We start from the raw sequence: 64,206 nt of genomic DNA on the forward strand, positions 1-64,206 counted from the left end.
TCTTGCACACTGTTCTCAAATACACAATTAGCCTGATTGAATGGTTGATATTTCTGCCTGAAGCTTCCCTCCTCCACAAAAAATGCTAAATCAAAGACATGTCCTGCGGACATGTGTTTTTCTAAACACTTGTTTAAATGAGCTTTTTTAATCAAGCACCCACAGCCCTAGGAAATGAAAACCCCCCTTGTGCTCTTGAAATACTGTACTTCCTAAGGTGAGAAAATATGCTCATATAGTTCAGTGAGATTGTTGAGAATTAAATCGTAAAGGATATTTTAATTAATCAGTATATTCCATTCCCCAGGCATATGGCTAATTGAAATTTTCCTATATTCCATAATTACTACTAAATCTGGAGTGTTGGCAGAACAACTTAATCATAGAAAAATGCTATTATTTTACATTTTCTTGAATTTTGCCTACCTAAACGACACATTTATGACTCACACCTTCAAATCAAGTGCCTTTTCTAATGAGGGCCCCACTTCCTAAAATCCTCTCATTTCTTCTGCTCTCTGCCACCACCTCACTCTCCTTTGCGGCCCAGCTCAACTGTCACCTGCCCTGTGCAGCCCCTCCATCCTACGACCTTCCTTCAACCCGTCCCCCTTCCTCACAATCTGAGACAACACTGTCCAGAACTCCATTACAGCAGCCGAAATAGTAAAAGCAACTACCATTGACTCAGACAGCCACGCAGACACTCATGCGTTCATTCAGCAAACATTTATTTTTATGTAAACCTGGCTCCACACCAGACTTTAGGGGATAACAGAGTGGACAGACGGGGTATGGTCATTACGGTTCACACTCTAGGGGACAGCTACCCTCTCTTGTCTTCCATCCTCAGCTCAAACTGGCAAGGCAGGTGAATGGGGAGGACTCCAGACAGGTGACTGGAGGGAAGGTGTGCTATTTTCCGATTTAGGGAACACAGAAAGAGGAAGAGGAGGATAAAGTGGAACATCAAAATGCAGATGCCCAGCAGTTCAATGTATGCGTCTGAAACCAAAGAAAGAAGTCCGGGCTTAAAATCAGATGTAGCATGCTCAGAGATAAACAATTCGGGAATTGTGAGTGAAGGAGCTTCGTGCTCTGCTGCTGTCAGAAACGTTTATTCTTTTAGGGGAGAGTTTGTGTTGTTTCCTGCACAAGGTGGCATGGGAGTGACTAAGTCAGGCCAACAGTTGTGGTCAGAAAAGGCACAGGTGGGAGCAGATCCAGCAGAAAGCCCAGAAACTGTAAATGACCTGAAAGCACAGAAGTGAAGAGGGGCGTTACAGTTTGGAATCGAGGGGTGCCCTGGCCGACGGCCCTAAGATTTAGTGTGTGGACGGCTTCTCAGAGGAAAGCAGTCCTGGCTTAGACAAATATACTTAAAGGCTAAAAGGCAAGCCACCAGCCATTCCTTAGATAAAGTAACGGCTTTACGCTGAAGATGGGCTCACAAACCATACTCCAATCCACAATGTCATTCCCTTAAGGGATAAAAACACCAAAGATTGGACTGTCCTGTGTTGATGATCAACAGCCCTAGCATATGAACCAAATGTCTCCCCCATTGTAAAGACAGATCTTGTAAGTTTCATTAATTTACTCATCTACCCATTCACTAATGTTTCCTGAGTGCCTGCCCCGTGTAGGGGGATACAAGGATAGAAGCCCCTGCCTTTCACATTCTGGTGGAGGACACAGACAAACACAGAAGCATGTACAATGCAAGTGCTAGAGCCCACAGCTAATGGGGACCAGCTGTGGGGGTGATAAACTTCAGGGCTTCAGTTGCAAAGTTGGAGGGCATACCTTGGCCCATCTCCCACTCCCCACCCCCACCCGCCACCCCCAACTTTTAAATTTTTACCATTTTATGAGACCCAGCTGTCTGCTTCATAACCTCCATGTGGAGTTTTTGAACAGACAATTCAAAACCAGAAATTTCTAAGCTTTCTTTCCTTAAACAACCAGATAGCATTATTTACAGACTTCACTTTTAAATTTACAGCAAATATTGTACTAGAACTTATCACTAAATTACATGTATTACTTTTTTTTCCCTTTGAAACTTTTTAGCTAAATATCTTCATTGTCCCGATGACTCCTGGTCCTTATTTTCTTGATGCACACATTGTCATTGACCTGTTTGGAAACAAAGATATAACTCAAGTCATTTAAAAGAACAATTTTTGTAACCAACTCTACTCTGCAAAGATCCAAATCCTTACTAGGTGTAACATAGTTCTGGAAAATTCATCTTGAAGTTGGAAATGAGTTTAATAAGACATAGCCTGGGAAAGTTGCTTTTGTTCTTTAAGCTGTTTTTACTATTTGGTCTTTTAAACATATATTTTGTCTTTTGATAGATTTGTCACCTATTTTTAAGTTAATACATAATTAAAAAAAATAAAGAAAATTTCCACACGATTACACACATTTTCACTAATTAAAAAATACCACTCAGAAAAGGCGAATTCAAATGGGCAAAATCTTTGGGGTCTTCCAAACAATCTACGTGTATGAAGCAGACAATTCCTCAACAGTCTTTGTGTGTGACCCGGGACCACCTGCTGCATGTGCTCCAAGAGGAGCCGGGAGGAGGAGGTTCATCCATCCAGTCACTTAGATAAAATCTAAAAGGAAGCAGAATATGGTCTGCCTCTTCAGAATGGGTGCCCCAGAGACTTGGGTGTCTGCGCTGTACTTACAGGGGAGCAGACAGGTGTCTCCGTGTCCACTACACACAGTCCCCCAACCCTACAGCCCGTGGGAAAAGCTAATTGTGATGTCTGTCTGAGCATACTTTAGAAGCAGTTCCCACCAATGACCTTATCCAGTGATCTTTAACACTGAGTGGCGGGAAGAGTCAGGAGAACAGAAGACAAGAATTAAAAACCTAAGGCTGAGTTTAAATGTAAATGACCTGAAATACTTGAATAGGGACTGAAGGTAGCACCTTGTTACCGTGCAGTGCAAATGTCCTTCAAGTGACTGAGATATCAGGAAAAGGTCAAACCGGAAACTGTAGGTCTCTATCAGAAGGTAGCAGAGTGTGAGATCCACACTACAGATGACAACAGAATGGTAAATACACAAGCTAATGAAGGGCTGGGTGGGACACATCTCGTCTTTGCTGACTGCAGGATGCACTTCACCTGCCCTGCAGCTGCTCCCTCACCCCTCTAAGGGTGGCGGGGACATGCAGGGAGAGCCTGGATGTGGATGTAGGCCAGTGTCCCCACCATCATTCTACCACGCAGTAAACAAATCTCTTCTGCCTTTGCAGCTGGCGCCACATCAGACAACCATCTGTCAAGCAGTAAATTCACACGTGTGTGTTAGAGCAGTGGCCCACGGCACTGGCATCCAGTCTTGAACGACACGCTAAGAAGCAAATTTATACGCTCACAAAAAGGGAGCTGGTTAACCACTCTTTCTTTCAAACTAGGAAAATCAAGTATTCCCCAGAACACTGACTGAATTCAGTCCTGCACCATGGATTTATTCAAACGGTAGACAACTCACGTGCTGCTGAATCTGACCTGACGTTAGCAGCACTGACAGTCCTTTAACTTAGACATTATTTGCTTTGGGAAGGGCGCTAGGACACGAGCACCTCCTCCTGAATAGGAACATTTAATACAGCCGTGCCTGGGTAACGACGGCCATTTCATTGTTGTGAGCATCACAGAGTACACTAACCTAGATGGTAGGGCCCACTACACACCTAGGCTACATGGTACCAATCCAATGGGACCCCCGGCGTCTATGCGGTCTGTCATTGAAACGTCCTCATGCAGCACAGGACTGTAGCACTATTTGCCTTATGGACACCCCCAACTTTTCTTCATTCTAGCTCTCCAAAGGAACTCCTCTGGGACCACCTTTCTGCTTTAGTAAGTTTTGTCAAACTAACAAGAGCCAGAAGATATCTATCTATAATTTTAGTACAGGGTACATCATGAGCAGTCAGAAAGTACTGACTAGGTAAATTCCTTGTTCTTCCTGAATGATGGCTTCATAATGTGAATTTACTATTTGAAGTGGGATTCTCAAGACAGATATAACTAAATATAGCTACTAATACAAAATAGTTGATGTACGTTCATGCTTCGTACGTTAGTATAACTGGGAGCTGGCAGCGTGGAATTATATATGATGTTGTGTTTGCTTTTACAACATGGGGCAAAAATTATATCAAAACATTCTATGCTGATAAAAAGAAAAACAGTAAATGACCTGCCTTTGTGGTAGTTTCAGCACGCTTCTTGGCACCCCGAGTTACTCTCTGCTCAGATTCACCCTCTGAAGTGTTTCCTTTAGAAGGAACTGTAATCTTTCTTGATCTCAAACTCTTGGAGTCTGAATGTTCTGTTACTTTGCTCTCCTTCTGACTCTTCACGGAGATTTCCACACTTTTCTTCCTTGCTTTCTCCTCTGCTACATTAGGCAAGGGCATCTTATTCCGTCTTCCAGATCTCAAACCTGTTCTACTTCCAGGGACTTGGCCCCCAGATGTGGAATTCTCAGCTCCATCTTCCGGGTTTTGTAGCTTCATCTCTTGGGAGGTATTCATGGGCTTCTTTTCATTCCTCTTTGTTTTAATCTTTTCTGCCGATAGAGGAAATTCAGATTTTTGCTCCTCTACATCGGTTTTATTTGGGCGTCTGGAACGCAGGGACATTCCCTAAAAAATTCAAAAGACATCCACGTCATGTCAATAATGAGTCATACAAATCTCAAAATTCAACACAGAGAAAAACAAGCAAAAGTGAACTCAAAAAAAAAAAGTGGGACTCATCTGAAAATTTTACATTGATTAATTTTCTACAATGCTAGTAATCTAAGCCATTCAAGGTAAAGTTTTGTCATTTTGTTCCTATGGAGAAGTCATCATCTCTGTTGATGAACCATAAATAAGGAATTCAGTGTAAGTTTCCATCACAATGTCTGAATGTCATATATGTCAAATCTGATCATAACAACATTAAAGAGTCATTATAGAAAAATGCCCCTTTTTCAGGCAGGAAATGAATTCCTAATCCTTTAACAATCATTGCTAAAGCAGACAGGAAAATCTCGGTTTATGGAATCTTACAAACTTCTCTCCCTGCAGTAGTAACCTCTCTATAGAACAACCTGACGGTTCTGTTGTTCTCAGGACACACCCTCCCCACGTACACTGTTCTGTTTAAATACTGACGCATACAGAACTTCTACCCAGCACTCCTGGCTGTAGTGTCTGGAACACAGGGCTGAGCTGCCCACCTCTACAAGATGCTTCACACCTTCAAAGACGAACCTAACTCATTCAGTTCCTGAGAAGCTCTTGCCAAACTCTGTAATAATTTTGACTAATCATCTTCCCAAATTAGTCTATTCTCTATATATCCCAAAAGGACTCTTTACCATGGTCTGCAGTTATTCACTGTTGAATACAGACCCCTTTGGGAAATGTAATCCACATATAAATTCAGGTTACACACAATTTATACCACATATACCAAAAAAGGAGCACATCAATCCAAGATGACAGTAACGATTATGTAACATCTACCATCACCTTATTTGAAGCAGCTGCATCTTCTACTGTTTGGCCCCTTTTTTCAGTTTTCCCATTGTTGCTGGGCAGCCCTTTCACAGGTTCGATCCTTTTTGCCAACATTCTCCGACTTTTCTTCTCTGTCACAGCGGGTTCAGGTGGTTCGCATGTCTCTCTGGGAGCCGTCCTCTGTTTCTTATGGAGCGGCTTCTCTTCCGCCGTGTCTGGTGGAGGAGTCACAGAGCACAGCCTCTTCGTTCCCGTGATGCGTCCATCTTTTCCACGTTTCCTCTTGGGGGACGGGGAAACACTGCTTTCCCCTTGTGATTGCACAGGGTCCCTGGTGCCCGCCAGGTCATCCGTGGGTTCTATTTTAGGGGCCCTAAGGACTCTTCTGGATATTTTCACAGGTTTTCTTTTGTCTGCTGTTTGTGTTGGAGTCATCTTAACGCTCTCAGCTTCACTTCCTAGTTCCTTGGCGTGAGCTGGCGTCTGGAGGGGCTCTTTATACCTGGTCAGGTCTTCGAGGGGCTGGGCCTTTTCCTTAGTTCTTCTTGGCCACCTCCTGTTTCCAGTTACATTTGCCGCAGGGTCCAGTTCCTCCTTTGCAGTTTCCTTAAACACTGTGATGTCTTTATCACCACCGACTGGTTCTCTGCGTGAGCGCATCGTTTTCCCCAGGGTTTGTGTGGGCTTCCTGGGTGCTGACAGATCTTCCTGCTCATCCACCTTCCGGGGCGGTGCCCTGAGCCGTCTTTTCTTGCTTGGTGGCTCGGTGACGGGTTCCACGCGTGGAGATTCACAGGGCATTTTAGTGGTTTTCTCATCAGTCACTGGATCGTCCGTGTGATCTGGCGTTTGGATGAGCTCTTTGAGGCCATCCAGGTCTTCTAGAGGTCGGGCCTTTTTCTTACGGATTGTTGGCTGCTTCTTGCTTCTAGTTACATTTTCTTCAGGGTCCAGTTCCTGCTTTGGAGTTTCCTTAAACAACTTGATGTTTTTATCATCCACTATTGGTTCTCCATGTGTGTGTGTGGTTTCCCCCGGTGTTTCTGTGGGCTTCCTGCACGCTGAGCGCTCATCTTCTATGTCCACTTTCCGGGGAGGTACCCTGAGCCGTCTCTTTGTACCCGTTGGCATGTTCGTGTTGACTGGTTCCACTTGGGAAGATTTGCAGGGCATTTTTGTGGTTTTCTCATCAGTCATTAGTTCGTGTGTGTGAGCTGGTGTTTGGAAGAGCTCTTTGAGGCCAGCCGGGTCTTCAAGGAGCTGAGCCTTTTCCTTAGGTCTTAGCTGCCTCTTGTTTCCAGTTACATTTGCTGCAGGGTCCGGTGCCTGCCTTGCAGTTCCCTTAAACACTGTGATGTCTTTATCACCACTGACTGGTTCTCTGTGTGAGTGCATCCTTTCCCTCAGAGTTCGTGTAGGCTTCCTGTGTGCTGACAGGTCTTCCTGCTCTTCCTCTTTCCGGGGAGGTGCCCTAAGCAGTCTCTTTCTATTTGCTGGTGTTTTGACTGGTTCCGTTTGTGGAGCTTTACAGGGTATTTTGGAGGTTTTCTCATCAGTCGTTGGTTCCTCACTGTGATCTGGTGTTCGGAAGAGCATTTTGAGGCCATCCAGGTCTTCTAGGGGTTGGGCCTTTTCCTTAAGTCTTCTTGGCTGCCTCTTGCTTCCAGTTACATTTTCTTCTGAGTCCAGTTTCTGCTTGGGAGCTTCCTTAAATAGTTTGATGTCTTTATCATCCACTGGTTCTCTGTGTGCGTGCACAGCTTTGCCCAGCGTTCGTGTGGGCTTCCTGCGTGCTGAGAGCACATCTTCTACGCCTACTTTCCCCAGAGATGTCTTAAGCTGTCTCATGTTGGTTGGTGTTACAACTGGTTCTGGTTGTGGAGATTTGCAGGGCATTTTTGTGGTTTTGGTAATAGCCGTTGGTTCCTTGGCCTGAACTGGTGATTGGAAGAGCTCTTTGAAGCCAACCACGTCTTCAAGGGGCTGGGACTTTTCCTTCAGGATTCTTAGCTGCCTCTTATTTCCAGTTACATTTTCTGCAGGATCCAGTTCCTGCCTTGCAGTGTGCTTAAACGCTTTGATGTCTTTGTCACTGTCTACTGGTTCTCCGTGTGAACACGCCATTTCCCCCAGGGTTTGCGTGGGCTTCTTGCCTGCTGATAGACGTTCCCGCTCCTCCACCTTCCAGGGAGGTGCCCTAAGCAGTCTCTTGCTACTTGTTGGTGTGTTGGCTGGTTCTGCTTGTGGAGATTTGCAGGAAATTTTGGTGGTTTTGTCATCAGTCATCGGTTCTTTGATGCGATCTGGTGTTTGGAAGAGCATTTTGAGGCCATCCAGGTCTTCTAGGGGTTGGGCCTTTTCCTTAGGTCTTCTTGGTTGCCTCTTGCTTCCGGTTACGTTTTCTTTTGAGTCTAGTTTCTGCTCTGAAGTCTCCTTAAACAATTTGATGTCTTTATCACCATCCACTGGTTCTCTCTGTGTGTGCACAGTTTCATTTGGTGTTTGTGTGGGCTTCCTGCGTGCTGAGAGCTCATCCTCTATGTCTACTTTCTGGGGAGGTCTCTTGAGCCATCTCCATCTACTTGCTTGTGTGTTGACTGGCTCTGCTTGTGGAGATCTGCAGGATATTTGGGTGGTTTTGTCATCAGTCATTGGTTCCTTGGCATGATCTGGTGTATGGAAGAGCTCTTTGAAGCCAACCAGGTCTTCAAGGGAATGGATCTTTTTCTTGGGTGTTCTCGTCCACCTCTTGCTTCCAGCTACATTGTCTGCAGGGTCAAGTGTCTGTTCTGGACCTTCCTGAGACACTGCAATGTTTCTGTCACCACCTACCAGTTCTTTGTGTGAGAGTGTGGTTTCTTCTGGTGTTTGTGTGGGCTTCTTAATTGCTGAGAGCTCATCCTCTACATCTATTTTCTGCAGAGGTGTCTTGAGCCCTCTCTTTCTACTTGTTGGTGTGTTGACTGGTTCTGCTTGTGGAGATTTGCAGGATATTTGGGTGCTTCTGTCATCAGTCATTGGTTCCTTGGCATAATGTGGCGTTTGGAAGAGCTCTTTGAAGCCAACCAGGTCTTCGAGGGAACGGAGCTTTTTCTTGGGTGTTCTCGTCTGCCTCTTGCTTCCAGTTACATTTTCGGCAGGGTCCAGTTTCTGTTCTGAAGCTTCCTGAGACACTGCAATGCTTCTGTCACCACCTACTGTTTCTTTGTGTGAGAGCATGGTTTTTTCTGGTGTTTGGGTGGGTACAGAGAGCTCTTCCTCTACATCCACTCTCTGTGGAGGTGTCTTGAGCCCTCTCTTTCTACTGGTTGGTGTGTTGACTGGTTCTGCTTGTGGAGATCTGCAGGATATTTGGGTGGTTGTGTCATCAGTCATTGGTTCGGTAGCGTGATCTGGTGTTTGGAAGAGCTCTTTGAAGCCAACCAGGTCTTCAAGGGAATGGAGCTTTTTCTTGGGTGTTCTTGTCTGCCTCTTGCTTCGAGTTACATTGTCTGCAGGGTCTAGTTTCTGTTCTGGAGCTTCCTGAGACACTGCAATGTCTTTGTCACCACCTACTGGTTCTTTGTGTGAGAACGTGTTTTCCCCTGGTGTTTGTGTGGGCTTCCTGAGTGCAGAGGGCTCATCCTCTACATCGACTTTCTGCAGAGGTGTCTTGAGCCGTCTGGTTTTGCTGGTTGACATGATGACTAGTTCTGGTTGTGGAGACTGGGAGAGTATTGTAGCAGTTTTGTCATCAGTCATTGGTTCCTTGGCATGATCTGGTGTTTGGAAGAGCTCTCTGAAACCAGCCAGGTCTTCTAGAGGTTGAGTCTTTTCCTTGGGTGTTCTTGTCCGTCTGTTACCTGCAGTTACATTGTCTACAGGGTCTAGTTTCTGTTCTGGAGCTTCCTCAGAAATTGCAATGTCTTTGTCACCACCTACTGGTTCTTTGTGTGAGAGCATGGTTTTTTCTGGTGTTTGGGTGGGTACAGAGAGCTCTTCCTCTACATCCACTCTCTGTGGAGGTGTCTTGAGCCCTCTCTTTCTACTGGTTGGTGTGTTGACTGGTTCTGCTTGTGGAGATCTGCAGGATATTTGGGTGGTTGTGTCATCAGTCATTGGTTCATTGGCGTGATCTGGTGTTTGGAAGAGCTCTTTGAAGCCAACCAGGTCTTCGAGGGAATGGAGCATTTTCTTGGGTGTTCTTGTCTGCCTCTTGCTTCGAGTTACATTGTCTGCAGGGTCCAGTTTCTGTTCTGGAGCTTCCTGAGACACTGCAATGTCTTTGTCACCACCTACTGGTTCTTTGTGTGAGAACGTGTTTTCCCCTGGTGTTTGTGTGGGCTTCCTGAGTGCTGAGAGCTCATTCTCTAAGTCTACTTTCCGTTGAGGTGTCTTGAGCCCTCTCTTTCTACTGGTTGGTGTGTTGACTGGTTCTGCTTGTGGAGATCTGCAGGATATTTGGATGGTTGTGTCATCAGTCATTGGTTCCTTGGTGTGATCTGGCATTTGGAAGAGCTCTTTGAAGACAACCAGGTCTTCGAGAGAATGGATCTTTTTCTTGGGTGTTCTCGTCCGCCTCTTGCTTCCAGTTACATTGTCTGCAGGGTCCAGTTTCTGTTCTGGAGCTTCCTGAGACACTGCAATGTCTTTGTCACCACCTACTAGTTCTTTGTGTGAGAGCATGGTTTCTCTTGGTGTTTGTGTGGGCTTCCTGAGTGCTGAGAGCTCATTCTTTATGTCTACTTTCTGCAGAGGTGTCTCGAGCCCTCTCTTTCTACTTGTTGGTGTGTTGACTGGTTCTGTGGTTCTGTCATCAGTCATTGGTTCCTTGGTGTAATCTGGCGTTTGGAAGAGCTCTTTGAAGCCAACCAGGTCTTCGAGGGAATGGAGATTTTTCTTGGGTGTTCTCGTCCGCCTCTTGCTCCCAGTTACATTGTCTGCAGGGTCCAGTTTCTGTTCTGGAGCTTCCTGAGACACTGCAATGTCTTTGTCACCACCTACTAGTTCTTGGTGTGAGAGCATGGTTTCCCCTGGTGTTCGTGTGGGCTTCCTGAGTGCCAAGAGCTCATCCTCTACGTTCACTTTCTGCAGAGGTGTCTTGAGCCGTCTGGTCTTGCTGGTTGACATGATGGCTGGTTCTGGTTGTGGAGACTGGGAGAGTATTGTAGCAGTTTTGTCATCAGTCATTGGTTCCTTGGCGTGATCTGGTGTTTGGAAGAGCTCTCTGAAGCCAGCCAGGTCTTCTAGAGGTTGAGTCTTTTCCTTAGGTGTTCTTGGCTGGCCCTTACTTCCAGTTACATTTTCTGCAGAGTCCAGTTCCCGCCTTACAGTTTCCTTAAACAATTTGATGCTTTTTTCATCATCTACTGGTTCTCTGTGTGTGTATGTGTTTTCTCCTGGTGTTTGTGTGGGCTTCTTGAGTACTAAGAGCTCTTCTACATCCACTTTCTGGGGAGGTGTCTTGAGCTGTACATTAGTCCTTGTTGGCATGTTGACCGGTTCTGGTTTTGGAGATTTACAGCGCAGTTTTGTGGTTTTGTTCTCTGTATCCACCGGTTTCGCCACATAGTCTGGGGTTTGGAGGAGACTTGGGATGTCTGCCAGGTCTTCCTTTGGTTCTGTCTCTTGCCATCTCTTGAGGGCAGTCAGGTCTGCTGTTGGTTCCCATTTTAGCTCTGAAGATCTTCTTGATCTCCTCACAGCCATGATCTTTTCAGAGTTTTCTTTTGATTCGATGATATTCTTACATATCTCAAAAGATCTCTCACTTTCCTTCATCTCTCCCTTTAGCTTCTGTTCTCGTAGTGGTGTTTTCCTCAGACGTCTTCCCAAGATGTTCTCCATGGTGTCGGTTTTCCTTTCTTCATTCTCATCCTCTGCGCCTGGCGTCTGTTTATTTCTGAGCTCCACAGACCTTCTAGACTTGTTTGTACTTGCTGCTACCTTTGGAGGCTCTGCCTCAGATACTGGAGTTTTCATCTCAGCACTTGTCATTTTGTAGATGTTCCTGGGAGTTTTCACGATATCTTCATTTATTCTCCTATCCCGTTGTTTTAAGGCAGGGCTTGCAGAACTTTTATCTGACGGCTCTTTTGCTGCTTTCTGAGTACTGGGGAACACACTCTCTCCTATAAGAAATAAAAACATACATGATAAACATATTCTGTTCACCATTTTAGGCCAATTTTGTATTTTATCCTCATGAAATATTGTGTAATAGCCAATAATTCAGCCTCCTATCCACCTGACTAAGGAGATGAGGCTGCTTATGTGGCCATAAATCTGTCTTATGCATGAACCATGTACACTTAAGAATAATGTTATTTGGTGATATATAGTGGGGTCATACATATGTGGTGGTGAGGATCTACAAAGATTAGATAAAAGAAAAAATTCCTTAAGAAGCGTCTCCTGAAGGCTGTCACACCATATCTCAGTGACCTGAATACAGACATTTTTTTCTTGAAACGTAAGAAACAAACAGCTGTTTCTTCTGTCCAACCACTAGTGCAATAACATGGCTTACACTTAGTATGCTGAGGGTCCATGTTAAACAGGAAACATCTACCCTTTAGCTACAGGAAGCATCTTCAGTGTGGCAAACTGTTCCCTCTGTGACTCAGTAACCAGCACCAAATAAAAGAGCAAGACAGACTCACACGTCCCATCTCACACTCGCATTGGGGTACACTCCCCTCCAGAAGATCAGGAGGAATACTTGCACAGTGTACATATTGTTATCTTCCTCTTTGGTAATTTACAATAATTTTGAGTTTGAGTAAATTACATATAAGTATGATGAGAGACCATTATACTTTTCTGCTTATCTACCTCTTTGCTGATAATAAATAAAGCAAAAGTACATGGGTAGTTCACGGTTATTAAACAAATATTCCTTTTTAAGCAAGTCACTGAATGCCAATGCTAGTACAACTGCTGATAGGAATTTTTGCCAAAACGATAAAACAGAGAAGCTGGAAAAGTAGGTTATCAGGAGTGCCTATTGTAGAGAAATAATACAATATCTGTTGTAAAAAAAATAATACCATCTATAGTTTCTGTTGAAAACATCAAAGTACTAGGGAAGAAAAGTAAACCAACCAAAATTTTCTGAAGTGCATAGCAGAGGTTTTTCTTCCGAATTAGGTACTTGAAACTTTTTTCCAAGCAAATCCTCTGAATCTGAAAAAGTGATGGGACATATTCTCATCATTTGTGGCTTCTCTTTCGCTGGAGTCTTGAACATTTCAGTTAGTCCTGTGATATGAAAATATGGGAAAAGCAATTAACATATTGCCCACACATGCAAACCACCATGCCAGTCCTCACATACGACAAAGGGAATGGTGTCAAGTAGAAAATGGGTCACTCCCTAGAACTGCTGGAAGATAGGCTCTCATAGAAGAGGGTGATGCATGCATAACGAACTCGTTTTGTTAAAAGAGGGCAATGGGAAGTTAGACTCATCTTTCCTCTTCTTTGTCTTTCCTCTTGGAAAGAAAATCAAATGAAGGAAGTTGATGTCTGCAATCTTCCAAAGTCATTCCTGTCCCCAGCTGTAAGCACTGGCCAGAGGACAGCTGGGGCCCTCAGTGCCTCCCCTCCAAGCATGCATAAAACCGATTGCCCTCACACTTCCAAAAAGTCCTAGGTTGTGCAGTTCTGAATTTTATGTAGAAATAAAATGCTCCCCAATTTTAAAAATGACATAGGGCTGTAAGTGAACATCAGTGAGGCCATCTTGTTATGCTAAATGGCCCCAGCCCCTCTTCTGTGTGACTACTCATGGCTGTGCACGTATTCTAAAAAAATTCACATGCTCTCTTGATTTATGGCCTCCACTTATGTATGTACTCCCCTATAGCATGATAAATTAAAACTTTGTTCTATGAGTTTCTCTCCAGGAACAGGCTGACCACAGGCGGGAAACACACCTACAAGATATTCATCATCACTGACAGAAGAAAAGAACAATAAAAGATCCTGGAGTCTGTCATGCCTGAAGGCCAACATTTCTAAACCCCCTCCTTACAGCACATTTTCCCTATACAACTGCCTCAAGATTCTGTAATTCTTGAAGATGGTTTTTTTGAGACACTAGTCTGCCATCTTCCCAATTATGCTGGCTAATCGAATTAAAGCTTCCTTTCTCAATCCCTAACTTGTGAGTGATTGGCTCAGATCGCAGCAAGCAAAGCGAGCCCATTGCTTGGTAACAGGGCTGCCCATTTTTAGTTCTGTCAAGTAATAATAGCACCATCTTTTAACACCAAAAAGTAATATTAACATAATCTCAGAAAAAAAAGAACCATACAGTACTTCAAATGGAAGATTTAACTTTCTGAAAAACTTATATTATCCCACATTCTCCTTACTTTTCTCAGTGTGCCATCAGTAATCAAAACGCTATCAGTCTGGCACTGTCTGCAAAATGCGTTTGGGAAGCCTCTTCTGAAGGCTCCCAAACGAGCCAACTGACTTAAAAATCTCATCCCTCTGCTGCCATTCAGGCCTTACTTTAAATATCCAGGATTTAGTCTTCAGCACATACTGACGTTTTGTTGTGAAAGTTACTCACAGCAAGGAGTGGACATTGCTGACTCTAGGAAAGAGTCTTGAAGGAAGGCTGAGAAAATCCACTGTCCTGGGTACTAAGTATTTAAACTGCTATTTATCTCATCTTAAAAATACTTTTGAGGATTTGTTTTCATGCTTCATAACATATATATTAGCACACTCATACATGCACATAATTTATAAGATATACAGATATACATACATATGTCTGCATATTGGGTGGTATATGCTCAAAGTTTTTTTATTCATGGAGTAGGCTTTCAAAATTTTGGCTACCACTGTTCTACATTTTTTTGGTTTGTTTTTTTAGAAAGCTAAATGTATTGATCCAAATGTGACTCTAATCAGAGGATACCATATATGGCTTATACAGAGGAGTACAATTCTGCCATCTTATAATCTGCCAGGAAATAAAAACAAGATTCCACCCAATGGATTCAAGTCTCTACTCCCTTGAAAGAGTTCAAAGTGGAAACCACTGGTCAAATTATGTGGCATAAAATCCAAACTTGGGTTTTTGCCATGGTTCTAATCCAGTACAACCATAAGCAAATCATATCACACTTTTACTGAAAATGGCAACTTTGGCTCAACTATTGATGATTAAAGGAAACCTTTTCACAGGACTTTGTTTCATGAACACTAAGCTACATGGAAGTAAAAGTAATCTTGAAGCAGCAAAATATTGCTCAAACCAATTTCTCCAACTCTGTGGCCATCTATTAGAGTAAATACAGGAAAGGGCAAATTTAAGAGCAAGCCTGCTTTCTTCACCATAAAGCAGCTTCCGGTTTTCTCCACCTATCCTGCTCTCCGAGGTAAAGATATGCACCTACCTTTCACACCTGCTTCACGTGGAACACATGATCCCCAAATTGTTGGGGACCTGTCCTTGTTCTCCAATCCTGCCTTCTCTTCCTTGAACATCATGACCCCAGGGAAGTGACAGGATTGTTTATTCTCCTGTCCCACTGACAGCAGATAAACACATGTAGCACCCATCCACATCCTCACAGTAGGAGGATCAAAGGACTATGGTTTATAAGAGCCAAGGCTATGTCTTGTGGAAATTAATAGAAGAAACCTTTACTAAATTGGAGTCGGGAAGGCCTGTAGGGGGAGCTCTCAGCCCTATTACACATCATCATTTACTACAAACAGGAAGAATCCTATGCTTGCATCTCCAACAGGAAGTACCACTTTACTACTGAAGGAAGATTTCTCTCCCCACTCAGCAACAGCCCAGCCAACGAGAAACACCACAGCTCAGCCAATGAGAAGCCCTTGCCCCCCTGAATTGTTCCTTTCCCCCAATGGACTTTTGGTTAGAACAGCCCCTTTTATGCTTTATAAAAAGAAGCCCCTTCTCTTATTCTCTGGATTTGCCTGTGGTTCACCATAGCAGGCACATCCAGAATTGCAATTCTTTTGGCTATTCCCGAAAAAACTTGTTTTGGGAGTAAAATAACTAGAAAATTTTCTTTTTAAGTTGACAGTTTTTACCTGAAAGATCTTCATTAAAGTCCATTTTTTTGTTGAATACAAAGTTGTTCAGCATTCTGTAGGGCCGAGCAGGCATGTTTACTTTTTCGATGTGAGCTTTCCCTATTACTATGGTACAGGGAGAGTTCGCGTGGCCTGTACTAAATTGATTGTGAACACTGCCAGTAGGCTTCTGGAAAAAATCGGATCAACAAAATGTCAAAGCATAAATCCACACTTAATGTAATCTTAATTATGTGTAAAAGAGCAATTCCTATTGGAACCCATACCTTTGGAGTATTAATCCTTCTTTGTCTTTTGTTCAGCTGCCTTTGAGGGCCATGTTTAACGACTTTAGTTTGTGTTTGTTTAGCACCAAGTTTTACCACGTCTGCCCACGATTTTGCCACTGTCAAAAAGAAAGAAGTGTGGAAATTTTTCAAAACTAGACTTACTGAGAAAATTAACCTTAAAACATATTTGTTAATACGACACGAACCAATTAAATTGGCTTCAGAAGCACCACTCCTTCTTTTGGAATAAATCATCTGTAAGAGTTCATGTTGGCTTCGATCTATGGATGTTCTCTTTGAAGGCAAATTGCCGCTCCTTCTCCCTCCTCTCTTAGGAGTATCTGTCTGGTGAGGAGATTTGCTGTCACTGGAGACAGAAGATGCCTTGGATGACCGATGGCGCTGATCATTTGCAAGTGGAGTTTTTGTAGGATTCTGAGCAGGAGAGCTCATAAACACGTTTTGTGCAGTCACTTCCAAATGGGTTTCTGAAGGAGAATCTTCTTTTCTTGATGGTTGAGACTGTTCCTGACAAGATGTACATGTTCATAAGAAACCTTACCACAAATATAACATCTCTGTAATGAATGTGAAAACCCTACCCAATTAAGAATTTTAGCTGTTTAAATCTTAAAGCACCAACCTCTCTCTGTCAAGAGTAAAGTAGAGATGGGAGTCTGTCCCTCTCATTTAAAGGAAAAAAAGCATCAGACAAGTCTTAATTGAGGTATTTCAGGTGAAAAGATGGAAGGAACCTCCTGATGAGAGGCAAGTGCTCTGATCTGAATCCATGGAAACACCATCCCTTGGAGTCTACCTGCCTTTGGTCTACACAGAAGGCGGGCTGCTCACTTCTGGGAGCCAGTATACAATGAGAAGGAAACCAGACATAGCTTACACTCCTTTTGGTATAAAAAGAAATTAAAGACCATCCAGGCCCTCTGATGAAGGTGAGCTGTGGGGCCTTTTGAGGGATCGAAAATCAGGAGGACAACACAACCTAGGGTAGATGATTAAAAGTTGTAAATAGCTGATGGTGAAAATCATAGGTGTGCTGCCAACCAAGATTTTCCTTTTCATCTTATAATTCTAAAAGGAAAAAAAAACCTTATGGTTATGTGTCACGATGTCTCCAGATTCTTTGCAATTGGTAGTTTTTACTATAACTGTAGCGTGATCACCTGGCCCTGTAAGCGGGGTTGGCAGGAGGCCTCTGCAGGAAAAGGAAAAGTGCCGAGGATGCACCTATGCTCGGCCACGTTAGAACCGTGCTTAGGAACCCAGGTGTTGGTTTTCCAACACCCAAGTGAATGAGCTCTCATTTAGATTGTATTTTTACTTTTTTATTAGAAAGAAAAACGTCTTAACTGTAATTCTATTCATGTGAGGTGTTTGGAAAGAATATGTACCGACGATACGAGTCATGAGACAGAGTGAGAATACCGGCTGTGAAACTTACCTTGATGATTTTCTTCAGGACAGTTGGAGTGTGAGTGACAAGAGACCTTCTTTTCATTGGTGTTTCTCCTCTTTTGAGAGGTGTATTAGGAGGCAAGTTTTCGTCAAATAATTCAGGTCTCAGATGACCACCAAAGGACACTCGCCTTCTTTTCAAGGACATTCCCTCAATCTTATCTAAAGTAATGAATACAAACATGGAAAGGGGAATGAAAAAACTATACCAATGTTTGTGCCTTATTTCAAATCACGATTAAAGACAAACCAACTGTAAAATTCATTGAAACCTCATGTCACAGCACAGCTTCATTCTTTCACAATGTTGACAAGGCTAAAGCTGCTTCAAGAGCTCATGAAAGATCTGGGGTCAAACCACTAAAACGTCAAGTCCCAACCTGACAGAACAAAGATCTTCTTCGCAATGTGGAAAAGTCCTATGTGGACAAAGCTTAATAAAGGATTGGTCTGAGGCAGTGGCTCTCACTTTGAAGCAGGGGCATGATGGAGATGGATGCTTTTGCAGTGGCCTGAGAGAACTTTTCCAAAAGACGCATACTTGGGCCTCACCCAGACCTACCTAGTGAGTAGAATTTATGAACTTGAAAACTTCTCCAGGTGATTCTGATATGCCATTCACAAGTCCCACCCCTGCTACACATCTTTATGAACCGCTAGTCAACATAAATCCTTGTCTAAGCGATGCACCCCCTTTATGAGATCATAGGGACACTGTAACTGATGTGTGCAGGTCTAATTTTAGAGAGCACACACCTCTGCACTATGGGCCCTCTGCAGAAGCAGAGCCTTGACAGTAACGTACTGCATAAGAATGCCTAGAGACCCCTGAGAGTGTAGGAGGATGCCAAGGAGCTAACAAACCTATCACGGCGGCCATATCTCTGCCACTCACTGTGTGACATTAGGTTGTCAGTTTCCCCATTTGCAAAATGGGGATAATAAGAATTCCTGTCCCATGGGCACTCCTATTGCCTACAGGAGGATCAAGTATCAATGTCTGTAAAGAACGTAGAACAGCGCCTGGCACATAAACCCGTGGGAACTGTCCAGTGATTATAAGAAACTGCTCATAGGAGACCCTGAGAACAGAGTATAAATATCTGAGAACCACTCTATATTAAAAGATTTCCCAGGGATTCCCATTGACTTAATCTAGTAGATTAAACTCATAGGATACAGGTGCTTGTACTTCAGAATTAAACCTCCTGTGAAAAGCAATTATGCCTATTCTCCTTTCTATTTTGTTGTAGATGGAACAGGAGAATCAAATATGTTTTGGGACCACCCTATCTCCTTAGATGCCCTGCTATTTTCTTCCCTAACAACCTGCACTTCCTCTGTCACTCCTTGTTATAAGGTCGTCAGTGCGAATCTATCAGAGGAGACAATGAATATGGTGGTCTTATCATTGTACCCTTAGTGGCTCCTAGATTCTCTACCACAGAGCAAATCATTACTGACTGAAGGAAGGTCTCATTAATTCACATCTAGATATAAGGTAGGTGTGGACTTTTGGGGGAAAATAAATTAACAGTTAAATAAACTTACTGATGGAATCACCAAAGTTGCTGACGTCAACTGAACTAAGATCAGGTGACCCAGAGCACATCTGTCCAGCTGTGCTATCCAATTTCTCAGGCTTGTTGAGGGCATCGTTTTGAATCTTCCTTTCAACTTGAACGAGCAGTGGAGCTAAAATAGTTTGATTTTGAATTTCTGTTTCTGTAGTAAGAACATCAACATTTGTAGGCATACTCCTCCTCTTTTTGGAAAAGAGTTTTTCTGGAGTATTTCCCAAATTACCAGCATTTTCAACTTTAGTGGGTGTCTGATTTCTAGTTAAGGACTTCCTAGGAGTAAGGGTTTTATTGTCTACCCTGAAGCCTTCACTTAGACTCAGATTCACAGGATCACTTCCCCGGATATCACTGAGGGCTTCACTCTGACGTTTCTGTGAGGAGCTTCGCTGTGACTGTTGTGCGAGGGTCTTTGTTTCCGCTGTCTGCGTGCGGAGAATGCTGGGACTCATTGTCACCTTGGGAGTCTGAACAGGCTCTTCATCAGTTCTCTTTTCCTCAGTCTGGCTACTTCCTTGTTCTCCCGAAGCAGGGTCTGCCTTAATTTGGGTGCTTTGACCCGATTTCCGCCTGGATTTAAGTGAGACCAGTAGCTGTGACCCGCCCTGTAAACCAGCAGCACTTTCGTTTTCTGATGAGCAATGACTCTGTGATCTGGATTTTCTATGATTCCACAGAATATTTTCTTTTTCTGATTTCACATCTAACTCTTCCTTCATTGACTCATAAAGCTTCCTAAAGGGAGATTCGTTTTTTTCACTATTCCTAAGACACTGTGTAGAAGGAAAAGACTTCAATTCTCCATTATAGCTCACTGTTACACTGGAATCTTCTTTAAAATCCCCAGGAGTGGGACCCATTACATTTCTGCAATTATCTCCAGGAAGTTCTGAGGAATGAATAACATTAGGTGTTTTCCTGGCAACATGATCTTCTGAATCATCTGAGACAGTACCAGGTGTTTTGACATTCTTCACAGGTACCAGAGACCTTCCTGAAACATTTTCTTCAGTGAGTTTTGAACGGGCATTGGAATCTTGAACTTTCCCATCTTGAAAATGAGTTATGAAAAAAGAAACAGAACTTCAAGATTTTCTCAGTGATTAACATGTGTAGTATTCAAATTTTAAAACTGTTTCAAATTGTCTTAAAACCTAGCTTTTCACATAGGCTGCAAATTACTTAATGCCCAAACTGTGTAATAACAGTATTTTTGATACTTGCTTTCTGATCTAAATAAATAAATCACATTAGCCTCCTATAATCAATACATCAAATGCTATTAATCTACTCAGAATTAAGGTGACAACTGAGAAAGAAAATGTATTTATATGTGGACTCTCCAATAAGCTTGGTCTCTCATACATCACTTAGGACAAGTTAACTCAGGTGTCTGCCTATGTTTGTCATGTTAAAGAACACAACCTCCTAACTTTTGTGAGTCTAAGATATGTAGGTATCTAACACCTGGGCTCTCATTGTCCTTTCCTCCCATAACGCTACACAGAGAACTGATCTTGCAGGATCCCAGAACAAAACCAAAATACTAACCAGGCTCAGAAGAGAGGCTCGATCTTGAGACCCGACGCAGAGATCCCTGTGAATTGTCAAAATAAGAACAGCAATTGAGACGCTTTTTCAAATGCTGACAGTCATATTTATTAGAACAGTCTTCCTATTGACGATCTTCTTTACCAAACTGTTGTTATACGACTTTCAGAGACTTTGAGAAATGAGTCCAAGACATTCAGGTGCTAGTGCTCATGATACAAGTATTTCTCAGCTGATCTTTAACAATAGTCATGGAATAAGAAACAAACTTGAAGCTTAAAATTATTTAAATTGACCCTCAGCTAGTATTAATAACTTCCTCAAACTTCTTTCTTGTCACCATGTGAAGTAAGCAGTAAAGCTACAATTAAGCATCACGACACTCAGTGTCTGTCGGCCTACCAAAGGCACAGGATTACTGACTCGATTCTCGGTTGTGTCAGAGATTGGCTGCAGGAGCTGTGGGAGAACTGAGGCTCCACTGAGCACGTGTGCTCTTTGGCTGGCAGACACTTGGGGTGTATCTGAAAGCCCAGAAGTCACCACGAGCAAAAAACAGTGCACCCGAGGCACGGCACCCTCAGAGCACTGCAGGCAGAGCAAGCACTCCCCCTTGGCACCCCGTGAACAGCGCCTTCAGTCTTTCACAGGGAATCTCTTAGAGGGCGAGGAACAACTACAGAATAACACGTACGTACGATATAAAAGTCCGGTGTTGTTTCAAAAGAGGAAAAATATATCATCTGAATGATTAGGCGGGGAAATCACAAAATATATTCAAAGGCAAATAATTTAACTTCTTTCTCTAATCAATTTCAGATTTCTTGGTCTCCATCACATTGTTTCTCTACCTGTCCATGTGAAGGATCAGTTTCTAATTTCCAATCTGAAGTTGACCAAGAATCTTATGACTAAACAATACAAATGAATTAAAATTTTAAAATATGTACAAAATGTAAGTGCATATTTTTTGTACTATTATATTCACTAGCCATAAAAATCACTGTCAAATTGCCGGAATATGTTCTAAGCATTCCATTTCAGTATTTACTCTCTCACAATCTGGATAACAAACAGTTCATAAACCCCTGAGTGACACTTAATGAACCCATAGTTCAGCTTTTTGGTTGGTCTGCTTACGCCTACTAACAAGTTAGGATGGTGGCTGGTGTGGGATACCTCAAAAGCTAGCTTTCCCCCAAAGCTGAGGAGCAGCAGGGTCAACGTGAAGGTTACTCTCCTAGGGAAGCAGGCACTAGAGCAGAAGCGGGACCTTCAACTGAAGGGCCTGTTGCTAATTTCAGGCGTACCTATGATGAGTCTCCCAAGCCAGTGAATTCCAACCTGGTCATCTGAGACTAACTTGGGTAGCTTCCTAAAAAGCAGAAAAGATAGAAATTCCAGGATTTACCTTAAACCTACCAAATGCTACTACATCTCCAAGGATGGGCCCAGAATTGTTTTAATAAGCTGAGCCATTTGGAATACGTTTTCTCCACTGACAGGATTCTTTCACATGACCCAGCACAGTAACTCTCTTCTAGTGTCACAGGTCATCTGTCTGTCAAAATTGAGAAGTATCTTTTTTTTTTTCGGCTCCAATTTCAGGCTTTTTTTTTTTTTTTTAAGGAAGATTGGCCCTGAGCTAACATCTGTTGCCAATCTTCTTCTTTTTCTTTTTTCTCCCAAAAGCCCCAGTACATAGCTGTATATCCTAGTTGTATGTCCTTCTAGTTCTTCTATGTGGGATGCCGCCTTAGCATGGCTTGATGAGCAGTGAGTAGGTCTGCGTCCAGGATCCAAACTGGGGAACCCCGGGCCGCCAAAGCAGAACGTGCGAACTTAACCGCTACGCCACCAGGCTGTCCCAAGGAATATCTTTGTTACTCACAACTCTGATGTCATTATTTCAGATGCATAAAGATGGATGAGTAGAATGACTGGGAGACAAAATGAGCCGACAGATAACTTAGTTCCTGAATTTTAGTTTTATGTATTGGGATTGTCCTAACCAAGGGTTTGCAGGAAGATCAGATCATGAGAGACTCTAAGAAGCTTTTGGACTAAAAGTATCAGACCGACTTAGTACTCTCATTTTGAATAACAAAGAGAAAGCATAGTTTTAAATTATTTTAATATGTCTAAGTTCAACTTATTTTAATACCTTAGCTACATTTTCCTACTATATCTGCTAAGTCATCCTCCCTTGGGAGAATCCATTCCTCAAAGTGCACATGATGATTTCATATCATCACGCCCAAAGTTGGATAATATCCCCATCACCTGTTCACATCTTTGTCCTGTAAATTCAGTGGACTCGCTTCCATTCTGATGACTTTCATTTTCATACCTGAAGTGCATAGAATGACAGACACATATTCAGATTAAAGATCTGTAACTGATAGTAAAGCCTCCACATCTGGCTAGTGCCCAAGGAGCAAGGAACAAACTTCAGGCTTTGTTCAAACTATTACCTTATTCATGGAAATAAATTTAGAGTTAAGAAAGTGTTTTGACTCTAAAAACCTAGATAAGTTGCCTCAAGTTTCTTTTGGAAGGCCATTGTCAAAGGTTGGGGACCCAGATTAATTTCGGAACACTTACTAGCCTGTATGATTCAACAATATTTCCGAACACCACCTGTGTTCAAACCTACTGCATATAAGAGCAAAATTGGGTTTCCACTAGTTTATGATCATGAAAATCTGATTGCTTGGAAAATCAACCAGCAAACCTGGTGGCATCCAACCCCTTAATCACTCTGTGATGTCACTTACTGCAGGGAAACTATAGAGCTATCCTTTCACTTAAGACCATGATGATCTCTTCAGTCTCTCACTTATTCCATCTGAGTCTGGACAAAGACAGGCACATCTTATGAAGGCCACATTTAGACCTCAGATATCAAGTCACAGAGCAACCTTTTATTTTGCACACTGAACTTGGGTATCTCAGCGTGATAACCTGGCTCGAATTTAGATGCCACCTATGTCAGATCTGAAGCATCAGGAATTGTTTCTCATGGAGCATAGTTCTGAGTCAAGTCCCTCTTCCTAAGAGCCATTTCCTTTTCTTTGTTGGAGGTATTCAATCATCTTAATTAATCTCAATTTGAACAGCATCTCGTTTTGGAGAGACAGATCTAGTCTCTGTTCCACATCAAATACTTCCTACCTAGAATATATATTCAATAAAAACACCCTTTAAAAATGAAGGCAACTTCACAAAAAGCACAGTAAATGACCAGGGAATTCAAGTAGTACATTAGGAAATATCTATTTAATACAAATGACGGTGGAGTTCCATTTAGCAGAATGGATGAAAAAAATGTAATCTACAATCTACAAGAGACACAATTGAGATTCAAAGACACAAATAGGATGAAATTTAAAGGATAGGAAAAGATATACCATGCAAACAGCAACCAGTAGAGAGCTGGAGAGGCTATACTAATATCAGACAAAATAGACTTGAAGATCAAAATTGTTCACAGAGACCAAGCACATTTTATAAGGATAAAGTGTCAACCTAGGAAGATATACTGATTTGTAAACAAAAGTGCACCTACCAGCTGGTTCCAAGGGACAACCTAAACCTTAAGGATTATGAAAATTGAAAGTAATGTGATAGAAAAAGTTATAGTATGTAGTCACTGATCAAAAGCGTTACCAAAGGTAGAAGACATTTCAAAATGATAAATGATAGAGCTTTATCCACCAGGAGGAGATAATTCTAAATTTAAATGCAATAGTATAGTCTCCAAATATATAAAGCAAAAACTGACAGCTAAAAAACAACAAAAAATCCTCAATGCATGATTTCAACTTACCTGTCTGAGTAACTAAGAGTCAGTGGAAAAAATTACGGTGATACTAGAGTTAAGATTTTTAATGTAAAGGACATATACGGGTAGAACACTACATACAACAGCTGTAGAATACACATTCTTATCAACACACAGGACAGAGTAGTAAAAAATTAAGCATATGATCATAAAGCAAGCCCCAACTCATTTCAAAAACTGGAAAGTCACTCAAATGTCCATCCAGAATGAATAAATTGCATATAATTGTGTATATAATTGTGTATATTATTTCCATGAAATATTTATGCAGTGAGAGGGAACAAACTGTGACTTCCATGCTGTGAATCTCACACCCCTAAGAGTAGGAGCCAGTTACAGATACATACTTCATTATTCCAAATTTATGGAGTTTTATGCAGACAGACAAAGCCATAGTGGTTAGAGACGCATGCAAAGACCTTTATGCGCTCAGAAAAGCCACACCAGTGGTTTACTTGGTGAGAGAAAGAAGTAGTCATTAGAAGACTCATGAAAGAAGCTTCTGGAAATGTTCTGTTTATGGTTTGGGTGGTGTATTAGTTTGCTAGGGCTGCCATAACAAAACACCACACACTGGGGGCTTAAACAACAGAAATTCATTTTCTCACAGTCCTGGAGGCTGGAAGTCCAAGATCAAGGTGCCGGGAGGTTGGTTTCCTCTGGGCCTGTCTCCTTGGCTTGCTATGGCTGCCTTCTTCCCGCCTCTTCATATGGTCATCCCTCTGAGCACCTGCTCTCCTGGCTTCTCTCTCTGTATCCTAATCTCCTCTTCTTATAAGGACATCAGTCATATCAGATTAGGGCCCAGCCTAACGCGCTCATTTTAACTTAGTCACCTCTTTAAAGGCCCTGTCTCCAAATACAGTCACATTGTGGGGTCCTGGGGGTTAGGAACTCAACATAAGAACTTTGGGAGAGCACAATTCAGTCCATAACAGGTGATCACAAGGGTGTTCAACTCATGATAAATTAGCTATACATCTCATTTTGCATTTTTCTCCATGAGCATAATTTATTTCGAAATAAAAAAGAAACTAAAAAACATATGCAGTTTCACAACACTCACAACAAAATAAAACTCCTTAAGGATCTGGTCACTCCTCTTTTGCACAAGTACTTGCACTCAAATCCTTGAATTGAATCACATAAGCCCCATTTGTCTTTCCTTCTAGATCCATTTGATTTTAGATTAAGAATTACTGTTGATAATGACAACCTCAAACACTGACATTCACCGGGGTTAAAGAAGGAGCACAGATGATGTGTGAGGCTAGTTTTTGGTGACTCAAAAGATCCATTTATTTTCAGCCCAATTAGTTTTTACCTACCTGAAAGATCGATCAACAATGGTTATCACATCGCCATGTTTTAGTCGTATGGGTTCATCAATAGCAGATCCATTTACTTGTGTAGGACTTGTGGAACTGAAATTAAACAATATTGCCTACAAGTAGGAATAAGGAGGAAAACGTAACTAATATGTAGGTAAAAACTGAAATGAAAAGTTTTAAAAAATAGACTTCTAAATCCCACTTACTGCTTGCTCATTGATTTCAATTTTGCAGTGCTGTTTTGACACTACAGGAAGCTGAATACGGATGTCACATTCGATGCCCCTTTATTGAAAAGAATTAAGATTTTTTAGGTTGGCAATTTTTAAAAACATTAAATCAATGTTTCAAAATAAAACAGCATTTGACTATGTGTTTGATCTGTAAATGTAATGACATAAAGGAGGAACAAATTCGGCAATGTAAACAATCTTTGCATCTTACAAACGATTTTTACAAGTATTATATAAGCAATTATTTTAAATCTTAAAACCTAGAGGGCTTCAAAATAATTATAATAGAAAATATTAGAATACAAAATTGAATTGCCTTTTAACTAAAATATCTATGGCTATAAGACCCAAATTAAGGAGTAATTTATATCAGCTTGGAGAATAATTATTTTTAATATTCTGCTTTTATTCTACAAAAAACGTTTTATGTATGTCTATTTGTAATGTTACGTATGTTTAAAGGTTTAATCATCACCAGAAGTGCAGTATTTCATGCTAGCACCTCTCTGTGCCTCAGTTTCTTCATATACAAAAAGAGAATCACATTAGCAGCCATATCATAGTGTTGTTCAAAAAATGAGTTACACGTCTGTCACTCGCCTGGCACACAGTCAAAGCTCATTACTTTTGAGCTTTTTATTGTTGTTTTAAAACTACACCATATTAACAGACAGATTCACAAGTCTCCTATCATTAAAAATATTAATCCGCGTGCAACAAAAAAGCATTATTAGATCAACTTGTCTTTCCACAAAGAACATCAGCAGGATGAACCAGACGGGAGATTTCCCAGACCCACGTGGAAACTAATAAGAGGTCCTTAGTGAGGTTCCTTGGGTCTCTGGTGTCCCTGTTACCACAAGTTTGAACAAGTGTATACTCTCCTCTCTGTTCTCAACATGCACCTACGGAGTCTAAGAATACCATTTCCTACCCATGTCATATGACCAAACACTTATGAACAGGTTTCTAAATTACAAAATCTTGCATAAACATACATTTAATCACTGCTGTATAATAAACAGAATTACTGCCATTTGATACCAAAATGTTTATTTTTACCTTTGAAGAGAAAAGAAGCTAGGGAAAGTGAACAGCTATTTTAAACCAAAGAAGACAATTTGATTTTTAGGTGTCAGAACATTCCAGCAAGAGAGAAAGAGAGACTGTCTCAGAACTTAGCATTTGTTTGGCAGGAAACCGCCAACTAGAATCACTCTAGATCAGTGGTTCTTAACCTCAACACTAGTGATATTTTAGGCCAGATAGTTCTTTAAAGTGGGGGCTGTCCCGTACCTTGTAGGACGTTTGGCTGCATCCCTGACCTCGGCTCACTGATGCCAGTGGCATGAGCCTCGTCTCTGCCACACTGTGACATAGAAACATGTCTCCAGATTTTGCCAAAAGTCTCCTGGGGGGCAAAGTGGCCCTATGCTGAGAACCACTGCTGCATATGCTTCCAAATCCAGCCCATGTTTCTAGTGAACACTTACCAGAGTGCTAAATATCAATCCCCTCTCATTTGCCAGACCCCATACCAGGCACCAAGCACATAACTACTAACTAGATATCCCTGTCCCTGGAGAGCTTAGCAGTGGGACAGACAAACCAAAGACTCATCACCATGTGTGGTGTTGGGAAAGACAAGAGCAGCGTTCTTTAAAGGCTTCTTTTCAGGTAACATTTAAAACAATATCTGAAAGTTGGAAAGGAATCACTCACACAGGAGGGTAGAGGGAACATCCCAGTTATATAGTTCAAAATGGCTAAAAGCACCAAGGGGAACCAGAGCTTGGAATTTCTGAGGTGGAGTGGAACATGGTAGGGATGGAGCTGGTAGGACAGGGTGTGGGTAGAAGGGGGTGGGGGTCCTAACACACAGGACTCCACAGGGAGGGTGACCTATCATTTGTTAGAATTCGAGTGAAAGAGAATGAAAGAGAGTGCGATTAATAATGTTTCCTGCTATTCAGGGACCACAGCTATAGAGACCAACACCAGAAGGTAACAGAAGAGGAGTTCTCCAAACACTAGCAGGAGGGCTTTCCTCCCATTTTCATTTTTCCGAAAATACCACAAACCATAAACAGAGCCTCCTTCCTTCCTTTGCTCAACAGTGTCCCCCAGTAGCCAAGGAATGCCAAGTTTGGAGGGATTTCAGATGAACACAATGGTCTTCTAAAGACTGCCTGAAGAGAATCAGGATTTGAGAATCATCTACATTTTTCTCCGTTTAAAGATCTTTATCAAATCAATATTAAAATTTTTGTTTGATTAGAAAAACACAACTGTATAAATATTATTCCCCAAATTCTATTTTGTAATCAACAATTCAGTCCAGTTGACAACACATAGTAAGTCCTGAGTAAACCTGAGGGCAGGAACTACTCCTAGAGCCATGTTTCCAGCCTGTTAATCTGTGATGAAGATATTCAAGTCTTTTTAGCCGAATTGTCCACGCGTGCACAGGGCTCACCTTCCAAACAAGCATGTGCTGAGGCTCAACGGGAAGTGGGGGCCGTCGACCCCGCTCCTTTTGATGGTAACAAGGCGTCCTGTAGGACCCATTTTCTAAACAAGATTTGGAGTATAATCCGTATGGGAAGGTCAGGCGTCAAAAGGTTCGCTGAAGCAAATTTACAAGCCGCTCTTGCACTGCAGGAACATGCCACTGAGTAAAACAATAATAAAACACGCGGGGGGTGGGGGGGGAGATTACCCTGAAAGCAAAGAGCTAAGAAGTCACTTGTAAGTGACCGACTGGAGTCGCTTGTACGATTCCCCATGCCTCTGCCGCCCCGGCCCACACCTCACCTGACCCCTGTGGGAGCCCCAGCCAGGTCCCTGGCCGCCCACCGGAACCCAGCGCCCCCCAAGACCCGCGGCCAGGAGGCCGCCCACCAGGGCCACATCTCCCAGGAGTTCCCATCGAGACAGGGACCAGGCCGCGCTCCCGGCGCCGGTCCCCGCAGTGCCCGGAGGAGTCCCCGCTGCCCCGGCCCGAAAGGCCGCCCCTCGCTCCCCCCACCCCCAGAGGCGCCCCGGCCGCAGCTCACCTAGGACGAGTCACCGACACTGTCACCAGTGAGTCCACTGCTTGTCAAGGCGCAACCCAAGTCCGCACCGGGAGGAGCCGGACGCGTCCACCTGCGTCCACCACCCGCCCCGCGCTACAGGGGCCGGGACACCGCCCGCGGGCCCGCACCCACCTCCGCCGCGGCCGCAGTCCTCGCTCCCCCCGCGGTCACCCTCGCCGGTGACCGGGTGGCCCTGCCCAGCTACGTCTCGGAGACGCCCGGCGTCAGCGGCTCGGGCGCGGAAAGCTGCCCGCCTCGCCCTCCCGATTCAAATGAAAACAGCGATTCAAATTTGGCGCTAGGCGCTGCGATTGGACGCGGCGGCGCGGCGGCAGACCAATGGGAAGGAGCGAGGGTGGGGCGGGGGCGGGGCAAGAGGGAACGAAGCGGCAGGCTCCGCGGGGAGGGGCGGGCGGGCTGCGCACCCCCAGACGTCGTCTCGGGGTTCTCTCCAGGGACAACACGCAAAAAGGGCGGAAAGGGAACCTGGTCCAGGCGCCGCGAAACCTCTCTCGTCCCCTTTTCTTTAAGGACCTAATACAATAGTACACAATACGTTACTCATTGCTGGAAGGCTTAAAATTTTTTGAAGTTTCTATATCTGCCCAAATATAACCAATCATTATAAGCAATTTCTTGTGTGTTTTCCCAGTTACACATGTATTATTCTCTTTCAAAAATACACTAAAAAGATCATAATATACACATTGTTCTGTACTTTGTGTTTTCTGCTTAATAAACCCTGAAGATATTGAGTACATCTTCCCTTTTTACTTTCTTTTTGATGGCTGCAGAGTATTATGCTTTAGGAAAATATAATTTACTTAATCATTACTATTGCTGTACATATAGGTTTACAATGTGTTCCTATTCGAAAAAATATTCTCCAGTTAAAAAACCGTGTGCATTACCAATTGGATCAATCCTGAAATAACCACAGGATTCCTCTCTGGAGCCACCTGCCCCGTGGGAGGAGGAGCGGGGTGGGGGTGATGGGTTTCCTGTGGGCCAACGTGGTGTGAAGTTAATAGAGCGAAAACGTGCCTTGGCAATGCCAGCCCTCCAGGTCACCTCCCTCCAGCTCTCCCCACACCCTTTGGAGCTCGGCTTTCTTTGATCAGGAGCTATAGTTCTCACAGCTTGGCCTGGGGACCCCTGAGGATGTCTGAGATCCTTGCAAGGGGTCCATGAAGTCAAAGCATGTTTGTAATAACGCCGGACGTTCTGTGCCCTTTGCACTCTCGTTTTCTCTTGCATGTGGGGTGGAGTTTCCTGAATGCAGAAGCAGATGTGAGAATCCAGCTATCTTTTACTAAATCAGGTATTACAGAGATTTCAAAAAATAGAAAACAATGCTGCTCTTTTCACTATTTTTTTTTGTTTTGGATAATATAGATATATTTCATAAAAATATGTTTTATGTTAACATGAAATGGGTTCATCATTGCTTTAAAATGAATTGACAAATGAAGTTTTTGAAATTATTCACTTAATAATCTGCATTAGCAGAAATTCTTAGTGGTCCTCAATGATTTTTAAGAGCCTAAAGGGGCCCTGACACCAAAAAGTTTGAGCCTGTCTGCTCCTGAGTGACAACGTGGAGATAGACTGCCTACGGGAATACGGAAATCTCCTAGAATTTGGCAACGTGAATGTGCAGGATTTCCAGCTCTTAGTTGTCTGTGATGAGGCTGATATAATTTAAATGCATGGATACTATTAACCTTCTTTAGGGGATTAGCTTGCATTTCCTTCCCCTTTACAGTATCCAAGAAAGCTCATCTCTGAACAATCCGGTAAAATGCTGCTTTTGTCATTCTCATTACCGCTTGTTATCGGAGACTGTTCGGTGACCCTGGTCGGGGCAGCCTAATTAGAACTAGGAGGTGCTAGACTTCCTGGCAAATAATCTTACAAACACTGTGCCACACACATATTTAGTTCTCAAGAGAAAACGGGAAACTATAGAGAAGACTTAGGGAATTGTCTAAGTGGTGGATCTTAGATCTGCGGGACAGCCCTCTTTAAACCGTTTGATGATATACTTTAGCAGTGGTGTTTTCTGTTGCATTTGAAGCTTGGTCCACAGCCCAGGGCTTCATTAAAACAGATCTCCCTCCTGTCACCAGAATTCCTGCACCATTTGCAGGGCTGGGGTCTGGACCTGGGGCTCCTCTTCAGCACTGTCAGAGTCTTGAATAGGGTGTGGAATAGGGACCCTATAGTTAGAGCACCAAGGACCCAGGATGGGCAGGAAAAGGCTTTCCACGGAGTGTGTGGACCTAGGGCGTTTCCAGAGAATCAATTTCCAGATCCTCACAGTCTCCACGCACTCATGCCTAAAATCAGTCAGCCGGAGAGAAAGTGTCTCCGTCGGAGTTCCCTGCCCCTGGGCTCCTTCTCCCTGCCCTGGCCGCTGCCAGTTAGCAATCTCACCTGCCTGAAATTTACTACGGGGAAGTGTCCCAGGCACCCTATAAGGGACCACTCAACAATTCCTTTAAACTCCGTGCCCATCTACCTGATTCGTGGCTGTATTTTCAAACAACTGAGTATATATCTAATAAATATTTATCACATTTGAAACGTATATGTTGTTTGGTCATCTGTGTTCCAGGAAGTATTATACTCTGTAATCCCTGACACCAGGTCCAGCCAGTGGTGGAAAGGCAGGGACGTGGAGGGACCTCGCAGGGCGGGGGCGTCCAGGCGTCCCTCCCAGGCCAGTTGTGCCCCCTACTCGTCCGGTCAGTCTAGGACCCCGGCACCCCAGGAAACGCACGGGGCAGGTGCTCTAAGTTCACGGGATGCCTCCAGTTCCAGCCAGGTGCCCTGGCCCTGGGACCCTCCAACGGTTGCAGGTAGGGGTCTTGGCGCCACTCAGCCGGCCCCTAGCCTCCCAACTTCACTTTCCCTCCCTGTCTTTTAATCACCCCCCTCCTCCTGCCAGCCTTCCAATCAGGGGAGACAAAGTGAGGGTGGGGGATGGGAAAGGCGGCCCAGGGGTGGGGCTGGGGTCCTTTTGAAATGGATCGGGCATGCACTTCCCTCCTGGAGGTCAGCCGCATGGCTGAGACCCTGGAGACCCCTAGATGCCCCGTCGTTGTGAGCTGCAGCCCCGACGCCCAGGCGCTGACCCAGCCCCAGGGCACCTGCCTGGCTTCAACCACCAGCCCCAAAGCTGGACTTGCTTCCCAGGGTCCCAAGCCCTGGTCGCTTCGAGTTCCGGGCTCCCCGAGAGCAGGATCTCAATCGCTTCTCTCCCAGGTCAGAAGCTGGACTGCTTCTCAACCATTCCCTTTCGCCAGACTTCCATAGGTGAGTTGACCAGGTGGTCTGTGGGGTTGCCCCTCGCTGTCCATCCATCCCCTGTCCTGTGCCCCCAGACCTCCCAGTCCCTTCCCCCTCCCCCCACCTCAAATTCTGTTGGCACTTCCCCATTCCATAAGTCTTAACTCTGAAGACGGTGTGATAGAACCCTGCTGACCTCTGCGACCTCAACCCAGGCCCCTCTGTAGGGCGATCACCACAGACAGACCTGCTGCAAATTGCTCCCAGATCATGTGACTTCCTGGTTTTTTCCTTCAGAGGTTGCTAATGACTCAGAATAGAACCAGAACTCCTGCCTGGCCCTATGGGACCATATGTGACCTTGGGCCTCCTGCATCCTTGGCCTCCTTGATCTGAGTTCTCTCCCTGTGCTCCAGCCCCCTGAGCTTCTTCCTTCCTCAAAGGGCCCAGATCCTTCCAGCCTCAGGGCTGTTGACTCTGCCGCTCCCTCTGCCTGGAGCCCTTCCCCTGGCAAGGAGAGGAGGTGAGCTTTGCAGACTGGATGAATCAGCCCTAGAACAGGTAGCTTAAGACCCCACCTGGAGAAGAGTGCCCCTGGATGTGCCCTGACCAGTGAAGGCCACTCCAGCCAAGGGGGGCTTCTACATCACCCAAACACACCACACTCGACTGAACAGCCTGGAGAAAAGGGGCACCAGGACATTGATTCCTACTCTATGAGTTTAGAAAAAGAAATTGGGAATAAATACGGCATTGAAAAACATGAAAGAAATTTTGACAAGCATTTTTTAATTTGAGAAGCTAATACTATATATTTTCGTCATAGGATATTTGGAAAATATACAAATGTAAAAGGAAGAAAAAGTTACCTCAAGACGTGCAAGAAATACCATCATATTTTTCTCTGTATAATCTTTATTTTACATTAGAAGCATTACATATCTATGTATATACACGCACCATTTTATTTCCTAAGCTTTCATTTAGCATTAAAATGTAAGCATTTTCTCCTTCACTTTTGGTGAATACCAATTTGATAACCCTATTTCCCTGTGTTTGAACATTTAAGTTTTTTCCTAACATTTTATTATTACTAATAATGCTGTGATGAACATTTTGAGCAAAAATTTTGTTTTGATATAATAGGTTATGTTCTTAGTTTATATCTCCCAAAATCTACTTGCTGGATTCAATAATATTTGCTTCATGTCATCTAATTGCTTGCTTTTCAAATGGGTTGTAACAATTTTTCTACCCAGTTCAATGCTTGAGAATGCTTTTTTTACTACCAGCTTTTTGCATTCACATTTTAAATTCTCTTCTAATTTGAATAAATGGAATATTGTTTCATTTTGAATTTTAAAATTACTAGTAAGGTTGAACACTTTTCCTTACCTGTTTAAACTTTCATCTTTTGATAATAGTCTTTTTGTGCCATTTGTCTAATTATCTGTTAATGTCTTAGAGTTTTCTTCATCAATTTATTTGGTAAATATATAAATCCTTGTTCTGCAGAGTTAGTAGAATTTTAAAAGTCAGTCATAAAGCCAAGAACATTTAAAGCCACTTGTGGGATTCCTTGAATAAACATGTATAAAGAGTAAAGCTCTCCAGCTCTCCCAGAAAATTCTATGTGTGGCTGACATTCATGGTGGGGGCAGGGGGCCCAAAAACAGCCATCTTCAAAGATGACCGAAAAGCCCACAGGGAAACTCCCAGAGAAGGGTCACTTGACTGTAAAATGGGAAAATAAAGATAAAATAAGGTTAGAAAGGATGTCAGGTGCACCTTGATCCCTGTGCAGGAATGGCTTCACTTCGAGTGGGGGACACTGGCATATCTACAGGCAAGTGACAGCACGGGGCTCTGCCAGCTTATATAAATGCTCGAAAGATGCTGAATGAAATCGTTGCTTCACAGGCAACTGACAGAGAAGGAAACAATGCAATGGAGAACGTTGTTACCTCCAGGCGTAAATGCTGTGTGAGTAGTTAAACTAGATAGGTAATTGACAATCCAATATAAAAATCATTCTTTGCATTGTCAAATGTTTGAGTAACTAACAATCTGACACTTTCCATTCTGTGGTCTTCACACTTCTTGACTCCCAGGGCCCAAGGTTGCCCCTGGAGAGCATCTCATAGACCCTCCTTCCTTAACTTGAGGGGGGTGTCATTATTGAAATTCGTGTGGAAAGGAGATTTCACAAACCGTTTTTTAGTATCTGGTTCTTACAAAATAAAGAGAAAGATCTGTGAGTTTAAGTTGAGATATCTGAATTGCTTGAGAACAGAATTTCAACAATAATGATCAAAACTTTAATAATTAGTTCAGAGAAGTTTTTATCCGATAGTAACTGTTTTTTACTTTAACAAAATATTTAGAGACGATCAATGATTACTTATACGTAGTTATTAGAGGATCGCACAATTCTAAGCATATTACTACCTTTGGTAAAGCCCTCATTAGAGTCGTCACTAAAATTTGCCTTTGAAACATTGGAAATTTCTTGGTAGGGAAAAGAAATTTTCCTTGAGACTCCTTTCTCTTTTGCCAGTTAAAAAAAAAATTGTCCTTCACATATGTCTACCTATCAAGGAAGTTTGTTCTGTGATGTCTTGAAAAGTTAGTAACTAGCAAGGCTTGGAAATATGCGCTACAAACATGGCTCACTGACAAGCAGTCCAGTTTCCAGACATGATGGTTCCCCTTGGGGGACACAGTCCAAATTGAGCAGGACAGGGACATTGGGGGCAAAGGTCAGAGAGGGTCCACGTATCAATCAGGGCATCGGGCAACTTGAAGAATGTACAGGCTGATCTTGAACACTTGTTAGTAAGAATTGAATAGGGACCCCTAGAACTCTGAAACTAAAAAAGCTCTCTGTCCTAACCCCCCACCCTAATACTGTAGGAAAAGCCCTCCCACCTAAGTAATAGGGAAATGAATTGTGATGGAATGTCCTGCACATTAATCATAAAAGAGACAATAATGAAGAGAATAATTTCCCTAGAGATCAATGAAAGCCTACCAGGAAGACAGTTCTACAAAGAGACCTTCAAGTATAAAGGCTGCAGGAAAATTGTCTTGAACTTAGAGGAACTTCTGAGGGAGGTTCCTCATCCTCACTTGGGAAACTAGTGGAGATCAAGTTTCAAATAACCAAAGACTGGGACACGTTCAATAAGTCTCAGTGTTGAATATCAAATATGAACGTAAGTGCAGAACTAAGACTAAGTGATGGTTTTAAGGAAAAGAATATCTCATGTAGAGGGTATACACTCTGACAACGTAGACATAACACAACTAACAGTTATGCAGGTGGAGTTGAGGAAGATCATGCATGGAAATTAAAAAAGATCTCTGCCTTTCAGGTTTGAACTGGGAGTAAAAAAATGTTACTTCAAATTAAATATTGTGATAGAGGTTTCAGCTAATTTTCAAGAATGCTCATATTAAGGAACCAATGGAGTCAAAAAGAAGGGACTATGGTATTATATAAAGACATTAGTGTAAGTTAACCAATAGACCATGACTACAAATACTCTTAAATATTAAAATGTACAGAAAACAGAGACAGAGAGCACAGACAACATAGTGAAAGACACATAGCTATAGTTATACATCTTTAAAAATATAACATAATTGGTAGCAAACATTTCAATTGATTCAATAGCTTTAAGTGGCCTTGATTAACCTATTAAAACAAAAAATGTTAATATTTCTGTGTACGGCTATGGAGTGAGGCCTCCAAACCTTATCACATGCAAAAGGTAAGGTGGAAACAATTGTACGTAGCATGCTATGTTTACCTAAGAAATAGGCTTGTGAATATGCAGCATATTTGCTTTTATCAAAAATAAACAATGGAAAGAGAAGCCATCTAATGTAAAAACGAAGGAGGGGAGACAGGGAGAGAAGCTAGCTTTCTCTGAACCTACCTTCTTTAATAGATTTGACTTGTGAACCATATTAATATTTACATAAAGATAAAACCAATTAAATTAAAAAAATAGAAAATCCAAAAAGTAGAAATTAAAAGGAAACTAACTGTATATCAGGTAGCAACATAGCCACGCAGAGAACAATAAGTTAAAGTCATTTAAAACACAATAATTTAATGTACATCCCTAGATATTCATTCCCTGAGGATAAAACAAACTGAAAATAATATCAAGCAGTTTTCAATAATTGCATTGGTCATAATGGTGATACCATTATTCTGAACTTATATATTATAATAGGATAAAGCAAATAAGTAATTATGTGACCATCACTAGGAAGAAAGTTTTTCAGCCTAAGAAAAAAAGGGATGTAAATATGAATTGAAGGAGTGAAGTGTTCTGTGCCTTCCCTGCAAAGGCAGAGGGACCCTCACCCAAAATTTGGTTTGTAGGTGGAGGCGGATGATGCCACCCCAGCCTCAGAGGGTATGAAAAGGTTCATGACTCACATAGTTGAGGTCTCTGGGCAGGGCAGTCCTTTCTCACAGGTCTGAAATGGCTTGAGAGAGCCAGGAAGGGAGACTGTCTGGGGTTCTGTTGTGATCAGGAGGCCGGCTGGTGGCGTGAAAGTCAGTGGTGGCAGGTGCTTGCTTGTTGGAAGGAGGGAGCACTGGGCTGTCTTATCAGCTCACCCAGATGTGGGGCAGAGGGGAGACAGGAGAGAGGGGTAAAAGCTGTCCGCAGTCAAACATCAAAAAACAAGAGTCTGACTCCTTGTTACGTTAAGTAAATTTTGAATTAAAAATGTCAGTATGAACTCGTGGTATATTATCTCTTTTAAAATTTAAAAGAAAAGATATATTTCCTGATATATTCACCAAAAAGACCTTGAACTTACCCAATAGTTCTAAGCATCCTTACCTCTTAGATTGTGGTCTCTCAATACCATTTCCCAAGAAAAGGAGCCCAGTTTCCCTATAGAAATGGTAGATTCCATGTCAGGGACAGGACTGTGCAGGGTGACCCTAGGACATTTTGTCACACCAAAAAGTGGGGACACACTCTCAGAGACTACTGGTATTCATGTCTAAAGGGCCAGGAGCCACTGGGAAGAGCCCCCTCTGTCCAAAGTGGGGAAACTTTGATCTTCAGCAAAAAATAGCTAGAGCGAACTGAAACACATAAAATATATATAAATTCCTCAAGTTCACAATGATCCTTAAAAAAAAGAAAGGAAGGAAATTCATTGGACACCTTCGTACAATGCAAAGAAATCAGCCTATTCTGGCAAAGAAGGAAAGAAGATCAGGGCTGTGTCTGCCTTTCTTATATGAACCTTGCCTCAGTGCAACCACAGTTGAATACAGAAAGTTTCTCTTTACAGATGCATTCAGTAAATGCACAGAGATGCAAATCCTTAATAAAAAATTAATCCTGGCAATGATCATCAAAGGCTGTTCACATCACAAAAAGAGACTGAGGGTTACATGCAGCCTGAGGGAAGTATGCACCTGGACCTCCGAGTGGTCTGGAAAAAATCAACCAGAATGTGATTTGGCCTCTAGATGGAACTACCAGTTTACAGGAAACACGAGGGATAGGAGAACCAGCTAAACAGCACGAATGGAATGCAGTGAGCAAAATCCAGATGTGGGCAACTCTGCAGGCCAATGAGCATGGTTTCTAACATATTGCAAGGAAATGAAAGAGAGGGTGAAGGAACCTACATGTTGAAGAACAGATCAGAAGGCCTTGGACGTCAGCCATGATGGAGTAACTAGTTTCAGACTCACCCCCCCCCCCCCACCTCCTGCAAACAATTGTAAAGCAGACAAAACATGTAAAACACGTAAGGCAGCTCTTTGTGGGAACTGAGCCACAGCCAGCACAGGCGGTCATCCTTGGGAGAAGGAAACACATGATGCAAGTTCCACGAGCCCATCCCCTCCACCCCTGATTTTGGTGGAGATGTAGGGAAGTGAGACTAAGTGGGGAGACCTCACTCTTCAAAGAGGGCAGAGATCGAAGTTCTGGGCTGCTGAGAAGGATGGATTTGTGGGGCACGATACTGTAAGGGGGTAGCTCCATTGAGAAGGGAGGGCAGGCAGAGATCGGTGTGAGGGCTGCAGTGGGTCCTTAGCCAAGGGCTGGATTTCACAAGTCTAGGGTGAGATGCTACAAGGCCAGACAGGAAAAAGCCACTGGAGAAAAATGTGGTCACCTAGATTTCTGTAGCCAGAGAAAGTAACAGAAAATATCCTGTTAAAATAAGGGTGAAATAAAGATATTTTCAGATAAAAACTGAGAGAACTAGAACTCATTCCCAACACACCAGGTAAATGCAATTTAAAACCACAACCAGATAACTTCACACACCCACAGGAAGGGCTAAAATTAAAAAGACAGAGAACAGCAAATGCTGGGGAAGATGTTGAGGAAGTGGAACTCCCATACAATGCTGGTGGGAATGTAAATGGTGCCCCCACGTTGCAAAACTCTAGGCAGTTCCTTACACACTTAAATATACATCAAAACTCTTAGGACTACCCACTTAAGATCTGTACATTTCAGTATGTGTAAATTTTTACCTCAATTAAAAAAGCTTTTTAAACTCAACCAAATGCAATTTATGGGCCTTTTTTCGACCTGATTTGGAAAAATCAATTGTTAACAGCACTTCTATGAGGCAGTTGGAGAAACTGGGACACTGACTGAATATTTGATGTTAAAGAAATATTTCTGGTGTGTTAACAGTATTGTTAGTGTGACAATGATAATGTTATGTTAAAAAGATCCTTATCTGTTACAGATACACACTGAAATATTTATGGAGGAAGAGATACTATATCTGGGATTTGGTTTAAAACAACCCAGTGTGGGTGAGAGGTGCAGTGGAAGTGTGTGTCCTGGGGGGGCCACCAGATGGCTACGAGTATCATTGTTGATGCTGGGTGATAGGAACACGGGGGTTCTAGAGTAGACTCTGCACATGTTTAAACTTTGCCATGAGAAAAAGTTTTTAAAATTAAGTGTTCCAACATTAAGAACACAACGAAGCATCTCACCGGTGGGAATGGGGTTCTTTGGCAGGAGCGGAGCAGGTCAGGCAGAGATTCCACAGCGAGATGCAGGGGGATCCGTGTACGTTGTCTTGAGGGGACAAGAAACCCAGCCCCTTCCTGAACCAGGCAATTCCTGGGTCCTCTCGGCTTAAATTCGGGCTCTGCGCAATAGCCTGGCTGTGCCTCCCTGCACCTTGGCAGCCTCAGTCCTGTTGTGTCCTCAGCCAGCCTCCCAAGCAGCCAGATGGACCACATGCCAAGCCACGCCCCCACCTACCTCTTAGAAAAGGGGTTTCTATTTAAAAATTTAAAGTATATTAATTGCTAGCATTGCAAACAAAAATCCAGCTTTAGGGCTTCTCTAAAAAGCAAAAGATCAGGCAACTTTCATCAGGCCCGGCCTCCACCATCTGCTGGAGCCCAGCGCCCTGAGCGGTAGCGGCCCCAGGCGCCAGCGTCCTGGCCTGGCCCCCCTCTTCCCCGCCCCGCCCCCGCCTCCGCCCCCTCGGGCCCGCCCTGCGGACCCGATGCTGACCCCGGAGCGCGGTGGCTGGGGCCGCAGCGCCATCTGGCGACCAATCAGAGTCACCGCGCTCTCCGGGTAGAAGCCTGCTCCTTAGATGCGAGAGCGCGCTGAGATCTACACAGGTGCAGAACCGGAGCCGCGCCCTGCGGCGCTGGGACTGATGCTAACGACCTACGTCGTAACGGATAGGGCCACGTTTATGCAACATTCGAAGGAGGACAGTTCCAGGTGTCCATCTGGCGTTTGTCCCTGAGGTCACTGCACTTTTCAGAGATGCGCTGACCCAAGGGGGTGGAGACCCTGCAGCCCGTGCCAACCCGCGGGCCGCGCTATATCGCCCGGCAGGCTGCAGAGTGCCCAGGGAGGGGCCCGGAGACGCTGAGGGTCCTGTCTGCTCGGATTGCTGGAGTCACGGCTCCTTCTAAAAACGAAACCCAAACCAAGTGCTGCTGGAATAGGATTAATGGGGATATAAACCATTATCAACTGAAAAGCTGTGAAGGAAGTTAAGTACAAGTCTGTTCCAAAATATCATGGGAGAAATGTCTTTTAACTGTGTCATGAAACTTTTGGATCAATAGTACAACGCGGAGCTATTTTTTTTTTAACTAATTTACTTCTGCTATAATCGTAATAATTTATTATTTGGAAACTTTAACCTTTTATTATAAACTTATTAATTTGAAAACTTTAGACATATGCCCAATTAGCCATCCGGTGTTTTAGGCATTTATTAAGTGTCTACTATATGTCAGGCAGTGTATTTAAAAGATGAATAAGACAATTCGTGTTGTCAACAGGCACACACCCTGCAGGGAAAAAATACCCAAGAGACTCACAAATATGGTGAGCTGCATACCGTGGCAGACTGTGTGTTATTTAGAGTGATAGAGCAGTATGCAATCTAGAGGAGGAGCTCAGTAATCAGACAGCAGTAACAACTACGAAGATGTAACCTTGGGATATGGATAAGAGTGAACCCTATTGGGTTAAGTTCTACTTCTGTGCTGCTGGAAATGTTCATCTGGTAAACGGGAGAAAGACTGAACTGAGAGAGATGTGTGAGATGTTAGATTCTATTTTCATGAGCTTACGGATGTGTGAGATGTTAGATTCTATTTTCATGAGCTTACGGAGTGAGGAGTTAGTTAACATAACTGTAATTTTTATTGAGGGTCTGTCCTATGTTCAGACTTGGCTAAGCATTACAGGTTTTTCCTGTGCCCTAGATACTGTGGTTATTTCTATCACAGCCAGGACCAGGGTGAGGCCAGGATCTGCAGGCAAAATTTAAGGAAGTCCTGGCTCTCAGGGGCTGATCCTCCAATTGCATGACCCTGAAAGTGAGTGCCTCCTTAAATTTTGCACTCCTGATGCCTCTTATCTGGCCCTGATTCCCATTTTACAAATGAGGAAACCAGAAAGGTTAATCATGCTTCTGTGATCACACAGCTTGGATGTTTCTGAGCGAGGGTAGGAACCTGTGGCTTTGTCTGACTCTGGCATCCTCTGGCATCCTGACACTTAGGTTATATGGTTTCTTCCCATGGTGCTAAGAGTCGCTGGCCCCCACAGCGTTTATTTTTGTTTTAAGGCTAAGTTGCCTTTTTTTTTTTTTTTTTTTGTCAATACCTTGACTATTGGCAGCTTACTTTTACAAAGCAGTGGAGAAGGAGCTCTCAGTGGGAATCCTCAATGGCTTGAGCTATGAGTCCCTGCCTGGCCTGGGAATGATCGGTCAGGACTCAGGTGCCATGGCCAAATGGCCGCCTTAGGGCCAAGCGTCCACCCTGACAGGGGGAGGCTTCTGCAGCCAGCCTGGACACGGCCCGGCCGTACACACCAGCCCTGCCCCTGGGAAACCGGCCATCACTCTCCTCTCACCAGCCCACTGAGGCCACACTTGCCTCTTGGCACTTGTCAAAGACTGAAGTTTTATTTCCCGTTGGAATTTAATAAAAATAGTGATATAATGTTGAAAAGCACAGCAAATTCTCCCATCTGTTGTGAGCCAGGCATGACAGTCCCTGTTTCATGCACTAGCTCATTAACCTTCCCAACAGTCTCATGGGAGAAGAATCATCCCCATTTCACAGACGGGAATTTGAGGCTCAGAGAGTAAAGTGGCTTGGTCCACGTCACACAAGCAGTCTGCAGCAGAGCAGGTGACATGCAGGCCTTTCTGCGATTCCACGGCTCCAGACACCCTCTCTGCAGCTTCTGTGTGTGTAAAAGGGCCTCTGTGTTCATGTATTGCTAAGCGAAGGAGGCTGTCGCTGCCTCCTTTGCTTTTCGTGGTTGGGATTATGCTCCACAAGGCCTTTTCAAAGGGTGGATGAAGTGGTTAATGACGGTGCGGAAAAACCCGAAATAAGAGCTAAGATAATCATGCTGCCAGCAAGTAAGAATATGATGAGGAGAATCCAGAACCTCCGGCAACAGCCTCGGGGTTGTCATGGAGTTGTCACGAGGTCCACCTGCCTTGGAACAGACTCAGGGACACGGCTGGAACAGGGAAGCTGCTGTTTCATTTGTGTGACACGGGCACCTAGAGACTCAGAACATCTCACTTGGTATTTGATGTTTAAAATAACCACGTCATTAAAATTTTGGAAATATTCTTTTTTTCATTAACAATGCCCACTTGTAATAGGATATGTATTCCAGGTAGAAATAATGACCAGGTTTATTTCTAAAATGTTATAAAAATGATAAGCATTCAGTTTTTCCCTCATATTCTGCATAATATCCATCAATCTTCTTTTGGCATGGAAATGCATCTTCATGAATCCACAGCAGCCTTGGAGGCTGAGAAATGGGGCTTTGGAGAGATGTGGACCAGGTTTACATTCCTCCTTCGTCTCTTATCACTGTGGTGATAATCTTCACAAGACAGCAATAATAATACTGACCTTTGGGGTTTATTTTGAGAATTACATAAGACAAAACATGTAAAATGGTTGTTATAGGCTGACTTGTGTCTCCCTAAATTCATATGCTGAAATTCTAACTCCAAGTTACCTCAGACTATGACTGTATTTGGAGAAAAGGTCTTTACAGAGGTGATTTAAGTTAAAATGAGGTCATCAGCATGGATCCTAATCCAATATGACTGGTGACCTTATAAGAAGAGGAGATGAGGACACAGACACACAGAGGGAAGACATGTGAGGACACAGGGAGAAGGCGGCCGTCTACAAGCCAAGGAGAGAGGCCTCAGGAGAAACCAGCCCTGCTGACACCTTGATCTTAGACTTCCAGCCTCCAGAACTGTGAGAAAATAAATTTCTGTTGTTTGCCCAGCCTGTGGTACTTTATTATGGCAGCCCTAGTGAACTAACACAATGGCTCTCCCAGTCATAGTACAGATCTTCCTCAACTTATGATGGGGTTACCTCCGGATAAACCAATCGTAACTTGAAAATATCCTAAGTCGAAAATGTATTCAATACACCTAACCTACTGAACACCATAGCTTTGTCTAGCCTTCCTTAAACATGCTTGGAATGCTTACATTAGCCTACAGTTGGGCAAAGTCATCTAACACAAAGCCTATTTTATAATAATGTGTTGACTATCTCATGTAACTTATTGAATGCAGTACTGAAGGTGAAAAACAGCATGGCTGTCTGGGTCCACAATGGTCATAAAGATATCGCTTGTTCACCCTCGTGACCACGTGGCCGACTGGGAGCTGTGCTGGCTGCTCAGCATCACAAGGGAGGATTGTACCACATATCATTAGCCTGGGAAAAGGCCAAAATTCAAAATTTGAAGTACCATTTCTACTAAATGTGTATCGCTTTGGCACCATCCTAAAGTTGAAAAATCATAAGCCAAACCGTCAGAGTTGGAGACCGTCTATATATATTAGGCCCTCAGGAAGTCCTAATTTCTTTTTTCTTTCCTTGTCCTCTTTTGGGAGGCACTAGATTTTATTAATTTACCTTCTTGAGGTCAGGAACTGTGTCATGCTCATTTTGGTATCAGCAATGTTTGACACACACTCAAAATTAACAGCATGAATGAATCCAGATGCTATTTCTCAAAGTGTGACCTGTGGCATAGTATTCCGAAAGACCCTGCATTTGAAAAAGGGTTCCCTGATCAGATGACTTTGGGAAACACTCTGTAGCATATTTCCTGCCTGAAGATTTATCACACACACCACCAGGAGCATAGGAGTCTCTGAGAGGCTCTGCAGTAAAGAACTACGTTGTTGCATCCACCATTTCCCAAGCTCGGTTGGCCATGGCTCCTTCCTAAATTATGGGGAATGGTCTTCTTCAGATGACTTGGGACAAACTAGCCTCAAGGGCTGACTGCATTTATTGCTTTCATCATGACAGAAATGGATCTGCCAAGTTGCAGAGGATGCTTTTGACTAGCACAGAGTTTTGAATGACTATTTTTAATTAGGCACATCTTTAGTGAAAAGGGCTGTTGCACGTATATGCTAAACTCTCTTTAGGGCTTTTTTTCCTTTTTTTAACTTTATCTCTTTGAATTATGACAATGGCCCATTCTCCTCTCTCTTCTCACACCCTACATCTAAAGCAATGTATTTAAATGGGGGCTCATTGATGAAGACTTGCGTGTGTATTTTATATCATACACCACTGTTTTTGTACATTTTCCCATTAACTTCAGGCTGAATGTTTTCTATCCCAGTTTAAAACTCTCTCTAGTCAATATCATTAACAAAAGATGAAGGCAAGCTGTTAATAACAGTCAAATAAAAGAAGCTTTCTGAATATCTCCCAGCAGTAGACAATGGAAGGCCAGATAGCAGGGAGAAGGGATGAATTGCAGCTACACGTAACCACGTGTGTGAGTCTCACACACAGAACACTGACCAAAAGAACACATGCTGTGGGCTTCCTTTTGTGTGAAATTCAAAACCAGACAAGGCCAGTCTGTGGGTCTGTGGTCACCCTTGGGGGGAGGGTACACTGGGAAGGTGCAGGAGGGGGACACGGGGTGCTGACATGCTCTCCTCTTGATCTGGGTGCTGGGGGTCATGGCGTATGCAGTCTGTGGAATTTACTGAGCTGAGTTCTTGTGATTTGTGCACATTCCTATGAGTATGTTATCCTCCAATAAAACAGTCCTTACTGGAAAAAGAAAGACGAAGCAGAGTTCATTTTATTTATTGGAGGAGATAGGGCTTCCTTAAGAAGCCTTTTGATAATATAATTATTTTAGATTCAACAGTACTTCCAGAAAAGTCTGTAACAGAAATTCCCAAGGAAATAACTACTTCACAAGAGAAACGGGCTCTCTCTTCTCTTCTCTCTCCTCAGCCAGTTTGTCCTGCCTCAACCTCCCCTTCAGCCTAGGCTCCCACCATCTCTCTTCCCAGTGGGCCTCTGCCTGGGGTGGCTCTGGGAATTCCCAAGCCCCTCAAGGCCTTCGAGCCCTTGGCCTGCAGCTCACGGCCAAGAGGAAGGAGAGAGGGCCACTCTTGGTTCCCCAACCCTGAAGAGCAGCTGGACGTCAGGATAGGTCCTGATCTCACGGCCACAGAAGCCTATCAGCCCCAGAGATGTTCATCCCAAAGACTTCCTGGTCCATCAGAAACCAGCTCAGCTGTTTCGTTATTAAATCTGTGTTTCAAAGGTAATTTTCATTTTTCATTTTCCGGAGGAAAGTAGCAAGTGTCTCCAGGAGAAAAGCTTTCCACCAAGAATAGTTAGTTCATGTGTTTGTCAGACATGCTTTGAGCCTGTCCCAGGTGGGATGGGATTCAGTGGGGAGGAGGCCGGGTCCGTGGCCTCCAGTAGCTCACAGACAGGAGAGCAGAGGCGTTTCCCATGAGTGTGTGACTCCTCATTGTGAAGGACGAGCCTGTGGCAACTAGAGTGACACTTGGCAGTCACACACGCAACTGAGACCCAAGCATTTTCTCTTTTTGAAATAATGACGGCAGTCACCTAAGGAATCCCAAAAATTCACTTCAGTTGATGAAATGTGAAACTTGATGAACAAATTTTCTAATTTGTTGGTATTTTCTCCAAACCTACTCATGATCTTATTTACAACTTGGGCAATATGCATCTCCCTTGTTTTTCTTTCAAAATTTCTTACAGGGCCGGCCCCGTGGCTTAGCAGTTAAGTGTGCACGCTCCGCTGCTGGCGGCCCAGGTTCGGATCCCGGGTGCGCACCAACGCACCGCTTCTCCAGCCATGCTGAGGCCGCGTCCCACATACAGCAACTAGACATACAACTATCTACTGGGGCTTTGGGGGAAAAATAAATAAATAAAATTATTAAAAAAAAATTTTCTTACAGATGCAGGATCATAACTTTTGCTCCAGATTGTATTATGCTTATTTATTTCATAAAATATCACAAGAGTCACAAACTGAGATGATTAAATTTACTTAAAAACATGTAACCTGTTGGTTTGAGTGCGTTTTCTTTCCTTGTTGAATTTCGGATCACCACACTCAGTGACATCTGTTGAAGATTCTTCATTTTTATGGTGGGAAAACCCTCCTGCTGCACCTTCAGAACTCTTTTAACTTGAGCACTCTAGAGATGTTTTATTTGCATTCTTCCTATTTGTTGTCTGCCATGGTCCAACGTTGTCTAAATTGACTTCAGCAAGGCTCAATTAGAATTTCCCTTCTAGGGGCCAGCCCCATGGCTTAGTGGTTAAGTGCACACTCTCTGCTACTGGTGGCCTGGGTTCAGATCCCGGGAGCACCGAGGCACCGCTTGTCTGGCCATGCTGAGGCTGCGTCCCACATACAGCAACTAGCAGGATGTGCAACTATAACATACAACTATCTACAGGGGCTTTGGGGAGAAAAAGGGAGAAAAAAAGAAAAAGGAGGAGGATTGGCAATAGATGTTAGCTCAGGGCAGGTCTTCCTCAGCAAAAAGAGGAGGATTGGCATGGATGTTAGCTCAGGGCTGATCTTCCTCACAAAAAAAAAAAAAAAAAGAATTTCCCTTCTAAATGGGCCGTAGTCTGTCCAGCCATCACTGTCAGAATATTGCACTGCAAATGGATGTTGCTTTATGAAGAGCTAAAAGATTTGTGTTAATTACCTTGTGCAAGTTTTAATGAATCTACACATTTTTTTCTAAGAATAGTACTTTTTTTTTTTCAATTAAAGAAAACCAATACTACCTTGTGCTCTCCAGTCTTATGTTCTTTTATTTTAGAGGCAATTCATAGTCCTGCTAGACCCACTCCCAGGGTAGCTGTGGCCATGGAGGGGGAAATCTCTGGGTCTTTCATGGGTAAAACATGGGAGAACCAATAATTGGTGGCCTTGGCGCAACTTTAGGGGGCAGTAAGGTGTTTCATAGGTGCCTGAGGCTCCTTCACCCTTCTCCCAACAGACTTTGTACTAGCCCCAGAGCTGGCCTGAGCAGCGCCCTTGTCCACCAGCAAGTCCTTAAAAAAAAACACTGGCATTTATTGACTGCAAACTATGTGTCAGGCATCTGCTAAACTCTTTACATGGATCATCTCGTTTTATCTTTACAAAAATTCCATGAGGAAGGTTCTTTTATAGATAATCATAATCATAAATATACTACCTTGCCTGAGGTTACCCAGCTAAGCATTAATGGAGCAACAATTAAACCTTTTTTTTTCAGTCAAAGCTATACATGTATCTGCTTTAAAAAACAAAAAAGTTTTACAAGGTTTGTTAAAAGGCACACGCAAACCCAACTCCTGTCCATCTCTCCTCCCTCCCATTGCTCCTTCCCCAGAGGTAGAAACTTCTGCATTGTGTTGATAAATTCCGTGTGGGTGCAACTACTTCTTGGTGTCTCAACTTTAAGCATTGTCTTTCAACTGTGAAGATGAGAACGCACACCCCTCTCTACTGCCACACCCACCACACACACTCCTACCCTTATCTCCATTATCCTCTTCCTGTACTCCCAGTGTAATTTTGGTTAGAGCAGTGTCCATTACCATGACCGTGTAAATACTACTCAAAGCTAAGCCATGTAGTAAATTACCGTCACCGTTTACTTCATTGCATGTTTTTTGTGTTGTTTTTCCAGGAGTCAATTTTCTTTAATTTTTTTCCCCATTTGCTCAGTTTTCTGCATTCATCACAAAGTCACTTGTCTTAACTCTCAAGACATCTGGGTGCCTCCCACACTCTCCGAGTTTCACCTGCCTGAGGAAACCCTCTCCCAGAGCTTCTGACCTGGGGCGTCCAGGCTGCGCTGTCTGCCCCCCAGACCCTGTGTTCCGGAAATGTTTTCTTTTTTCTCTCTAACTCTCCAGCACACCTGCTGGTCATCTCCTAAGAAAGGTTCATGGGAAGGACATTTTTAAACACTTGTGTCTGAGAACGTCCTTGCTCTACTGCACACTTGCCTCGCTCATGGGTGGGAAGTAATTTCCCTTCAGATCTCCAGCAGCTTCAGCCCACCGTCTTTTGGCTCCTGGTTCGTTGTTGTCCTGAAGCCACCTTGGCTCCCGATTCTCACAGTGGCCTGTTTTTCCTTTTCCTTTTCCTTTTTCCTCTCTGGGAGTTGGAGGATCTTCTGCTTGTCCTCAGAGCTCTGAATTTTCACCATAACGTGTGTTCCCATGGGTCGATCTTCATCAATTATGTTTGAGCTACTTGTAAGCCCCTTTATCTAGAATTTCATGATCTGCGATATTTTCTAGAAAGATTTTGTCGCTAATTTCTTCCCCTTGGCCTTCACTATTCTTTCTGTGTGGAAACTCCGATTATTCAGATATTTTGCCTCCTGGACTGCTTCTTTAATTTTGTTATCCTTTCTCTCCTATCATCCATTTCTTTTTCTTTTTGCTCTATCTGGGAGATTTGTTTGATTTTTATGCGGGATTTTTTTCCACCTTTCTTGTGATATTTTGAATTGACAATAACTCTCTTTTGTTCTCTAAATATTCCTTTTCAGGATCTCTGTTCTTGTTCCTTGGTTGTGATCTCTGCTCTCCTCTCTCTGAGGATATTAAGGACAAATTTTTCCCTTCTTCGTATACAATCTCATCTCTCTCAACGGGCTTCTTTCTTTCTGCCCGTTTGTTTCAGTGACTCTCTTCCAAGTTATTTGCTTTCCTCATCTGTCTGCTGCTTCATTTGCTCACTTTTGAACAAAACTCTGATGGCATCTCTGAGTTCCGGGGCATGGACGAGGAGGTTGGCAGTTGGGAGGGTGGCCTGGCAGTCGGTTGTAGTGCCCACCCCACACTGGTGTCTGTAGGTCTTTCCTCGTGGGTGGTTGGCTCCCCAGAGAAGATCCCCATCTCGTGCCTGGAGGCTATATACCTTGCTGCTGGTCTTCTGAGAGCCCAGCTGGGAGGAAGGCTGGGGCCTCAGCATCCATGGACTGTGTGCACTTAACCCCTCTGTTTTTTACAGGAACTCCCAGTCCTCACTGTGCCCAGTGACCCCAGCGCAGGGACCTCTCTTATAGACCTCTGACCTTCCTTCCATGGAGGGGGAGGGACAACGTCCTGGTGAGTAGAGTGGGAGAGGGAATCAGCGACTCACTGCCTTGTAACTGACATTCCATACCGCCCCACCCTGTAAACTCCTTCCTGTCCTCGTCCACTTGCAGAGGTCCCTGGGCCACCATCCCCAGCCTCTTGGGTTCTCTGGAGAAACAGGTTGTTTTAGGCTTTCTCTGCTCAAGTTCAACTTTCAGGGCCCGCTCAGTCAGTTACCACTTGTCCACCTCCCTCCAGCTTCCAAAATGTTCTTGCATTTGTCTCTCCTATTCTTCACATCTATGTGAGTTCTTTTTGTTTATTTTTGTTTTCATTAAAAAATGAAATCCTCTTACTATAGTTTGAGTGGATCTGGAGGGACATGTGTTTAACTGACCATCTTTTCCCAGGAAGGACCTTCCAAGTTTGTGACTTTGAGCTCATCTCCCTTCAAACCCACATTTTCTTTGTCCTAGACTGAGAGGTACTAAGAGTAATTTGATTGCATCAAAAAGCCCTCAGCTATCATCGTGAGAATAACTGAAATCGACTGACATTACAACTGCAGTTGAAGAGCCTCTGTTCACATTCTCCAGTAACCGAAGCCCAGTGGCCCAGTTGGGGGTGATGGGGTGTCCCCTCTCCACAGACCCATAAGAACCTGTCCACTTATGAATGATGACAGGAGGCTGTCCCGTGACTCAGGAGCTTTGTGACTCAAAGTGCCTTATTCCAGACCAAACTTCAACTGAACCTGGGAAGAGTCTTTAGGAAGTTGGCATAAGGGGCCCGGTTTCAAACCTCCTAAATACTCCTCCAAAACTATGAGCCCAATCACACAAACCCCTCATTCCTATGTCCTTATTACTGAGGATATGTTCTCATGGTCTCCGAGCCTTAGCATCTGTGGCTTCTCCAAGGAATGAGTGCGACAGATAACTTCCCAGTAATCAGAAGGACCCTGCATGCAGCCCTCGGCTCTGGGAAAGTGCCCATCTCCACTGCTAACTCTCAGTTTGATGGAGGTGAGCTTGAGGAAGCTTGCTCGAGGAAGCTGATCGTAATTAGAACAGCCCCTCCTCCTGATGAGCTCACACCTTGAGGCTGGAGCCCCCGTGCCTGCTCCTAGCCTGCTCCTCTGGCAGTTGGAGGTTTTGTTCCGTTTATCACAACTGGGATCTCAGAGGAAGGGCTTGTGTGAGCTGGAATTAAACAGACAAGCAGGTGCTACCTCTAAGAAGTTTTACACTTTTTTCCCTTAATCAATTATTTGCTGTTCTGCACAGCAGTTCCTGACCCTTTAGATGTTCAGTGATGGATATGAAATGAAAGAATTTCCTCTGGCTTTTTCCCATTACTTGTTGCTGACTTCTGCAATGGGCCACTTGAATGAGTGAGTGAATGAATGAGGTGCTAACATAATGATAATAATAATTAGGACAGTATTTAAGAAGTGCTTACGATATGTGCCAAGTACCTTATAGATCAGTATTTCTCAACCCTAACATCATGTTAGAATCCCCTGGAAAGCTTTAAACAAAAAAGTCTGGACTCTACCCCAGACCAACTTAACGAGACTCTTGGATTTCATGAAAAAATTCTCCTCAGGGCACACTAGGATTGAGAGCCTCTGAGGTGGATTTTATCCTCTAAACTTCACAAAAGATCCCTGAGACAGGTCAGTTTACAGGTGAGGAACCGGTGACACAGCTCCAGCGGCAGGTGGGTTTGAACCCCGGCTTCATGACTCAGGTGGTGATCCTTGGGGGTCTACTCTTGGTGAGTCACTGAGTGAGCCTTCCTGTGAACAGACAGTGGGGGGAGCCAGGCTGGTTTCCTGGAGGTGTTATGCCTCCTGTAAAGGTGAGTGGTAAATGTGTACCCACGGATTGGGCAGAATTCTTCATTATTTCAGATATTAAAAATAGAGTACAGAAAATTGTCATGTCCAGTTTGCAAACACATCCCATGGGAAGATTTGAAACTTTCAAGTCTTAAATGAAACCAAGAACCCCTTAATCTTAGGGGTAATTGAGGACATCATTTTCTTTCCTTTTGCTCATCAGACACACACCCACAGCCCCACATCTCCAGATGGAGCCTCTCTTCTTCTTCTGATTGTCATGTGCAGCTGTAGATCTACAATTCTTGTTGCAGAGTAATGTTCCATTCACATTTTCTTTATCAGTTCTGTTGTTGATGACATTTGGGTCATTTCTGATTGTGGGCTATCATGGGCTTGCTACAAGCTATGAACATTCTTGTGCTTGTCTTTTGGTACACATGTGTACTCATCTCTGTTGGGTGTATACCTAGGAGTGGGATTGCTTGGTCATAAAGTGTGTGCTCACCTTTAATAGATGCTGACAAAGAGTTTTCCAAAGTGATTGCACCAATTTCCATTGCCACCAGCAGCATCTGAGATTTTCCATGACTCCAAATCCTCACCTGCATCTGAGCCCTTCTAATGGGTGTCAAGTGTTATCTCATCATGGTTTCAGCATATTTCCCTGTTGACTGACACATTGTCATATGTTCAATGACCTTTGGCTGTTTTCCTTTGTGAGGTCTCTGTTCAAGTCTTTAGCCCAATTTTCTATTGGACTGTCTTTTTACCATTAATTTGTGTTTAAAAATATACTCAGAATGTCAATACTTTGTGACATATAAAGATATATATATGTATATACACATACATATATAATCTTCTACTCTATGGGTTGGCTTTTCATTCTCTTAATGGTGTTTTTATTTTAATTTTAATTGTAATACAGTCCTATTTAATAATTTTTTTGTAACACTTTTTTGTGTCCTGTTTAAGAAATCTTTGACTCTTCTAAGTTCACAAAAATGTTCTTCTAAGTTTTCCTCTAAAAGTTTTATTTCACCTTAGTCTGATGCATCTAGCATTGGTTTTATGAATGGTGTGAGGTAGGAGTATGAGTGTGTCTGTGTGTGTGATATATACATATATATATACAGTTTTTTTTCCAAATGGATCTCCAATTGACTAGCATCGTCCTTTCTCCTCTGCACTGATGCATCACTTTGTCCTAAATATATATATATATTTTTTTGTTTGTTTTGTTTTTGTTTGAGGTTTCTTTATTTCTTGCAATGTATGTCCTCTAGGTTTGTTACTCAAAATTGTCTTGGTTATTCTAGATCCTTTGCATGTCCATATATATTTTAAAATCAGCCTGTCAATTTCCATAAAAAATAATCCTGCTGAGATTTTGATTGGGATTGCATTGAATTTATAATAATTTGGGGAGAATTGACATCTTAGCAGTTTTCAGCCTTCAATCCAAAATCATGGAATCTCCCTTCATTTATCATAAGTTCTTTCAATAGTATTGTTGAGTCAGAAAGTTTTTTGAAGGTTCACACGCACACTCAATTCAGTGCCATGTTGCTCCCTCATTCATTCCCGTTTTGACTCTCCAGTCTCCATATCAGGCTTTGACTAACAGAAGTCCCATTTTCAGAGATGATTCTTCTTCCTTATTAATAAACCCAGTAGTCTTTTCTAATTTTGTGTTCTTCTAGATCTCTCTGTAGCTTTTGACACCAGTGCCTCCCTGTAGATTTTCAGTTTCCTTAGCAGTGCCTGATTCTTCCATTATGACAAGTTTACAGTTTTGTGTTGTTTTTAATTGAAGTTCATATCTCCATACTTTGAATTCCAATTTTGTTCTCATACCTAGCCTCTTTTAAAAAATTAATAGACTTAATTTTATGAGTAGTTTTGGGCTTACAGAAAAATTGAGTGGAAATTAGTTTCCCATCCCCTCAAGCCTCCCCTTCCAGTTTCCCCTATTATTAACATCTTGCATTGATGTGGTACATTTGTTACAATTGATGAGTGAATCTTGATACATTATTATTAACTAAAGTCCATAGTTTACATTAAGATTCACTCTTTGTGCTGTACATTCTATGGGTTTTGACAAATGTATAGTGACTTGTATCCATTATTACAGTATCATACAGAATGGTTTCACTGCCCTAAAATTCCCATGTGCTCCACCCATTCATCCTTCCCCCAACCCCTGAATCCCTAGAAACCATTTATTTTTTTACTGTCTTCCTAATTTTTCCTTTTCCAGAATGTTATATAGTTCGAATCATACAGATCTTTTCACTTAGCAACATGCATTTAAGTTTCCTCTATGTCTTTTCATGGCTTGACGTCTCATTTCTTTTGGTTGCTGACTAATATTCCATTGTATGGATGTAACATGGTTTGTTTATCCATTGACCTACCAAGCACATCTTGATTGCTTCCACATATTGGAGTTATAAATAAAGTTGCTATAAACTTTCATATATAAATTTTGGTGTGGACATAAGTTTTCAATTCATTTGAGGAAACACCAAGGAGCATGATTGCTGGGTCATATGACAAGAGTATGTTTAGCTTTATAAGAAGCTGCTAAACTGTCTTCCAAAAGTGGCTATACCATTTTGCATTCCCACCAGCAATGAATGAGAGTTCCTGTTGTTCCACATCCTTATCGGCACTTGAAGTTGTTTGTTTGGATTTTAGCCATCTATTAGGTACATATGGTATCTCGTTGTTTTCATTTATTTTTTAAATAATTAATTAATTAATTTTTTTGTGAGGAAGATTAGCCCTGACTAACATCTGTTGCCAATCCTCCTCTTTTTGCTGAGGAAGATTGACCCTGGACTAACATCCATGCCCATCTTCCTCTACTTTATATGGGATACTGCCACAGCATGGCTTGATGAGCAGTATGTTGGTCCATGCCTGGGATCAGAACCTGCGAACCGTGGCCTGCCAAGTTGGAGCACAAGAACTTAACCACTATGCCACCGGGCTGGCCCAGGTATCTCATTTTAATTTGTAGTTCCCTAATGACATATGATGTTGAGCATCTTTTCACATACTTCTTTGCCATTTGAATATCTTCCTTGCTAGTGTCTGTTCAGGTCTTTTGCTCATTTTTTAATAAAGTTGTTCATTTTCTTATTTTTGAGTTTTAAGAGTTTTTTGTATATTTTGGATTGTTTGCGCCGAGTCAATTCCAACTCCTAGTGACTCCGAGTATAGCACAGCAGAACCCTGCTCAGTCTTTTTGCACCATCCCCTCACCTTCCACCTTGATATTAGACAATGCTCCACTGCTATTCATAGGGTTTTCATGGTCAATTTTTGGAAGTGATTGGCCAGGTCTTTTTTCCTAGTCTGTCTTGGTTTGGAAGCTCTGCTGAAACCTGTCCACCATGGGTGACCCTGCTGGTATTTGAAATACCAGTGGCATAGCTTTCAGCATCACAGCAACATGCAGCCACCACGGGGTGACAACCGACAGACGGGTGTGTGGTTCCTGACCGGGAAACCAATGAACCTGGGCTGCGTTGGTGAGAGTGCCGAATCTTAACCACTAGACCACCAGGGCTGGCTATATTTTGGATACCAGTCCTTTATTAGATATGTGTTTTGCAAATATTTTCTCCCCTTCTATGGTTTGTCTTTTCATTCCCTTGACAGTGTCTTTTGTGGAGCAGAAGTTTTTAATTTTAATGAAATCCAATTTATCAATTTTTCCTTTCAAGGATCTTATTTGCAGACATAGACTTTTTGTTTTGCAATGTTTTTGAGCCTAAAAACATGTACTTTTCTCAGTCTTACTTGTCCAGAAATGCCCTTTTCCCATCCTCAGGCTGGCACCTGCTCTTAGATTTGTGAGCTGTATGACTTTAGGCAAATTCTTCATTCTTGGGTTTCAGTGTCTTTGTGATAAGCTGATGTCCTTTCCATTCACTTCATTCCTGATTCTGTAATTCATATCTTTATTTCTGACTCTTTTTTCCCTAGCTAGAATGTAATGCTTTTCTCCCAGAACCTCCCCCACACCTACCTCAGTCTCTTCCCAGCTCAAGGTGCGTATGAGTTTGACCTTTCATGATTTCATTGCAAAGCCTGCCTCTTGTGGGCACCCCCCACCCCGAGACCTTGAGCCATGAGCTGTGCTGTCCCAGCACTTGTGTCCCAGTGGGTGGAGGGCAGAGAGGCAGGTGGGGCTAGTCGGGGCTGAGGGGCTGCAGCTGTGGAGGAGAACAGGCGAGAAAGGCCGGCTGTGGACACCTTGCTGCGGGAGGCAGGGCAAGAGATAGGCATCTTGGTCAATGCCAAGAAAGTGTGGGAGTGAGAGGAAGCAAACCTCTGGAAGGCAGGGCGTTGGGCCAGGCAGAACAGAGAATAAATGGGTTAGGAGGTCTCAGTGAAAAAGGTCAGAAATGCAGAATTTGGCTCCTCAGAGATGATGAACAGAAATAGTTACATGAACCTGAACCCAAACTGGGGAAGTGGCCCTACGAGACTGCTTGGCTGCAGTTCAGTAAGGAAGAGAATCAGGGAGACGGCTGGTTATAAGCAGCTGTTTTAATAAACCAACCTAATACTAGAAGGTATTCAAAGATGTGTGAATCCCTGGGCACAGAAAAAGCTCTTCTGCTGTTGAACTCCACATTGGCATTAAGGCTGCTGAGGCAGTCTCCCACCTGTGGGCACTGGGCTGTGCAGGTGAGCTGAGACATTGCACACGAACATGCCTACGTGTGCCGTGACAAGGAAACAGAGAAGCATCATGGTCAACGTTTAGACAAGCTGTCCTCTACATATTTTAGGAAGGATGTAGAGAAATCTTAAAAGGGCAGAGAAGACTATTTCAAGGGAACTGACGGATAAGCCTAATACAGTGGAGCTAAATTCTTAGAGACAGCACGAATGCAGGCCATGATAGTGTGTACCATTCATTGATGACTCAGCGTGCCCTATGAGATGTGCAGGCCACCATTTTCCAGTCCTTCCCATGACATACGTTATCAGTAGATAACAGCACCTTTCCTAGACAGATGGCGCAGTCTGAGCGTCCCTCTCAAGCCAATGCCCCAGACAGCCAAGGTAGGAGGTGGACTCATCACCACGGTCTCATGTTTCCTGAACTTGGCTGAGCACAGAATCACTGAGGGGGCTCTTATAGCACAGATTCTTCAGCTCCTCTTCTGGAGGATCTGCTTCACCAGGCCTGGCTTGGGGTCTGGGCACATTTAGGAAAAACTGACCTAAAGGGGATGGGGGAGTAAAGGGAAGAAGAAAAACATAACTCATAAAAAATATATCTCTATCTCTATATATCTATCATACATAAAATATTTTAGAAATCAACATTTTTAAGTTTAAAAATAAGGGCAGGAAAAAGGGACAGACAAGTGAAATTTCTAACCCTGGAGATATGTGAAAACAACAGCCAGTGGACATCATTCCACTTTAGAGAGTTGGAAGTTTACCTCTCCAACTTTTGGAGAGTTGGAGGAGCTGAGACAGCTCACCTCGTGGAGTTCTCTCTACCCCTGGGTCTCTGTGACCCAGGAAGGAGAGGCTTTATTTTCGTTGTTCCTCCCTATCCTGCCCGGGGCCACTTAGCAGCTCGGCAGGTCCCTCGTCTGTAAAGGGGAATCATAGCGGTGGGTCCCTCGTGGACTCTTGTGAGGATTAAATGAGTTCATACGTGTAAAGCATTTAGAAGAGAGACGCTCACAAGAAAGAGTAATGCTCAATAAAGAGTATTACTGTTGATGTACTTGAATGTTGTTATAACTGATCAGTTGTTTCTATGCAGACCAAATCCTCCCAGTTACTGAATAAATTATTCAATTGACCTTTATACCTATGTGTATAAGGTCCTGGGGAGGATATAGAGCACATGGTTTTAGGTCTTAAGGAATTTAACATTTAGTTTGAGAGGAAAGAATTAGATGCAAAGAGATTGCACAGGATTTTTATAGTTCAGTAGTGGAGTAGTAGTCCATGTACTGGAAAGCTCCATGGGGAGTAGGCTGGAGAGGAGGAGGCTGCTGGGGAGCAGGGACAGGTGGGAAATGGAGCGGGGGAGGGGTGGGGGGAGGGGAGGTGGCCAGAGCCTGAGGAGTCTGGAGAGCTGGGGAGGATTAGGAACCCTGAATTAGTCTGGGGGCTGCCAGAACAAAATGCCATAGCCTGGGGGCTTAAACAACAGAAATTTATCTTCTCACAGTTCTGGAGGCTGGAAGTCCAAGATCAACGTGTTGGCAGGGTTGGTTCTCCTGAGGCCTCTCTCCTCGGCTTGTAGACGGCCACCTTCCCACTGTGTCCTCACATGGTCTCTCTGTGCAGGAGTCCCTGGTGTCTTTCCCTCTTCTTATAAGGACACCAGTAACATGGGATCAGGGCCCACCCTAATGAATTATGTCATTTTACCTTGATCACCTCTTCAAAGCCCATATCTTCAAATACAGTCACTTTCTGAGGAACTGGGGGTTAGGACTTCAATATATTGATTTTAGAGGAACACAATTCATCCCATAACAGACCCAAGGTCCTTGAAGAGCCCCAGTATGGGGGGAGGTAGGGAGGAGTGGATGGATCTGCTGAACGGGGAGGGCTTCTGGGGTCCAGCCAGGAGACTGCGGGAGAGAGCGCTGCCGTGTCAGGATACACAATGTCCAGATCTCCTCGAGCTTGTGGCGGGGCACAGAGGAGAGGAGGCAGAGGGAGGCCTTGTAAACAGGAGGGTAGCACTGAGGACAGGTAAGGGAAATCCGTGAACCGGAGCCTGGCCACGGGAGTGCGCTTGTCTGAAGAAGGGGCTCCAGAGTCGGGGCGTGGAGGGCATACGCTTGGCTTTGAGCTTTCCTCCAGCGCCAGACTTTTAATCATTTTCCTTATTCTCTGCCCATCTCGTCTTGCTATCTCATCATCGCCGCCTTTCCTTTTTCTTTAAAACCAGAAGAGGTAAATAACCTTGGGGTGCTATAGGAAGCAGTCTCCCCAGTGTGCCTACATCCTGGTCCCCGCCCCAGTCTGTGGCCCACCCGAGGCCTCATTTTGGCCTGACTCTGTATTTAACGTGTCAGAAGCAGCTCCCACTGATTATCCCCTATTATCCCTGGGGCCAGAGGCCTGCAGGATTATCATTTGTTATGGAAATGACCTTCCATTTCTGAAGCCTTACGCCCTCCCTCTTGTTCATAAAAGTTTACATTTCTCGGGCTCTGTGACCGGCTCCGACTTGCTCTAATTGCTCGGGTAATGGGTGTAATAATAAAGCACGAGATGATGGACGAGGCCATTACCTGAACGGTTCCCTGTCTGCAAGCTGTGGAGGGTTGTGTAGCAGAGGGAGCAGGAGCCTACTCTCCCAGAGTAGAAGCCCCCTTTGTTTTGCCACAGGAAACCCCTTATAACCTGAAGGCAGCATTAATTCTAGACTGGGAGCTATCAGGTGAGGTGCAGCTGAAGTGAAATGACTGTTCTGGAGTTGTCTCTTCATCATTATGACACTTCTACCGGGGCGATCTCCTTTGTAAACACAGAAAGTGATTTTGTAATTTGCTCTTAGGCAACAGATTGGGGGCTGTTAACTTCCGCATTTTTACAACAGCTAAATCACAGCCAGGGTTTTTCAGAGCTCAGCAAACCGTCATTATTAAACACAAAAGTTATTAGTTTCAACGCCAAACAGTAAATCAATGTGAACACTTTGCTGGCTCGTAAAGAAAGGTCTCTGCATCCTGGGTCCTGGAGAAGCACAACTGACCTTAGGCTGGGGAGGGAGGGAGGGGGGGAGGGCTCACTCAGGTGTGAAAAGTGCCCTCCTGCTGGGGTTTCCCACCTGTTGCATCTACAGGTTTCAAACAGGAGTAAAGTTGAGTGCGCTCCTTTGATATGGAGCCATCATGCTTGTGAACACTATTCCCCCCTTCAGTTCCTGCAAATTCATGCATAAAAACATAGAAAATGGAAGAAACATAGAAACATGGCACAAGGCTAGAACAAGTGAGTTAAAACCACCCCTACAGCCCGCACTTTCTCCTTAATCTCCTCACATACCCTATTCCTAATTCTCACGTTCTTTTTCTCATTCATATATATACTTCCTTACCTTTCTGCAGTGGTTGGTTTTTATTAATTATCCCTGTCTTAGGATTTGCAGCGTATCTGTATCCTGTTAGTGCAATGACGGTTGCATGGTACGTCCACAACCTGTGATTGCTCAACAAATGAGTGAGAATATTGGTGTCTGAATTTCCAAATGACCGTGGGACACACGCACTTGGGTGTTCTAGAACTATTCCAAACCAGCTGGAATAGAGGACAGGGCAGTTATTGCTCTCTCTGGACCTCAGTTTCCCATCTTTAACCTTTGGTGTGGCTATATAATTTTTTTCTTTACCCGTGAAGCCTTTTATTCAAACAAAAGCAGGGGTGTGTTTTGAGTGGATGGGGTGAGTAGGGGGACAGAAAGCTGACCCCATCCAGTTCAGCCTTTCCCTTGTAGCCTCGTTCCACTGCTAAGGTCCCTGGGGGCCGTCCTATGAGCAGATCAGTCTGGGTGATTCCTAAGATCCTTCACAGTTTTGCACTCATGGGGCCTGCGGGTTTACATCTACAACCTAATCCACCAGTTTAGCCTCAGGTCAGTTGCTTCCTCGGACTCCCTGTGTCCATTTGAGATGCCAATCTTCACCCAGGTGCCGTTCCTTCCAGGCCCAGCGCTCTATGACTCTACAAGACCGCCTTCACTCAGGAGGGCCTCCTATGGGAGAGGCTTGCAGCCATCCTGTCTACTGGCTGCCATGTCTTGACATTTCTCCGTTCCCCGTCTCTTCCTTCTCATCCCCACTGTCGCCCTGCCTCATGGCTGCAGGTCTGGACAATTCCAGCTGCCTCCTTACAACTTATCTCCCCTTGTCTTTCTTTCATTTCATGGGTCAGGAAATTAGCTACCAGATTAAGCCTTTTAAAACAGAACTTTTTGCATGTCACTTTCCTCCTCGGTAACTCTCACTGGCCCCCCAGTACACATGAAGTAAAGTCCTCACTCCCTGGCCAGGCAGTTAGGGCTGAGCACACTCCAGTTACCACTTGGTTACCACCTGCCTTTCCAGTTTTGCCTACTAGGGCGCTCAGCCCTCATTCCTCACGGGCAGCCGGGCTGGTTTGCTGGCTCTTTCCAACACTGAGGACTAGAAAGTAATAAGCAGGAGAAGGAAGAGGAGAAGAGGGGGAGATACAGGGTCAACAAGAGGAGGGAGAAGAAATGGAATTGGCGGCTCCTCACTGGTGCCCGGCTCCCTTGGCTCCTGCCGCTCTCTCAGGACCCATCCTACCTGCAGGAGGACAGAGACCCCCGACCCAACACTCATTCTTTCCCCCAACGGTAGAGACGCGGAACTCACGATTTCGTCAACAACAACTACAGAAAAGGAAAAAAGAGCTCAGAATAATGGTAGAAACGTGGGGACCGAATGAGCTGACAGGGAATTAATCCTAATTTATTAAAAATCTCAATATGTCCAGTGTTTCTTGATCTGTTCTATATAAACTAGAATATGATGTAAGGGATGTGGATAAAGACACTGTGCACCCAGCAAACTGGAACATTCTGCATGAAGTAAGTGGTACCAACTCATGTTAACAGGGCTGTCACTTCTTACAGGAACAGGCATTTCAGTAGTATTTATTGTCTACCTTTTATTCCCAAAGCACCTTGCTGGGACCTCAGGGGAATACAACTGTCAATAGCACAGGGAGGTCCTGCCCTCCCCCCATCACCACCAGGCTACTGGAGAAATCCTGCCCAGCGTCCCAGGAAGTACGAATCATTCCGAGTCTGCGGGGAAATGACCTGGGTTTTGCACATAGAGTGAGTGGGGCAGAGGGGACTCCCGAGGACACACAGAAAATCGGGGCCCGGGGCTAGTGATCCAAGAACAGTGGTTCTTTCTAAAGTACATCCCCTGGTTGGGCAGCTGGTGGAGAACAAGATGCTCAGGCTAAGTTGGATCCAGCTACCCCATCTTTGGCAGCCACTCAGCCTGCGTGGAGCTCAGTTTTTCTGTCCCCAAAACGAGGATAACACTGACTCGTGCAGGGTTGTTAGAGCCTCAGGGGACTGGATGATTTCTCAGCCAGGCTCCTGGCACAGCTGTTATTTGATCTCTAGTGTTTTTAACCTCTGCCTGCATCTGGCCCTTGGTTTGCTGTTTACAAAGTTGCCCAAAGAAGGGTGGGCATGTGGGTCCCCGTTGTTCTAACCTCGTGGGGTGGTTCCAATCTATCTTCCAACCAGCTGGTTGAGGTCATCAGTTCGTGTAGCAGAAGATCCAGATTTTCTAAAACTCGGGTTAGACACTCAGTGGAACGGGTATGGACTTTGAGATGAGGCAGGTCAGATTGGAGTCCTGGCTCTGCAACAGGCTGTGTGGCCTCTTGTGAGTTTCTTAACCTCACTGGACATTGGTTTTCTCATCTGTGAAAGGGTAAAGCCTGCTTCTCAAGGAAGCTGTGAGAATGAAACGAGTTGACACGTAAATACCTGGGCAAACCTGGGCACTCCACAAGCAGGTGTTCTTTTCCACCTCCCTTAAATCAAAGCTCCCTCTGGGTCTTGGCCCAGAATCCTCCTCTGGAATGCTCTTTGTGACCCCGGAAATTCTGGGGCTCTGAGACTGGATGCAGAGGGCAGGCCTTAGGGAGGAAACGGTGGTGCAAGAAACGGCAAAAGAAAAGAATGGAATTAAAGTTCCTGAGGGTCTCGCTGTGTTGCATGGGCCATGGGGACTCTCACCGAGGAGGTGCCGTCACTGCCCACAGCTCCAGGGTCCAGGAAACCTCTGGTTGACGACATTTAAGGCAGCACTAGGATTTTATGTGAGGCGAAAATGCCAATCTTAGATCACTATTTTCTCATAATTTGTAAGAAAACATTATTCATACTCAAAAGGAATGATTATTTCTATTAATTTAAAAGCTGGAATGTGGAATAAGCAAATTAGGGAATTCTTGAAAATGTGTACAGAATTTTGAGTCTGGCACAGAAAGTCTGCCCCAAACTCCAGATTATTTTGAGAAGCTGCTGTAATAAAATGAAGAATTAGAAAGATCACTCATAACAGCTTAGAGAGTGTGAAATTAACAACAGAAACCTCAGCTAAACTGGAGTCTGGAAGGCCTGTAGGGGGCGCTCTCAATCCTATCACACATGGTCAATTACTCCAACCGGGAAGAGACAGAGCTATCATCTTTCACAGAAAGTAGAACTACTTTATTGCTGAAGGAAGATTTCTCTCCCCACTGGCAACAGCCCAGCCAATGAGAAGTGCCATGGCTCAGCAATTGAGAAACCATTGCTGCCCTGAGCTGTTACTTTCCTCCAATGGACTTTCTGTTTAAAACAGACCCTCCATATCCCCCCTTTTTCTTTATAAAAGCAGCTCCTGTCTTTTGTTCTCGGGATTTGCCTGTGGTTCACCATAGCAAGCGTATTCTGATTTGCAATTCTTTTGGTTATTTCTGAAGTAAACTCATTTTGAGGGTGAAATAACAGGTGAGTTTGCTTTTTAAGTTTACAGGAGAGTTCAGTGATTTAGCAAGTAATGTATATGGTATTTTAAGTGGAGAAAAAACAATTTCTAAAACGAGAATATGCCGTATGATCCCATTTTATGAAAAAAAATACAAGAAAGAAAATACAACATATATAGATAGTAAAATATCTAGAAGGATATATCCTATCGCATTTTTTCTTTTTTTGAATTATTTTTAGTGCTTACATTGAATATTCATTTGGTAATAGGAAACAAACAAATTAAAAGAATATTCCTACTTTTTGTAACTCTTGTTGGAAGTACACACTCCACCTGTGAAGTAGTCTTGCCAAAATAATCAAACCTGAGTTGGAAGAATGCTGTAGATTCAACTATCAATTTCCAGAAAATATAGGGGATGGAGGAACATGTAAAGGGGGCCCCACAGGGACGCGATCATCAAAATCCAAACTGAGGGAATCTCTACGGGACAAGTGACCTGGCTTCTTCAATAGATAAATTAATTGAAGAAAACTAGAGATAGTGATAGGAAGAAAAAGAGAGAGAGAGAAGAGGGAGAGAGAGGTAGAAGGTAAAAAGAGGCCTAAGAAACATATCATTAATTTTTTGATGAATCTCCATACTGTTTTCCATAGCGGCTGCACTAGTTTGCACTCCCACCAGCAGTGTATGAGAGTTCCCTTCTCTCCACATCCTCTCCAACACTTATTGTTTCCTGTCTTAATTATAGCCATTCTGATGGGCCTGAGGTGATATCTCATTGGAGTTTTGATTTGCATTTCCCTGATAGTTAATGATGTTGGACATCTTTTCATGTGCCTGTCGGCCATCTGTGTATCTTCTTTGGAGAAATGTCTGTTCAGGTCTTTTGCCCATTTTTTAATCAATCCAGCTATTCCACTGCTGGGTATTTATCCAAAGAATGTGAAAACACCAATGCATAAAGATACATGCACCCCTGTGTTCATTGCAGCGTTATTCACAATAGCCAAGACTTGGAAGCAACCTAAGTGCCCACCAAGGGACGAATGGATAAAGAAGATGTGGTATATATACACAATGGAATACTACTCAGCCATAAGAAACGATGAAATCCAGCCATTTGTGACAACATGGATGGATATTGAGGGTATTATGCAAAGTGAAATAAGTCAGATGGAGAAGGTCAAATACCGTATGATCTCACTCATTAAGTAGTAGACAATAGCAACAACAAACAAACACATAGAGACAGAGATTGGATTGGTGGTTACCAGAGGAGAAGAGGGGAGGGAGAAGGGTGAAAGAGATAATTAGGCACATGTGTGTGGTGATGAATTGTAATTAGTATTTGGGTGGTGAACATGAGAACATGATGTAATCTATGCAGAAATAGAAGTATAATGACGTACACCTGAAATTTATATAATGTTATAAACCAATGTTACCACAATAAACAAAAAATAAATAAATAAAAAGAAACATGTCAGCCAATTACAACATGTGAAACTTATTTGCATCTTGACTCAAACTGTAAAAAAAATCATCCAGGAGATTCACAGACAATTGGAAAGTGGAACTCTGGCTCTCTAATG

General features: G+C 43.5%; 1 protein-coding gene and 1 long non-coding RNA gene across 6 annotated transcripts; one reads left to right on the forward strand and one right to left on the reverse strand.

Annotated features, from left to right (window-relative positions):
* Window positions 1-714: 714 nt before the first annotated feature.
* On the reverse strand, window positions 715-29,204 carry MKI67 (marker of proliferation Ki-67). 5 transcript variants are annotated; one of them, XM_087432860.1, is made up of 15 exons: window positions 28,951-29,097; window positions 28,371-28,549; window positions 25,868-25,946; window positions 25,659-25,774; window positions 22,770-22,836; window positions 20,487-20,532; window positions 18,907-19,986; window positions 17,342-17,517; window positions 16,089-16,410; window positions 15,880-15,998; window positions 15,611-15,782; window positions 12,632-12,787; window positions 5,561-11,658; window positions 4,241-4,684; window positions 715-2,139 (listed from the first exon to the last, which is right to left on the reverse strand). In XM_087432860.1, the coding sequence occupies exons 2-15, from the start codon at window positions 28,460-28,462 to the stop codon at window positions 2,074-2,076; spliced, it is 9,033 nt and encodes a 3,010-aa protein (XP_087288986.1). In that variant the 5' UTR covers window positions 28,463-28,549; window positions 28,951-29,097; the 3' UTR covers window positions 715-2,073. The 5 variants fall into 5 exon arrangements, with proteins under 5 accessions (XP_087288986.1, XP_087288985.1, XP_087288987.1 ...); XM_087432859.1 differs by having other exon boundaries at window positions 28,371-28,565; XM_087432861.1 differs by having other exon boundaries at window positions 4,237-4,684; window positions 28,371-28,565.
* A 2,895-nt stretch (window positions 29,205-32,099) lies between these two features.
* Window positions 32,100-46,158, forward strand: LOC147916929 (uncharacterized). The gene is made up of 3 exons (XR_015552588.1): window positions 32,100-32,289; window positions 45,098-45,413; window positions 45,884-46,158. It is a non-coding gene; the product is annotated as an uncharacterized LOC147916929 (long non-coding RNA).
* Window positions 46,159-64,206: the final 18,048 nt, after the last annotated feature.

The sequence above is a fragment of the Ceratotherium simum genome, chromosome 6 (genome assembly GCF_057802395.1).
Source record: "Ceratotherium simum simum isolate JZ-2026a chromosome 6, ASM5780239v1, whole genome shotgun sequence".
Taxonomy (NCBI): Eukaryota; Metazoa; Chordata; class Mammalia; order Perissodactyla; family Rhinocerotidae; genus Ceratotherium; species Ceratotherium simum.

Coding starts and splice junctions, on each gene's coding strand:
- MKI67 (XM_087432860.1), bottom strand. CDS start 28,462: ATGGGTCCTACAGGACGCCTTGTTACCATCAAAAGGAGCGGGGTCGAC. Junction 20,533..22,769: donor CAGGACAAAGATGTGAACAG/GTGATGGGGATA, acceptor GACAATTCACAG/GGATCTCTGCGTCGGGTCTC. Junction 4,685..5,560: donor ATGCAGCTGCTTCAAATAAG/GTGATGGTAGAT, acceptor TGAATTTTTTAG/GGAATGTCCCTGCGTTCCAG.